General features: G+C 46.0%; 3 protein-coding genes across 3 annotated transcripts; all 3 read right to left on the reverse strand.

Moving 5' to 3' along the window:
- Positions 1-34111: 34111 nt before the first annotated feature.
- LOC119368056 (auxin-responsive protein SAUR50-like) lies at positions 34112-34743 on the reverse strand. The gene has a single exon (XM_037633418.1). It carries the CDS (start codon positions 34736-34738, stop codon positions 34340-34342), a length of 399 nt encoding a protein of 132 aa, XP_037489315.1. The 5' UTR covers positions 34739-34743; the 3' UTR covers positions 34112-34339.
- Positions 34744-41957: 7214 nt separating this feature from the next.
- LOC119368057 (putative wall-associated receptor kinase-like 16) lies at positions 41958-44535 on the reverse strand. Its single transcript, XM_037633419.1, has 3 exons — positions 43641-44535; positions 43315-43458; positions 41958-43156 (listed from the first exon to the last, which is right to left on the reverse strand). The coding sequence occupies exons 1-3, from the start codon at positions 44521-44523 to the stop codon at positions 41958-41960; spliced, it is 2226 nt and encodes a 741-aa protein (XP_037489316.1). The 5' UTR covers positions 44524-44535.
- A 6897-nt stretch (positions 44536-51432) lies between these two features.
- LOC119368059 (wall-associated receptor kinase 3-like) lies at positions 51433-54746 on the reverse strand. The gene is made up of 4 exons (XM_037633420.1): positions 54580-54746; positions 53083-53971; positions 52803-52946; positions 51433-52631 (listed from the first exon to the last, which is right to left on the reverse strand). The coding sequence occupies exons 2-4, from the start codon at positions 53966-53968 to the stop codon at positions 51433-51435; spliced, it is 2229 nt and encodes a 742-aa protein (XP_037489317.1). The 5' UTR covers positions 53969-53971; positions 54580-54746.
- Between the last annotated feature and the right edge of the window lie 17343 nt (positions 54747-72089).

The following is a 72089-nucleotide window of genomic DNA, read 5'->3' on the forward strand; positions in this document are numbered from 1 at the left end:
CAAGATCCCATCTTGGAGCCGTCGTCGGCATTCTGCCGGAGGGGGAATCCACCATGGAGGGCTTCTACATCAACACCATAGTCCCTCTGATGAGTTGTGAGTAGTTTACCATAGACCTTCGGGCCCATAGTTATTAGCTAGTTGGCTTCTTCTCTCTTTTTGGATCTCAATACAATGATCTCCCCCTCTCTTGTGGAGATCTATTTGATGTAATCTCTTTTTGCGGTGTGTTTGTCGAGATTCGATGAATTGTGGGTTTAGGATCAAGTTTATCTCTGAATAATATTTGAATCTTCTCTGAATTCTTCTATGTATGATTAAGTTATCTTTGCAAGTCTCTTCGAATTATCGGTTTGGTTTGGCCTACTAGATTGATCTTTCTTGCCATGGGAGAAGTGCTTAGCTTTGGGTTCAATCTTGCAGTGTTCTTACCCAGTGACAAAAAGGGTTGCAAGACACGTATTGTATTGTTGCCATCGAGGATAAAAAGATGGGGTTTATATCATATTGCTTGAGTTTATCCCTCTACATCATGTCATCTTTCTTAATGCGTTACTTTGTTCTTATGAACTTAATACTCTAGATGCATGCTGGATAGCGGTCGATGTGTGGAGTAATAGAAGTAGATGCAGGCAGGAGTCGGTCTACTTGTTACGGACGTGATGCCTATATACATGATCATGCCTAGATAACATCATAATTATTCGCTTTTCTATCAATTGCTCGACAGTAATTTGTTCACCCACCGTAATACTTATGCTATCTTGAGAGAAGCCACTAGTGAAACCTATGGCCCCCAGCTCTATCTTTTATCATATAAGTTTCAAATCTACTTTTATTTGCATCTTTATTTTCTGCATCTATATTATTAAATACCAAAATATATTTGTCTTATCATATTATCTCTATCAGATCTCACTTTGGCAAGTGGCCGTGAAGGGATTGACAGCCCCTTTATCGCGTTGGTTGCGAGTTCTTTGTTTGTTTGTATATGTTCGTGGGACTTGTGAGGAGCCTCCTACTGGATTGATACCTTGGTTCTCAAAAACTGAGGGAAATACTTACGCTACTGTGATGCATCACCCTTTCCTCTTCAAGGAAAACCAACGCAAGCTCAAGACGTAGCAAGAAGGATTTCTGGCGCTGTTGCCGGGGAGGTCTTCGCTCAAGTCAAGACATACCAAGTACCCATCACAAACTCATCTCCCTCTCATTTACGTTATTTGCCATTTGCCTCTCGTTTTCCTCTCCCCCACTACACCCTTTCCGTTTTATTCGCCCTCTCCTTCCCAATCTCCTCTCTTTTCTGCTTGCCTTCTTCTTCTTCTCTCTTTCGCTTGCCTTTTCTGTTTGCTCATGTGTTAGATCATTTACCTTATCATTATGGCTAGTCCTCCTATCCTTGTTATTACTTCCGAACATGAAATTCTCAATTTTAAGCAAAGGGAGGGAGAAATTTTAAAAGATGCTTGGCATAGAATTTGCAATGCTCAAAATAAATCCACTAGGAAGCTTTCTACTTCCGTTCTTCTTCGAAATTTTTATGTAGGCATTACTCCTGGGAATAGATGCGTTCTTGATACCGTTTCCGGAGGGGATTTCTTGAATAGCCACACGTTTGAAGCTTATAATGCTATGTTAGATTTGTTTGGTCAACCACCTCTTTTGGTTAATGGAACTGTTTTAACTTTGAACATGTCATGCAACGGCTCGAGATCATTGAAAATAAAATTGCCATTGTTGAGCTAATTGAAAATTTGGATAAAAATATTCATAATCAAATTACCCAATACGGATCTAGGGTTGGAGTTACTTTGAAAAATCTTAAAGAAAAGGAACCTATAGTTAATGAAAAATTAGATCTAAATTCCGCAAGAATTGGTAAACTTGAGGATATTATTACAAACTTAGATTCCGCGTTTTCCTCCATGAAAAACTCTCCAAAACCCCCTACCAAAACCACCAAGTTTATTTATGTTCCTAAAAATAAGAGTGAATCTTCTAATAAGGGGGAAGCGGATCTCAATTCCATAAGTGATCACCCCAACTGTCTCTCTATCGTTAAGGAACCTTCCGCTACAAAAGAAATTCTTGAATTTTTGCCTAAAGGTTTTATCATCACTAAAAAGGGAGAAACCCTAAAGATCATAAGTGCTCTATTGATGAATCAAGTGCCAAAGATGGCACTACTTAGATCTATCTTCACTTTTATGCCTAGCTAGGGGCGTTAAACGATAGCGCTAGTTGGGAGGCAACCCAATTTTCTTTATGTTTCTTGTTCTTGTTCCTGTTTAGTAATAAATTTTATTTCTACTTTCTGTTTAGATGTGTTTTCATGTTTTATTTAGTGTTTGTGCCAAGTAGAACCTATAGGATAACCTATGATATGAGTTGATTTGATTCTGCTGAAAAACAGAAACTTTGCGCTCACGAGAAAAATTCAATAAATCACAGAAACGACCTTTTGCATTGATTCTTTTTGCCTATGTTCAATAAACAAATTTTTTAGTACTTCCTATTTTTGTAGGATTTTTAAAGTTCCAGAAGTTTGCGTTAGTTACAGATTGCTACAGACTGTTCTATTTTTGACAGATTCTGTTTTTCGTGTGTTGTTTGCTTATTTTGATGCATCTATGGCTACTATGTAAGGGTATGAACCATATAGAACTTGTAATACAGTAGGTTTAACACCAATATAAATAAATAATGAGTTTATTACAGTACCTTATCTGGTGGTTTTGTTTTCTTTCACTAACGGAGCTTATGAGATTTCCTGTTGACTTTTCTGTTGTGAAGTTTTCCAGTTTTGGGTAAAGATTTGATGGACTATGGAATAAAGGGTGGCAAAAGCCTAAGCTTGGGGATGCTCAAGCAACCCCAAGATATTCAAGAATATCCAAAAGACTAAGCTTGGGGATGCCCTCGGAAGGCATCCCCTCTTTCGTCTTCGTTCATTGATAACTTTACTTGGAGCTATATTTTTATTTCCTACATGATATGTGTCTTGCTTGGAACGTCGTGTATTATATTAGTCTTTGCTTTTTAGTTTACCACAATCATCCTTGCTGTAACACACCTTTTGGGAGAAGCCTACTTGATTGAAATGTATTAGAATACTCTATGTGCTTCACTTATATCTTTTGAGCTAGATAGTTTTTGCTCTAGTGCTTCACTTATATCTTTTAGAGCACGGCGGTGGATTAATTTTGAAGAAATTGTTGATCTCTCATGCTCCACTTATATTATTTTGAGAGTCTTTTAGAACAGCATGGTATTTTCTATGGTTATAAATTGGTCCTAGAATGATGAGCATCCAAGATTGGGTATAATAAAAACTATCATATGAAGTGAATTGGATGCAATGATCAACTTGATACTTGATAATTGTTTTGAGATATGGAGGTAGTGATATTAAAGTCATGCTAGTTGGGTGATTATGAATTTAAAGAATGCTTGTGTTGAAGTTAGCAAGTCCCGTAGCATGCACGTATGGTTAAAGTTGTGTAACAAATTTGAAGCATGAAGTGTACCTGGCTTGTGCATCCTTATGAGTGGCGGTCGGGGATGAGCGATGGTCTTTTCCTACCAATCTATCCCCCTAGGAGCATGCGCGTAGTGCTTGATTTTTGATGACTTCTAAATTTTTTCAATAAGTATATGAGTTCTTTTGACTAATGTTGAGTCCATGGATCATACGCACTTTTACCTTTCCATCATTGCTAGCCTCTTCGGTACCGTGCATTGCCCTTTCTCACCTTGAGAGTTGGTGCAAACTTCGCCGGTGCATCCAAACCCTGTGATATGATATGCTCTATCACACATAAACCTCCTTATATCTTCCTCAAAACAGCCACCATACCTAACTATTTATGGCATTTCCATAGCCATTCCGAGATATATTGCCATTTCAACTTTCCACCGTTCCGTTCATCATCATGATGGCATACATTACTTTTGTCATATTGCCATTGCATGATCATGTAGTTGACATCGTATTTGTGGCAAAGCCACCATGCATAATTTTTTTATACATGTCACTCTTGATTCATTGCACCATCCCGGTACACCGCCCGAGGCATTCCTATAGAGTCATATCTTGTTCTAGTTTCGAGTTGTAATTCATGTCTTGTAATCAATAAAAGTGTGATGATCATTATTATTAGAGCATTGCCCAAAAAGAAAAAGAAAAAAAGTCCAAACGACAAAATAAGAAAGGCCAAAAGAAAAAAAATAAAAATAATAAAAGGGCAATGCTACTATCTCTTTTTCCACACTTGTGCTTCAAAGTAGCACCTTGTTCTTCATGTAACGAGTCTCATATATTGTGCTTCAAAGTAGCACCATGTTTTCATGTAGAGAGTCTCATAGGTTGTCATTTTCATATACTAGTTGGAATTTTTCATTATAGAACTTGGCTTGTATATTCCTACGATGGGCTTCCTCAAATGCCCTAGGTCTTCGTGAGAAAGCAAGTTGGATGCACACCCACTAGTTTTCTTTTGTTGAGCTTTCATTCAATTATAGCTCTAGTGCATCCGTTGCATGGCAATCCCTACTCACTCACGTTGATATCTATTAATGGGCATCTCCATAGCCCGTTGATACGCCTAGTTGATGTGAGACTATCTTATCCCTTTTTGTCCTTACAACCACCACCATAGACCACCATAGTGCTATGTCCATGGCTTGCGCTCATGTATTGAGTAAGAGTTGAAAAAAAACTGAAGCGCGTTAAAAAGTATGAACCAATTGCTCGGCTCGTCATCAGGGTTGTACATGATGGGAGTATTTTGTGTAATGAAAATGAAGCATGGCCTAACTATATGATTTTGTAGGGATAAGCTTTCTTTGGCTATGCTATTTTGACAGAACATGATTATTTGTTAGTATGCTTCAAAGTATTATCATTTTTATGTTGTATAAGCTTTTATATTGAATCATTTGGATCTGAACATTCATGCCACAACAAAGAAAATTACAATGAGAATTATGCTAGGTAGCATTCCACATCAAAAATTCTGTTTTTATCATTTAACTACTCTAGGACGAGCAGGAATTAAGCTTGGGGATGCTTGATACGTATCCAACATATCTATAATTTTTCATTGTTCCATGGGCATTCCCTACTCCTCATGGCAATCCCTACTCCTCATGTTGACATCAATTGATGGGCATTCCCATAGCTCGTTGATTATCCTCGTCAATGTGAGACTTTCTCCTTTTTGTATTCTCCACACAATCCCCAATCATTATTCTATTCCACCCATAGTGCTATATCCATGGCTCACGCTCATGTATTGCGCAAAGGTTGAAAAGGTTTGACATTATTTAAGTACGAAACAATTGCTTGGCTTGTCATCGGGGGTATAGAAGTTGGGAACATCTTTGCGTGACGAAAATGAAGCATAGCCTAACTATATGATTTTGTAGGGATGAACTTTCTTTAGCCATGTTATTCTGAGAAGACATGATTGCTTTTATTAGTATGCTTGAAGTATTGCTATTTCTTTTGTCAATATGAACTTTTATTTTGAATCACTTGGATCTGAACATTCATGCCACAATAAAGAGAAATTACATTGAGAATTATGCTAGGTAGCATTCCACATTAAAAATTCTGTTTTTATCATTTACCTACTCGAGGACGAGCAGGAATTAAGCTTGGGGATGCTTGATACGTCTCCAAAGTATCTATAATTTTTTATTGTTTCATGCTATTATATTGCCTGTTTTGGATGTCTATGGGCTTTATTTTACACAATTATATCATTTTTGGGACTAACCTAATAGCCGGAGGCCCAGCCCGTACTGTTGTTTTTTTTGCCTATTTCAGTATTTCGAAGAAAAGAAATATCAAATGGAGTCCAAACGGAATGAAACCTTCGGGAGCGTGATTTCTGGAACGAACGTGATCCAGAGGACATGGAGTGCAAGTCAAGAAGCAGCCGAGGCAGCCATGAGGGTGAGGGGCGCGCCCAACCCTACAGGGCGCGCCCCTATCTTGTGGGCCCCTCGGGCGGCCACCGACGTACTTCTTCCTCCTATATAAGCCTACATACCCTGAAATCATCGAGGGAGCCTTCGAATAAATATTTCCACCACTGTAACCTTCTGTATCCGCGAGATCCCATCTTGGAGCCGTCGCCGGTGTTCTGCCGGAGGGGGAATCCACCATGGAGGGCTTCTACATCAACACCATAGCCCCTCCGATGAGTTGTGAGTAGTTTACCACAGACCTTCGGGTCCATAGTTATTAGCTAGTTGGCTTCTTCTCTCTTTTTGGATCTCAATACAATGATCTTCCCCTCTCTTGTGGAGATCTATTCGATAATCTCTTTTTGTGGTGTGTTTGTCGATATCCGATGAATTGTGGGTTTATGATCAAGTTTATCTCTGAATAATATTTTAATCTTCTCTGAATTCTTTTATGTATGATTGAGTTATCTTTGCAAGTCTCTTCGAATTATTGGTTTGGTTTGGCCTACTAGATTGATCTTTCTTGTCATGGGAGAAGTGCTTAGCTTTGGGTTCAATCTTGCGGTGTTCTTACCCAGTGACAAAAAGGGTTGCAAGACATGTATTGTATTGTTGCCATCGAGGATAAAAAGATGGGGTTTATATCATATTGCTTGAGTTTATCCCTCTACATCATGTCATCTTTCTTAATGCATTACTCGTTCTTATGAACTTAATACTCTAGATGCATGCTGGATAGCGGTCGATGTGTGGAGTAATAGAAGTAGATGCAGGCAGGAGTCGGTCTACTTGTTACGAACGTGATGCCTATATACATGATCATGCCTAGATAACATCATAATTATTCGCTTTTCTATCAATTGCTCGACAGTAATTTGTTCACCCACCTTAATACTTATGCTATCTTGAGAGAAGCCACTAGTGAAACCTATGGCCCCCGGCTCTATCTTTTATCATATAAGTTTCCAATCTAATTTTATTTGCATCTTTATTTTCTGCATCTATATTATAAAATACCAAAAATATATTTATCTTATCATATTATCTCTATTAGATCTCACTTTTGCAAGTGGCCGTGAGGGATTGACAACCCCTTTATCGCGTTGGTTGTGAGTTCTTTGTTTGTTTGTGTAGGTTCGTGGGACTTGTGAGGAGCCTCCTACTGGATTGATGCCTTGGTTCTCAAAAACTGAGGGAAATACTTACGCTACTATGCTGCATCACCCTTTCCTCTTCAAGGAAAACCAATGCAAGCTCAAGACGTAGCAAACACATCCCCCACTTTGATATTTTGCAAGCACATCTTAACGTTTGTCCTCCGGAGCACAAATTAAGATCATGATGATCCCAGTCATAAATATATGGTTGTAAGAATCAAGTCCTCATACCCATGGCTCTTTCTATTATAAGTGTTCTATTGCAACTTGATTACTATTCGGTCTAAAAAATGGAATTTAATTCTCTCACAAAAGCTTGGTAGAAACCCTTGTCACAAGTGCATGCCCTCTCTTGGGTTCGATAACTCAGGGTCACCTTGCGGGAAGAGGTTCGGAACCTTTCTTCTATCCATTACCGGATAACCGAACGAACTCATCACCACTCATCGTTAATGTTAGTCCAGAATGTTGCGAGCGCTTCAACATCGATGCAGTCTACGATATGATACTTCTTTGTGAGAAAGCGATTCCAGAATTGGCGCACAGACTTGCGGGGCTTCTGCACCACTAGAGCCAAATCATCAGCATTTGTGGGCTTGACATATGTGTCCTGGAAGTTTGACAAGAATTTGTCCTATAGGTTGTCCCACATGCCGATCGAGTTTAGTAGAACGGTGTGCAGCCAATGTCAAGCGAGCCTTCCAGCTTTAATGGCAGCTATTGGCATGAAGTCATCACCACTTGCTATGTGGATGGTGATGGTATAATCCTAGATCCAGACGTAAGGATCAGTTGATCCATCATATTGCATGGTGTTAGAGCAACTCCAATGGGGCGACCCATTTCGTCCGCTGGCGTCCGTTTGGGTCGGTGCGGACGCAAAAGTCGGCCCAACGCACCGACCCAAACGAACGCGTGTCTGCTTGGCGTCCGCCTGCCGACCCATTTCCGGTCCAGTTTTGAGCCAGATTTACATTGGCACGGACACGAGGAGGACGCGCGCGTGCGCCTTCTCCTCCCTCAGGGCCCGCTGGTCAGTGGCAGCCTCCACCATTTCCCTCCATTCCGCCCAAAAACCCTCCCGCCCCACCCCCACCATGGAAAACAACCTCAACGCTGCCGCCGGCCTCGCCTCCCTCGCCTCGTCTGGCATACCGGCCGCCCCCTCCGACAAAGGCAAACCTCATGACCCCCGCAAGACCACCGCGCCCAAGCCAAAGAAGGTCCTGACGACCGAATAGCGGGCAAAGGAATCGGCCAAGAGGAAGGACCGGAGGCCTGCGACGGACCCGAGGGATGAAGCCATCGCGGTGGCCGCCGTCACCACTGGGCGCAGCAGGAGGTCACCAATGCCCGTATCGCGGCGGCAACGAGGGAGGCGCTCTATATGCTAGGGTTAAACCCTAGCTACCACGGCCTCGTCAACGCCGCCATGGCCGCGGCCAGCACCGGCTCATCCGCCTTCCCTCGGACGGTGCTGCCCAACTCGCCCCGCGCGTCGGCTTGCACCCCGGTGCCCAGCTTCCACGTCTACCTTCAGGCCTCCCACCTCTTCGGGGAGTGCTCACCCGAGGTGAGTGTGTTCGCGCCTGCCACGCCCGCGCTCGCACCCATCGACCTCAACGCCACACTGGTGGCCGGTGGCTCATCATCCGGAGGCGTGAGGAAACACGTGCGGCAGACGCCAACTAATGTACTGCCGTGCGCACATAACCTGTTCGACGGAATGTCGGCCGCCGGCGATGATGACTACATGCAGAACATGATCTTCGAGGGTGGTGCGCAGGCTGCTGGCTCCTATCCCAACGAGACACAAAGCCATGACGTCCGATGGGCATTCACACCGTCCGCTGGCTACAATGAAGATCAGGCGGCCTTCATGTGTGATCAGGTCGGCCTGGACCTGGACGGCTTCCCTCTCGACCATGAGTTTCCGGAGGACTACAGGCAAGAGGAAGAGGACGAGTGTGACATTGAAGGGGAGCCTTTGTTCAAGGACGAGCTCGCCAACCAAGCCGCACGGGGTGAAGCCGAAGCGCAAGAGCAAGCGGACCAAGGCATACATGACGGACAAGGACAAGCTTCTTTGCGAGTGTTGGAGAGACATTGAGCAAGACCCCAAGACGGGCTCAACTTTTGGATTTGTGTCCACCATGAGTTCCATGAGCGCAAGAACTATCCGTTGTACCAAATAGTAAGCACGCGCAGGTGGGTGTCCATTTCGAAGCGATGGAGGGTGATCCAACAAGAGTACAACAAGTTTTATGCCACTCTTGAGAGAGTCAAGGCCCACCCCATGAGCGGCATTGGCATGCAAGACATTGTATGCTAGCAAGCCACCCTCTTTTGTGTCATCAAGTTTATGCTTGTGTTTTTGTTTGCATACCACTTTGCCAATATGCTTGCATGAAATACATTTGTAGGCATTTCAAGCTTTGGAGGCCTTCAAGGTCCAACTGGCGAGTGCTTCAACCTCTCCCATTGCTTTAGGGTCATCAAAGACGAGGAGAAGTTCAAGGCATAATATGCCGCCCTCAAGTCACATGGTGGGAAGCAAGCCGTGGAGGAGGTTGCGGACGGGGAGAAGGCTCAGCCACGGGGGAAGACCAACTCCAAGAAGGAGGACAAGCAGGATGCGGCATCGACCGCCTTGATTGCAACCATGGAGGGCATGATGACCAAAAAGGACTCAAGGGAGGAGAAGCGCCGGCAAGAAAGGGAAGAGCAAATGAACGCCTTCATGAAGATCCAAAGGAGGAGGCTTGAGATGGACGTGGAGAAGCAACAGAGGATGCTTGAGATGGAGGTGGAGAAGCAAGGCAAGATGCTAGAGATCGAGGCCGCCAACGCCAAGACCAAGGCGAAAGAAGTGGCTCTCGCGAGCATGATGACCGGGGTGGAGATCATGAAGGTCGATCTCAACACCGTATCGCCAAGGACGAGGCCGTGGATTGAGAAGATGCAGGTCGACATGCTCAAGTTCGACGACGAGTGATCTATGGCGGTGAGCGGCATCCTTTTTTTGTATGTCAGCAGGTGTGCTGGCATGACCACGGGGCCGCGACGGCATGGTCGAACTCAAGTCCCACCCATTTTTGTGTGCTGGCATGTGTGCCGGCCGCTGGCGAGTGCGTTAGCATGAACTGTGATGATATTTTTTTGAAGCCGGCACTGTATGCCGACGCTGGCATGGTGCCGACATGAGATATGGCCACTCGCATGATTTATGGCCGCGGGCCTTTTTTTAAAAAAGTTAAGTGCAAACATGAAATGGGTCAGCGCGTTTGGCGCACTGCCAACCCAAATATAAAACAAAGCGAACATTGGGCGGGTGGCCGACCCAAACAGACAAAAAACGGACAAATTCACCGTTCGTTTGGGTCGGTCAATTGAAGTTGCTCTTAACGAGTTTAAAGCCAAACGGAAAATTGTGCTCCATTAACTCGTCTATGAAGCAAACGGGATGGGTTGCATCTCTAGTGTAGGCGATGGCATGATGCACATTGGATCCATGCATGCTCCGTACTTGGTGTAGTCATGTGGGTTTTGGTACTTAGCCTGTGAGGCCAGGCGCCCGACCTATCCGGGCGATGGTTGTGCCGCTGCCTGGTTTGGTATAGTTTTCGAGTAGCCAAGATCTCAAGATCTCGGGCCAGGCAGTTTGTTTGCCCCTGGCATGGTGATCGAAGTGTACTACCGAACTACCTTTGTCATTGCCTTGAGCATCTTTGCGTCGATGATCTTTCACCTCGAGGTCGCGTTTGCCAGTGTCATCCCTCGATCCATCAAAGCGAGGAGGTCGGGTCTCGTTATGTAGACCTTTAGCCCACTGGCACTTAGATATTGCACTCTCCTTGGTAACTTCATCAAGGTCATACCACATGTTCCTATAGTAGCTGGGCGGCCCTTTATTGTTTGCCACCTGCCTCGGCTTTGAGCGTACTTCAAGTTGCCAAACCTAATAATTTGACCAGGAGCAAAATTCTTAACCTGTCCTGGATGGTCGGTCAAATCAGCGAAGAGGATGATGTTGCTGGAAAAAAAGATCTGGCCTGGCACATAGGTCATGCCAGAACCAATCTGCTCACCTATGCCGATCCCCATCGATGCTAGCGACTGCTCAGCGAGGACCTGTGTGGGCCGCCAATTGCGAATCTTGGGTAGGGGTTTCCAAGCTTGTAGCCTAGATGTGATGGTAACAAGGTCATAAGGTTTTGCCCAGGTTTTGGGCTAAGAGCATATCTAGCCGTTCGGCCCTCCAAGACGCCGAAAAAGAGCCGACTGGGGCCGAACCGGCGTTTCTTGGCGCGTGAGGGCGATTGCGTTCCCAGTCGTCGCCCCCAGGTCGCTGCCAAAATCGCGTAAACTCGGTGATCCGACGTACAAATTCGTACAAACTCGGCGACCTGGCACAAACTCGGCGGTATTTTATAGAAATCTTTACCTAATAATAAAGCAAATTGGATTTCTTTCGTCTGTCATGGCATTTTTCAGAAAAGTCCCTCTATTTCAGAGAATTCAACCCGCAGTCCTGTTTTAAGTTAAAACGAATCGTTTTTTCATATTTTACACGAAAGTCCCTGTGTTTACTTGAAATCAACCCGAGGTTCGATTTAAGTCACACACGAACCGTTATTTTACATTTTTCTTAAAACCCCCTAATGTTTTAGGTAATTCATCCGCGGATCATATTTAAGTCAAACAATGTTTTTTTTAAATCATCCATATCTTTTAAATCGTAAATCCAATTTGAACATGTTATATATGAAATTTGATTAGAAAAATATGTAGAATATGAATATGAGATTATTTTTACCTGTTAAGTATTTTTAAATATTATTTTAGAATATATTTAAGTCAAACAAATGATTTTCTAAATTATTTGTATCTTTTAAATCGTAACTTCGATTTTAACATATTATATATGAAATTTTATTAGAAAAATATGTGGAATATAAATATGATGGTAATTTTACCGTTAAATATTTTTAAAATATTGTTTTGGGAGCAAACTTATAATTTATAGCGTAAGATCCGTTTTCCTTTCGTACCGGCGGCGATCCGGATTGCAAATAAACACCCCCACTATAACAATATAGGGAAAGAAAACATCAATAACTACACATGCATACCTGTGAAAAATATCACAGAGGAAAACAACAGATTTCTCATCGCGAGAGTGAGAGAAAGCGAGGGAGAGAGAGAGGAAGGGAGAGGGAGGAGAGAGGGAGAGAGAGACGCCTTAGGATTAACCATATTCAAACACGTTTTTTTTATGTGAACACCGAGGCCACCGCCGGTGAGGGTGAGAAAGAGGATAAGCGGCAACACAAATATGATGCCTCGCAAAAATAAAGGAGATGGACCTATTATGGTCTTGAGTGATGGTTGTTGGGTTAAAAGCGTGTCTTATGTTTTCTCTCCCGTTGCAACGCACGGGCTCTTTTGCTAGTTTGTACAAAACCAGATAAACATTGAAACTATGCCTAGTACTGCTACATTGCGGCCGCCGCCCGCCTTCTACATGCCGAGGAGCTTATAGAAATGGGTGTCGCCACCGTCATCGTCGTCGTCGTCGTGTCGCACCCCGCCGGAGCTGCCGTCGTCCCTGCTGGACCCCTGGCTAGGGTCGCTTACGCACGCGGGGTTGGATGGACCGGCCTCGTCCTCCTCGTCGCTGTCGAGGACGACGACGTCGCCCTCCTCGCATCCGCAGCGCCGGGCCTAGAGCTCCGCGTATGCCCAGCGCTGGCGGAGCACCTACTCGCGGACTTAGTCGTCCCTCGCCCACTTGAGGGCGGCCTTGTCGGCAGCGGCCATCTCTGCATGCTCTAGATTCACGGGGAGCAGCCCCGACTCGGTCTTCAGTCGGACCAAGCGGAGGGAGCGGGGGGAGGGGCGGACGCCCTCGTTGATGACGAGGGCGCCGCTGCGGGTGCGGCGCCATAGTGGCGTCTCCTCCTCCGGCTCTGACTTGACGGGGTGGAGCGCCGGCGAGCCGAAGGAGAGCGAGCCGGAGCCCGAAGAGGAGGACGTTCCCAGCTCCATTCGCCGCGGCGTCCAGGAGCTGCCACAGCGGTGAGAGAACGACGGGCACGGCGGGTACTCGAGGCGCGGTGTGTTGCCGGTCTCGATGTGGTCGAGGACGGCCTCGAGGGTGCGGTCGGGCACGCCCCACAACTCGTGCCTCCCGTCGGAGTTGAGGTGGCCACTAGGGATGGTGTCATTGACGGAGGCGATCTGCTCTTCGCGGCGGCGCCCAAAGAACATCGTCCACAGTGCGTGGCTGTCGACGGCGTACTTCGGCTCGTTCCGCTGCACCTCCGGTAGCGACGAGCGGATGCGGGCAATCTCGGCCCGCCGTGGAGCCCCTTCGGGCACCGGTGGTACCGGGACGCCACCGGCGATCAACTTCCGCAAGCCCGGCCCCCGCATGTCCGGGGGCGCCGGATAGTCGGCCTCATAGAGGAGGTGCGCCTTGTCATCATGGAGATGGTGTCAGCCGAAGTCGTTCGCCGCCGCTCATTATGGTGGGAAGATAGGGGAGAGTTGCTCTCTATGGTGGGAGACAAGGCGAGCTGTGGCCTTCACCGGCAGGGAGGCCGAATTTTATAGGCGAAGCGGGAGCGGTGAGAGCCTGCATGCTAGGCGAACATAGCAGGAGCGGGTGGGACACGCGCGGAGGCATCTTCATTGCGCCGCCTGTGAGGCATCAATGGAGGCTGACCGGCGCGACGGCCTTGGCATTGATTCCCATGAGAACCGAGGCGATGAGGATGATGAAGCAGTGTCGTCTCGCTGACTCGGCGGGCCCATCCCCATTCATGCCAAAATCGCTTTCCCCGGCGCCCCCAGCGCTCCGGGTTCAGCCTGGGTCCGCCGGCACCAGTTTCGGCCCAAACCGGCGAAAAACAGGCTCCTGGGGGCGCGACTGGGCCGTTTTTTGGGCGCCGGCGGCAAAAAATGGCTGGGGGAGGCCTGTTGGGGGCACGGCTGGAGATGCTCTAATACCCTACATCATGCTTGTGTTTGTATTGATTTGGGATGGAGCATAAAGTACATGTTGATCAACCAAGAGATTGTTCTCTATCGTCTATGTTCCCTACCGGTTGGTTTATATGGTACCAGGGGCCCTAGGGTTACAGATATGTCATCTCTACATAAGGTAATCGTATTGTCTTCAGAAATATTCCTTCTACGTGCCATGGGTCTTCTGGAGATGGCCTACTGGTGAACTGCCATGGAGTTCCTTGGCCCGACCCACCTGGTCGGGAGACGTCGTGGTGAGTGACCCCTTTTCTGTGATACCATCAGTTGCGATGATTTCAGATATAGAAGTGACATGTTGTGAACCTCTGAAACTTATGCTAGACTATATGATTTGAGCTTTGATCATAATACCAAAGCGGTTGAAGCTGTGTAGAAAGGTTGGAATGATTTCAGATTTAGAGAGTGATACAGGGTGACACTTTATTGTTGTGGAATAGTTTGAAATTAAGATGTGAAGAAATGGAGATGTATGATAGAAAATATTCTTTTAGATGGACGTTAATACTTGATGCAAGGTTTACTGTTAAGTCATTTTTTGTAGACAAATGATCATAGTGGAAAGTGGATTTCCTCAAAAATTCTTGTGGAAGATCAATGTTCCACCTAAAAGCAAAGTCTTTTAATTTTGTGCTTCCTGGTTAAAAATAGTATTCTGTGGGCAGGATGAGAGCATTGAACATTTGTTCTTTCATTATTCATTTGCTAGGATAGTATGGAGTCTTTTTAAATGTGCTTTTGACTTAAGACAATTCCAAAAACTAGATGGTTGCTTTGGAAGATGGATTAGGATCTCCCCAAAAGAAAACAAGAAATTGGTACTTGTTGGGGTTGGTGCTCTTTTTTGGACTACTTCGAAGTGTAGAAATAATATTGCGCGGAGAGTCTCTGTTGAGGATCGGCGCTTCTCTCCCTTCCCCTCGCATCGCTCCCGCGAGCGACCAAGGGGACACACCCGCCGCCGGCCTCTAGGCCTCCTCCTCTCCCTCCCTCCCCTCGTCGCCGCCGATCTGTGCCGCCAGGAAAAGCCCGGTAGGTGCTGGCGGCGGCGGGGCCTCGTCTCTCCCTGGCGCGGTGGAGATCGGTGTCGGTGTCAAAACCGGCAGATCTCGGGTAGGGGGACCCGAACTGTGCGTCTAAGGTCGATGGTAACAGGAGGCGGGGGACACGATGTTTACCCAGGTTCGGGCCCTCTCTATGGAGGTAATACCCTACTTCCTGCTTGATTGATCTTGATGAATATGAGTATTACAAGAGTTGATCTACCACGAGATTGTAATGGCTAAAACCCTAGAAGTCTAGCCTATATATATGATTACGATTGTGATTGCCTCTACGGACTAAACCCTCCGGTTTATATAGACACTGGAGGGGACTAGGGTTGTACAAAGTCGGTTACAAAGAAAGGAATCTTCATATCCGATCACCAAGCTTGCCTTCCATGCCAAGGAGAGTCCCATCCGGACACGGGAGAGAGTCTTCTATCTTGTATCTTCATAGCCCAACAGTCCGGCCCATGTTACATAGTCCGGCTGTCCGAGGACCCCTTAATCCAGGATTTCGTCAGTAGCCCCTGAACCAAGCTTCAATGACGAGGTGTTCGACACGCAGATTTGTCTTCGGCATTGCAAGGTGGGTTCCTCTTATGAATAATCCGAAAATAGTCTTTGAACACAAGAATCATATCCGGCTCTGCAAAACAAATTCCACACACAACCATAGAGAGTATAATATTTCACGAGTCCAATCCGCTGACAACTTTTTATAGCGTGACATCACGTCGCCGCCCAACCATTATTTCAAACCATTTTTTAGCCTGCCGCTCCATATTTCGAGATGCAGTTTTGTCGGCATGTCTTGTCAAAGCAGAGATCATGTCCCCTTATTGTGGGATTCTCACCAATACGGGCGTGGGTAGTCCAACCGTGCTGCATGCACGGCCCTTGGAGAATATGCGAGTTTTAAGGCGAGTGGGGAGGTGCTTGATATTCACGGCCTTTATAAAGAGATAAGGATTCACCTCTTTCACACACGCCTTTTTTCTCTCTGCCTACACCATTCTCGAGCTCCAACGCCCAAGTTCTTCATCTTTTCCGCCCAAAAAAAAGCACTCCAACCATGTCCAAATCCGGAGCGCGGGGCAAGTGGATGGCCTCCTCTGTCAAGGAGAAGGACATTACGCAGCTCCGTGAGGCTGGGTATTTGGCCAAGGAAATCGCCCACCGGCTTCCAGCCAAGGGACAGATCGTCCCCACACCAGAGCCCATGAGAGGGTGGTGTTCATCCCCCACTTCGTCCGCGGGCTGGGATTTCCTATCCACCCGTTCGTCCGCGGACTCACGTTCTACTATGGGCTAGATTTCCATGACCTAGCCCCAAATTCTTTCCTCAACATCTCGGCATTCATTGTCGTGTGCAAGGCCTTCCTCCGCATTCCACCCCACTCCGTATTATGGCTAAAGATATTCAATGTGAAGCCGAAGGTGGTGAGTGGTCAACATGCAGAGTATGGAGGTGCCATGGTGAGCAAGATGCCCAACGTCACATGGCCCGAAGGCTCCTTTGTGGAGACTATCAAAGGGTGGCAGAAATCATGGTTCTACATCATAGAGCCACATGGCACCACCTGGGCCGCGGCTCCCTCATCCTGGTACGGAGCCCCTATGTGACTCACCTCCTGGCCAGAGAAGGGCCTGGATTGGGCTGCATCGGATGAGCTGACAGCGCTGTAGACACGCATCCAAAGTATGGTGGACAAGAACATCCAGCTTGTCAACGTGATCCAGGTGATGCTAGTTTGTCGGATCCTTCCATGCCAAAAACGAACCTGTAATTTGTGGGAGTTCAATCTGGCCAAGCACGAGACCCTGCAACATTTCTTCGGCATCACGCACGAAGGTATTTGGAAGGTGCTCTTCAAGGCCAGCGAGACGTGGCCGGATACGGCCGAAGACCATGGGCACGACTTGGCCCATCCCGCTAGTCCAGTAAGTTTTTCCATGTTTTCAAGGTGTGTCCTTTACTTGCATACTTGAGGAACAAGCCTAAGCCTCCCTACTAATTCTCTCAGGGCTGGACATAGAAGGTGGAGTGGATTCACTGTCTGGCTCCGCTGCCCGAAGACCCAGCAATTCCACTTCTGACGAAGACGCTGGTTCCGGCGCCCTATCAAACGTCGGAGAAGAAGGCCAAGGGGACCGGAGGTGGCCTCTGTAATAAGGGCACTTCTGGCGTGACGTCCGAAGACGCCGAGACTCACTCCTCCGCCGCCGAGGACGACGAGGAAGAGGAGGAAGAAGAAGAAAGCCATTTCCCCCCTGAGGGGGGAGAAAGAAAAGGACGGCCTCCACGTGTCTAGATGCTGAAGCATCCAAGAAGGGGAAAGCTTCCCCCCGGACAACTCCACCGTGGCCACCAACAGCAGCTCGGAATGGCACCCCAGGGAAAAGCCCCTGGTCAAATCATGAGTACTCAAAAACCCGGACAAATTTATATATACGGCCTCACTACTTCATAGTCTTAACATGTTGAATCATGCATGAATCATGCATTTACAGTCCGGCTCGGTCCAACCTCAAGCGGTCCTCATCTTCGGAAGATTCACTAGACCCGGAGGCGATGGACAGCGGGTCCCTTCCAGCGGCCTCCTCTCCCAAGGCCATGGATGGCACCGAGGCGTTATCCCGAAGGATCCCTGACCAGGGAGAGACTCAGAAGACCATCAGGGTGGTGCCAGAGGGTGAAACCTCAGCCGCCGGACACATGTGGGAGAAAATCCCGATGGAGACTGGCGATGGGGGCCACATCCAATTCGGCCCCCAGCCGAATACAATCCCGGAGACCTTACGGCTCCGGAATCAGGCAAGCAGCCTCTTTCCAAACAAGGAGGTGTGCCTATTCCACCGGTGACCTCTGTCCATCCAGAGGCACCGGACAATTTGCTGGAAGCGCTACGAGGCGCTTCTATTGTTGGGGAACATCATATCCTTATGGTTACGATGGTTGAGAGGGTTCAGCCCGTGAAGAGTGGACTGACCGAAGTCTACACAAGCCTTCTAACAGGCTTTGAGGTAAGCAACGCAATTATGTAAAAAGAATGTCACAGTATAGACAGTAGCCCCTGAGACATTGTCCGGTGTTCGAAAAGAGAAGTCAGACAAAGGATCAAACAAATTTCGCAGGAGACTAACCATATGAGTCGATGTGAACACGCAGGCGTCGTTACTGGCTGCAACCTCTCATACTACTGAAGTTTGCGGACTGAAGCAGAGTCTGGAGCGGGCCAAGGAAGAGCTTGACTGTGTGAAAAAGCAGCTAGAAGACAATCAAGGTATGCAATAATCTTGTCTATATTCAGGAAGGATGAATGATTTGTGTTAACTAAAGTGCCATTATATTTATTAGGAGCGACGACCGAGGTGGAGACCCTCAAGAAGGCGTTGGTCGAGGCCGAGGAGAGAGCGGCCAAAGAACAAGCCGCCCGTGAAAAGCATGAGGCCAAGGTCAGTGAGGTCCAGCAAGAGCTCTAGGACACCGTGAAGAAATGTGATTCCTTGGAGCGCAGCATTACGGATCAAGAGTCCGAACTTGCCAAGGCCCGCTAGAGCACACACGATGCCCGGGTCGAAGCCCAGGGTGCCCTCCAGGAAATCCAGGAGGCCAGAAAAATCGCGGCGGATAAGGCCTTCATTATGCAGAGAAAATATGTGAAGAAAAATTATCCTCTTACTGACCCGGATTTGGAGTTCTCCAGGGGCGTTTGCGGATCTGCCGTGCAGCATTTCAGATGCTGCGGAGTTCTTCCGAGCCGAAGAGGGGAGCTCCACGAAGAAATTGTTTTGATCGCAATACCTTGCACCAGAACATCCGGTGCCCTTTAGCGATCAGCTAAAATAGCTGGTCGAACTACATAGGGTGGTCGAACTAGCCATGAAGGATTTAATAATTCGGCTATGGCCTTCTGAAGATATACCCAGCAGCTACTTCGGTCTCATGAAGCGGTTGGTCAATGCCTACCCTCGGCTTGATGCCATCAAGCGATCGGTCTACATCGAAGGCGTGCGAATGAACTTCGCTCGAGTCAAGATGCACTGGGTGAAGATGGACGCTGCGAAGCTTATGACCGAGGGACCGCCCGCGGGCAAGGAGCACCACACGCCCGAGCTGTATTTTGACAATGTCTAGGAGGGATCCCACATTGTGGCGGAGCAATGTGCTAAGGATATTATATTTCCATAAATACATTCATGTTATCCTGTCTTGTATTATGAAACAGTGCCGTTATGTAATATAAGGCTTGTTATTTAAAAATTTACCTCATGTGCGGCCGTTTTTATTAAATCTGAGAGTTGGCCAGTCGTCGGCTTCAGCCCCCATGTAGGAAGTACGGGGGTGTTCGGGATGAATCTAAACACTCTTTACTCCAGAGTTTGGTCCTTAAAGGAGGTGTTTAGCGCAACGAACCAGACAATTGGACTATGTGTCTTTATCACCCTCACCTAGCCATAGGAGTTTGACAATAAAAAATTTAGGCGCAGCCCCTACTATTCATAAGTCCGAACTTGGGGTGTTGTAAACACCTGATCAGATAAAAACCGATTCACCGCATAATGCGGAAAAAATTGCTAAAGATTTGTGACCTCTCGAACAGCTGACCGGCTCGCGCCGCATCATGACAGTCAACTTTCGGCTTTCTCTACTGAGGTGCTCATCCGGATGAACAAGGACACAATCGCAGTAGTTCTCCCTTTACTACCCTAGCCGGTATAGCGGAACGTAAGGTAGTAAGCACAAGAGCCGAGCAACCCAACTATTGACCAAAGACATGATTCGGAGCCGATGCATATATTTTAATACAATTCGGGGTGTTGAACTACTGTAGAAGTGTTCGGACTTTGTTTTCGTATTATGGGACGGAATGAAGCCCCTGGCGAATTGAGGCGTACCAGAGTGTACGGGCACAATTGATAAGAATATCAAGAAAATGAAAAATGAAGCAATAGGCTAATGCCGCAGAAATTGGGCCGTCAATCATTTTCCATTGATGTTTGATTAATACGTCAAAGCGTATTTTTTACAAGTAGTATGATTAGCAACAGGGCTATTTAACATGCCATGACCAAGGGAGAGCTGCGTGCGGGTTATTAAAACAGGCATAACAATCATTTAAAGACACCACCTGGAAATTCCCTTATACGTCAATGCTTCTTGCCGCCTTGGTGTATTCGTCCCTTGATAGGTCCGACAATCAGGCCACCAGGAAAGGCCTGGAAAAAAGAAACCTGAAAAGAAAAAAAGAAAAAGTGAAAGTATGCGGGTCCAGATAAGGTTGAGCCGTATTATGGACCACAATCTAGTTGTGCCTCCATCTATGCCCATGGTATTTTGAGTGCGTAGTTATGTATGCGCGGTACGAATGCCGCCGTTTTGTCGGGACTGGGACGGAGGCTGAATTGCTAGTCAAGTTGTTGACGATATGGATTGTCCTGCTGCAAAGTAGTTCGGACTCGTTTGACAGTGTCCAGGAGATTGGCCGCCGAATTAAGGTTCTGCCTGGAAAGGCCGCTATGTGCTTCTGCTACGAGGGCAGCGGTGTGCTCCTCAGTACGGAGGGAGTGTTCCCTATTTCCATTGACTGTTATGACACAGCGTGGACCGGGCATCTTGAGCTTGAGATAAGCATAGTGAGGCACCGCATTGAATCGAGCGGATGCGATTCATCCGAGCAGTGCATGATAGCACTACGGAAGGGGACGATATCGAAGATCAACTCTTCTCTTCGGAAGTTATTCAGGGATCCGAAGACCACTTCCAGTGTGATTGATCCCGTACAACGGGCCTCTACACCTGGTATGACACCCTTAAAGGTGGTTTTTGTGGGCTTGATCCTTGAGGGATCAATACCCATTTTGCGCATTGTATCCTGATAGAGTAGGTTCAGGCTGCTGCCACCGTCCATGAGGACTTGTGTAAGGTGGAATCCATCAATGATTGGGTCGAGGACCAGTGCGGCTGAACCGCCATGACGTATAATGGTCAGATCGTCCCTGCGATCGAAGGTGGCTCTACGGAGGCTTGGCAGGTCGACTGCGGCGACGGCTGGCATGTTCCAGCGTCGGTTCGTCCGTAGTAGTCTTATGTCGGCCTTCGCTTCCTCTCCTCATCGTCCGACTATTACTTCATCGAAGGATTGTCCTTCTCCCAGCTGTGGTCCATCGCTCATCTCGCGACCGGTGCGGAAGGACCGACCTCGTCTCGCGCACGGTGTAGCAGGACCCAACTCGTCTTGCGCACGGTCCAACAGGACCGAGCTCTTCTCGCACATGGTGCCGCAGGACAGAGCTCGTCTCACGCCCGATGTTGCAGGACGGGTCGATGGAGGCCAGTTTGGCTAGCCTTTTGGCTGCCCTGGGGTGTGAAAGGCCACACCTTTCTACTCATCTCTTTGGTTGGGGTAGCAGCGGATCCAGGGTGAGGTGGTGTCAAGGTCTTGGATGCCGGGACGACGGTCCTGGTGGTGGTAGCGTGGTGCTCATGGGCAGAGCTCGTGGCTTGGTGCTGCCTAGTGGCCATGGCCATGTGGGCGGCGTGGTAGCTGGGGTGTTGCGTTCGGTGGCGGTGAGTGTTGGTCGGGGTGAAAACATGTTCTATCTTCGGACGGACCGGTGGCGGTGAAGCTAGTTCCCAGCTACCACGTCCAGAATTTCCTGGCTGACTCTCCGGGCTGTTGGACTACGTGACTTAAGTCGTTGGCATCCGGATGTCAGACATATGTACCTTGGAAGTTGTCGAGGAAGGCGTCTTCCAAGTCCTCCTAGATGCCAATGGAGTTTTCGGGCAGACTGTTCAACCAGTGCTGAGCTGGTCCCTTGAGTTTTAGCGGGAGGTATTTGATGGCAAGAAGATCATCACCGTGGGCCATATGAATATGGAGGAGAAAATCTTCAATCCATACCGCGGGGTCTTTTGTCCCATCATATGATTCGATGTTCACGGGTTTAAACCCTTCAGGGAATTCATGTTCCATTACTTCATTAGTGAGGCAAAGGGGGTGTGCGGCGCCTCTATATCGGGCCAAGTCGTGATGTAGCTCGGATGGAGTTCGTTTGCGGTCTTTGGTACGGCGTGATTATGTTTGTCACGTCCGACCGGATGGCCATCGTCGTGCATCAGGGCACGCCCCCGTGATCCATAGATCGATCTGGTCTGACCTGCTCTGTTTTCCAGATCATGCCGCGGGTCATATGTGTATCCCCGAGCTGTTGTGTCTCTATTTTTTCGGCGAGGTAGTGTGGGCTGGTGTTCAGCTTGAGTTGTCGCTTTGTCCCGGCCGCATGGTGGTTGGTCAACCGCATTATGCACTGGTAGGACGGGCTCCAGCGCATCATCATCGAATTGGGATAGCAATTTGCGCATTGGGTAACTTTTGGTTGGGTGCTCAAGGCCGTATTGTTCTGCTGCTAGGACATCAGTCCATCTATCGTTGAGCAGATCTTGATCAGCTTGAAGTTGTTGTTGCTTCTTTTCAGGCTCCTTGCAGTGGCTATTAACCGGCGCTTAAAGCGCTCCTGATCGAGAGGTTCCTCGGGCATGATAAAATCCTCGTTGTCTAGGCTCACCTCGTCCTCGAAGAGTGGAAGGTAATTACTGTCCTCCGAGTCTTCGTTGATGGCCTCTTCATCAGGGCTAGCTCGCCCATCCTCCCGTTCTTCCTGTTCGGAAGTTGGCTCAACGGGGTCTTCGTTGTCTTCGACATCGTGCGAAGTATTATTTTCTCCTGTGCCGGTACTGCTGCTTTTTCCACGGCGTGGTTTAGAGCGGCGCCGCTGACGCTGATACTTTGGCTGTATCTCAGGAGGCTTATTCTCGATTGGATCCTTTTCGTTGTCGACGTTGTTCTCTTTGGGTGTATCCACCATGTATACATCATACGAGGAGGTGGTTGTCCAGCGATCTGTAAGCGGTGGTTTTTGTGCCTGCTCCTCTCCGGCATCATCGTCCATACCGTTGATGTCTTCGGAGTCGTAATCAAGCATGTCGGCTAAGTCTTCGACAATGGCTATGAAGTGGGTGGTGGGTGGGGAGCGAAATTCTCCGTCATCAGCCTTCAATCCAAACCAGATATAGTTCGGCTGAGAGTCTCCTGATAAGGAGACGGCTTTTAATGAGTTTAGCACATGGCCTAACGGTGAGTGTCGGAAGATGTCCGCGAAGCTGAACTCAACGATCAGCGCTTGATCAGGTTCGATGGGCGCAGATACACGCGGTTCGGAACCTATGGCCGGAGATGAATCCGAGGTTCCGGTGACACGGGCCCCGCTTGAGGTCGGATCTGTGTGCGGCTCTAGCGCCGCTGAGTCTGCGGCTTTCGGCGCGGGGTTGAGATTCCCGTCCTCGGATGGCACAATCTGCTCCGGATCTAGGGCCAGAGCAGTTATAGGTGCTATCTCCTGGGCATGGTCCGATGATAGATTTAGGTCATGTTCATCGTGGTGGCAGGGAGCAGCCGTCATGGGCTTGAATCCGTCGAAGATCAAGTCTCCGCGGATATCAGCAACGTAATTCAAGCTTCCAAACCTGACCTGATGGCCAGGGGCATAGATGTCGATCTGCTCCATATGGCCAAGCGAGTTGGCCCACAGTGCGAAGCCGTCGAATACGAACATCTGTCCGGGGAGGAAAACCTCCCCCTAGACTACATTGTTGTAGACTATTGATGGAGCCATCAAACCTCTTGGTGACAATGCAGTCGAACTCTCAATGAAAGCACCAATGTCGGTGTCAAAACTGGCGGATCTTGGGTAGGGGGTCCCGAACTGCGCATCTAAGGTCGATGGTAACAGGAGGCGGGGGACACGATGTTTACCCAGGTTCGGGCCCTCTCTATGGAGGTAATACCCTACTTCCTGCTTGATTGGTCTTGATGAAAATGAGTATTACAAGAGTTGATCTACCACGAGATCGTAATGACTAATACCCTATATCATTGTGATTGTGATTTCCTCTACGGACTAAACCCTCCGGTTTATATAGACACCGGAGGGGACTAGGGTTGTATAAAGTCGGTTACAGAGAGAATAATCTTCATATCCGATCTCCAAGCTTGCCTTCCACGACAAGGAGAGTCCCATCCGGACACGGGAGAGAGTCTTCTATCTTGTATCTTCATAGCCCAATAGTCCGACCCACGTTACATAGTCCAACTTTTCGAGGACCCCTTAATCCAGGACTCCCTCAATCAGCACGGGCCGGCGTCCCTGTGTGGAGGCGCGTTGCTGGACCGGGACGGCGCGACATATGGGCAGCTCGGCGACGCTCTGGGCTTCCTTGGCGGCGGGGTGGGCTCTGCTCGTGGTGTGGGAGGGCCGGCGGTGTTCTGTGGTGGCGGGGTGTGCTCGTGGTGGTTGTGAGGGGCGACCAAATCTAATCTGGGATGGGGCGTCTCCTCCTATCCCTGTTTCGCGGGCGGCATGGGTTGTGGCGGCGTGGGCCGGCCACCTTACATGGTTGCATGCGCTAGTGGGGGTACGGTGTGGTGGTTAGGCTGGTCGCCGGTGGACTCGTCCTGGCCCCTAGCGGGGGTCAGCTGGTGGTTGCGGCGGCCCGTGGTGGTGGTTGTGCGTGCCTGGCGTCTCTCGCGCTTCGAGCTCGCCGGCTGACGCGGGTTGGGCAGTGGCCCGGCATGGCTGTTGTCCGGGCCGTGGGTGGCTCTACGGAAGCTTGGCAGGTCGACTGTGGCGACGGCTGGCATGTTCCAGCATCGATTCGTCCGTAGTAGTATTATGTCGGCCTTCGCTTCCTCTCCTCATCGTCTGGCTATTCCTTCATCGAAGGGTTGTCCTTCTCCCAGCTGTGGTCCATCGCTCGTCTCACGACCGGTGCGGCAGGACCGACCTCATCTCACGCACGGTGTAGCAGGACCCAACTCGTCTCGCGCACGGTGCAGCAGGACCGAGCTCTTCTCACACATGGTGCCGCAGGATAGAGCTCGTCTCGCGCCCGGTGTTGCAGGACGGGTCGATGGAGGCCAGTTTGGCCAGCCTTTTGGCTGCCCTGGGGTGTGAAAGGCCAGAACTTTCTGCTCGTCTCTTTGGTTGGGGTAGCAGCGGATCCAGGGTGAGGTGGTGTCAAGGTCTTGGATGCCGCGACGGCGGACCTCGTGGTGGTAGCGCGGTGCTCATGGGCAGAGCTCCTGGCTTGGTGCTGCCCGGTGGCCATGGCCATGTGGGTGGCGTGGTAGCTGGGGTGTTGCGTTCGGTGGCGGTGAGTGTTGGTCGGGGTGAAAACATGTTCTTTCTTCGGACGGACCAGTGGCGGCAAAGCTAGTTCCCAGCTACCACATCCAGAATTTCTTGGCTGACTCTCCGGGCTGTTGGACTATGTGACTTAAGTCGTTGGCATCCGGAGATCAGACATATGTACCTTGGAAGTTGTCGAGGAAGGCGTCTTCCAAGTCCTCCCAGCTGCCAATGGAGTTTTCGGGCAGACTGTTCAACCAGTGCCGAGCTGGTCCCTTGAGTTTTAGCGGAAGGTATTTGATGGCGTGAAGATCATCACCGTGGGCCATATGAATATGGAGGAGAAAATCTTCAATCCATACCGCGGGGTCTTTTGTCCCATCATATGATTCGATGTTCACGGGTTTAAACCCTTCGAGGAATTCATGTTCCATTACTTCATTAGTGAGGCAAAGGGGGTGTGTGGCGCCTCTATATCGGTCCAAGTCGCGATGTAGCTCAGATGGAGTTCGTCTGCGGTCTTTGGTCCGGGCGTGATTATGTTTGTCACGTCCGACCGGATGGCCATCGTCGCGCATCAGGGCACGCCCCCGTGATCCATATATCGATCTGGTCTGACCTGTTCTGTTTTCCAGATCATGTCGCGGGTCATATGTGTATCCCCGAGCTGTTGTGTCTCTGTTTTTTCGGCGAGGTAGTGCGGGCTGGTGTTCAGCTTGAGTTGTCGCTTTGTCCCGGCCGCGTGGTGGTTGGTCAGCCGCATTATGCACTGGTAGGACGGGCTCCAGCGCCTCGTCATCGAATTGGGATAGCAATTTGCGCTTTGGGTAACTTTTGGTTGGGCGCTCGAGGCCGTATTGTTCTGCTGCTAGGACATCAGTCCATCTATCGTTGAGCAGATCTTGACCAGCTTGAAGTTGTTGTTGCTTCTTTTTCAGGCTCCTTGTAGTGGCTATTAGCCGGCGCTTAAAGCGCTCCTGCTCGAGAGGTTCCTTGGGCATGATAAAATCCTCGTTGTCTGGGCTCATCTCGTTCTCGAAGAGCAGAAGGTAATTACTGTCCTCCGAGTCTTCGTTGATGGCCTCTTCATCAGGGCTAGCTCGCCCATCCTCCCGTTCTTCCTATTCGGAAGTTGGCTCAACGGGGTCTTCTTTGTCTTCGACATCGTTCGGAGTATTATTTTCTCCTGTGCCGGTATTGCTGCTTTTTCCACGGCATGGTTTAGAGTGGCGCCGCTGACGCCGATGCTTTGGCTGTATCTCAGGGGGCTTATTCTCGATTGGATCCTTTTCGTTGTCGTCGTTGTTCTCTTTGGGTGTATCCACCATGTATACATCATACGAGGAGGTGGTTGTCCAGCGCCCTGTAAGCGGTGGTTTTTGTGCCTGCTCCTCTCTGGCATCATCGTCCATACCGTTGATGTCTTCGGAGTCGTAATCAAGCATGTCGGTTAAGTCTTCGACAATGGCTATGAAGTGGGTGGTGGGTGGGGAGCGAAATTCTCCGTCATCAGCCTTCAATCCAAACCAGATATAGTTCAGCTGAGAGTCTCCTGATAAGGAGAGGGCTTTTAATGAGTTTAGCACATGGACTAATGGTGAGTGTCGGAAGATGTCCGCGGAGCTGAACTCAACGATCAGCGCCTGATCAGCTTCGATGGGCGCGGATGCACGCGGTTCGGAACCTATGGCCGGAGATGAATCCGAGGTTCCGGTGACACAGGCCCCGCTTGAGGTCGGATCTGTGTGCGGCTCTAGCGCCACTGAGTCTGCGGCTTTCGGGGCAGGGTTGAGATTCCCGTCCTCGGATGGCATAATCTGCTCCGGATCTAGGGCCAGAGCAGTTATAGGTGCTATCTCCTGGGCATGGTCCGATGACAGATTTAGGTCATGTTCATCGTGGTGGCAGGGAGCAGCCGTCATGGGCTTGAATCCGTCAAAGATCAAGTCTCCGCAGATATCACCAACATAATTCAAGCTTCCAAACCTGACCTGATGGCCAGGGGCGTAGATGTCGATCTGCTCCAGATGGCCAAGTGAGTTGGCCCGCAGTGCGAAGCCGTCACATACGAAGATCTATCCGGGAGGAAAACCTCCCCCTGGACTGCATTGTTGTAGACTATTGATGGAGCCATCAAACCTCTTGGTGACGACGCAGTGGAACTCTCAATGAAAGCACCAATGTCGGTGTCAAAACCGGCGGATCTGGGGTAGGGGGTCCCGAACTGTGCATCTAAGGTCGATGGTAACAGGAGGCGGGGGACATGATGTTTACCCAGGATCGGGCCCTCTCTATGGAGGTAATACCCTACTTCCTGCTTGATTGATCTTGATGAATATGAGTATTACAAGAGTTGATCTACCACGAGATCGTAATAACTAATATCCTATATCATTGTGATTGTGATTTCCTCTACGGACTAAACCCTCCGGTTTATATAGACACCGGAGGGGACTAGGGTTGTACAAAGTCGGTTATAGAGAAAATAATCTTCATATCCGATCGCCAAGCTTGCCTTCCACGACAAGGAGAGTCCCATCCGGACACGGGAGAGAGTCTTCTATCTTGTATCTTCATAGCCCAATAGTCCGACCCATGTTACATAGTCCGACTGTTCGAGGATCCCTTAATCCAGGACTCCCTCAATCGGCATGGGCCGGCGTCCCTGCGTGGAGGCGCATCGCTGGACCGAGACAGCGCGACATATGGGCGGCTCGGCGGTGCTCTGGGCTTCCTTGGCGGCGGGGTGGGCTCTGCTCGTGGTGTGGGAGGGCCAGCGGTGTTCTGTGGTGGCGGGGTGTGCTCGTGGTGGTGGTGAGGGGCGACCAGATCTGATCTGGGATGAGGCGTCTCCTCCTACCGCTGTTTCGCGGGCGGCATGGGCTGTGGTGGCGCGGGCCGGCCACCTTACGTGGCTGCATGCGCTGGTGGGGGTACGGTGTGGTGGTTAGGCTGGTCGCCGGCGGACTCGTCCTGGCCCCTAGTGGGGTTCAGCTGGTGGTTGCGGCGGCCGGCTGTGGTGGTGGTTGTGCGTGCCCGGCATCTCTCGCGCTTCGAGCTCGCCGGGCGGCGCAGGTTGGGCAGTGGCCCGGCATGGCTGTTGTCCGGGCCGTGGGTGGCTCTACGGAGGCTTGGCAGGTCGACTGCGGCGACGGCTGGCATGTTCCGGCGTCGGTTCGTCCGTAGTAGTCTTATGTCGGCCTTCGCTTCCTCTCCTCATCGTCCGACTATTACTTCGTCGAAGGGTTGTCCTTCTCATAGCTGTGGTCCATCGCTCGTCTCGCGGCCGGTGCGGCAGGACCGACCTCATCTCGCGCACGGTGTAGCAGGACCCAACTCGTCTCGCGCACGGTGCACCAGGACCGAGCTCTTCTCGCACATGGTGCCGCAGGACAGAGCTCGTCTCGCGCCCGGTGTTGCAGGACGGGTCGATGGAGGCCAGTTTGGCCAGCCTTTTGGCTGCCCTGGGGTGTGAAAGGCCAGACCTTTCCGCTTGTCTGTTTGGTTGGGGTAGCGGCAGATCCAGGATGAGGTGGTGTCAAGGTCTTGGATGCCGGGACGTCGGTCCTGGTGGTGGTAGCGCGGTGCTCATGGGGAGAGCTCGTGGCTTGGTGCTGCCCAGTGGCCATGGCCATGTGGGTGGCGTGGTAGCTGGGGTGTTGCGTTCGGTGGCGGTGAGTGTTGGTCGGGGTGAAAACATGTTCTATCTTCGGACGGACCGGTGGCGGCAAAGCTAGTTCCCAGCTACCACGTCCAGAATTTCCTGGCTGACTCTCCGGGCTGTTGGACTATGTGACTTAAGTCGTTGGCATCCGGAGGTCAGACATATGTACCTTGGAAGTTGTCAAGGAAGGCGTCTTCCAAGTCCTCCCAGCTGCCAATGGAGTTTTCGGGCAGACTGTTCAACCAGTGCCGAGCTGGTCCCTTGAGTTTTAGCGGTAGGTATTAGATGGCGTGAAGATCATCACCGCGGGCATATGAATATGGAGGAGAAAATCTTCAATCCATACCGCAGGGTCTTTTGTCCCATCATATGATTCGATGTTCACGGGTTTAAACCCTTCCGGGAATTCATGTTCCATTACTTCATTAGTGAGGCAAAGGGGGTGTGCGGCGCCTCTATATCGGGCCAAGTCGTGATGTAGCTCAGATGGAGTTCGTCTGCGGTCTTTGGTCCGGGCGTGATTATGTTTGTCACGTCCGACCGGATGGCCATCGTCGCGCATCAGGGCACGCCCCTGTGATCCATAGATCGATTTGGTCTGACCTGCTCTCTTTTCCAGAACATGCCGCGGGTCATATGTGTATCCCCGAGTTGTTGTGTCTCTGTTTTTCGGCGAGGTGGTGCGGGTTGGTGTTCAGCTTGAGTTGTCGCTTTTTCCTGGCCGTGTGGTGGTTGGTCAGCCGCATTATGCACTGGTAGGACGGGCTCCAGCGCCTCATCATCGAATTGGGATAGCAATTTGCGCGTTGGGTAACTTTTGGTTGGGTGCTCGAGGCCGTATTGTTCTGCTGCTAGGACATCAGTCCATCTATCATTGAGCAGATATTGACCAGCTTGAAGTTGTTGCTGCTTCTTTTTCAGGCTCCTTGCAGTGGCTATTAGCCGGCGCTTAAAGCGCTCCTCCTCGAGAGGTTCCTCGGGCATGATAATATCCTCGTTGTCTAGGCTCACCTCGTCCTCGAAGAGCGGAAGGTAATTACTGTCCTCCAAGTCTTCGTTGATGGCCTCTTCATCAGGGCTAGCTCGCCCATCCTCCCGTTCTTCCTGTTCGGAAGTTGGCTCAACAGGGTCTTCGTTGTCTTCGACATCATTCGGAGTATTATTTTCTCCTGTGCCGGTATTGCTGCTTTTTCCACGGTGTGGTTTAGAGCGGCGTCAGTGACGCCGATGCTTTGGCTGTATCTCAGAAGGCTTATTCTTGATTGGATCCTTTTCATTGTCGCCGTTGTTCTCTTTGGGTGTATCCACCATGTATACATCATACGAGGAGGTGGTTGTCCAGCGCCCTGTAAGCGGTGGTTTTTGTCTCTGCTCCTCTCCGGCATCATCGTCCATACCGTTGATGTCTTCGGAGTCGTAATCAAGCATGTCGGTTAAGTCTTCGACAGTTGCTATGAAGTGGGTGGTGGGTGGGGAGCAAAATACTCCGTCATCAGCCTTCAATCCAAACCAGATATAGTTCGGCTGAGAGTCTCCTGATAAGGAGAGGGCTTTTAATGAGTTTAGCACATGGCCTAACAGTGAGTGTCAGAAGATGCCCGCGGATCTGAACTCAATGATAAGCGCCTGATCAGGTTCGATGGGCGCGGATGCACGCGGTTCGGAACCTATGGCCGGAGATGAATCCGAGGTTCCGGTGACACAGGCCCCGCTTGAGGTCGGATCTATGTGCGGCTCTAGCGCCGCTGAGTCTACGGCTTTCGGGGCGGGGTTGAGATTCTCGTCCTCGGATGGCACAATCTGCTCCGGATCTAGGGCCAGAGCGGTTATAGGTGCTATCTCCTGGGCATGGTCCGATGACATATTTAGGTCATGTTCATCGTGGTGGCAGGGAGCAGCCGTCATGGGCTTGAATCCGTCGAAGATCAAGTCTCCGCGGATATCAGCAACGTAATTCAAGCTTCCAAACCTGACCTGATGGCCAGGGGCGTAGATGTCGATCTGCTCCAGATGGCCAAGCGAGTTGGCCCACAGTGCGAAGCCGTCGAATACGAAGATCTGTCCGGGGAGGAAAACCTCCCCCTGGACTGCATTGTTGTAGACTATTGATGGAGCCATCAAACCTCCTGGTGACGACGCAGTGGAACCCTCAATGAAAGCACCAATGTCGGTGTCAAAACCGGCGGATCTCGGGTAGGGGGTCCCGAACTGTGCATCTGAGGTCGATGATAACAGGAGGCAGGGGACACGATGTTTACCTAGGTTCGGGCCCTCTCTATGGAGGTAATAGCCTACTTCCTGCTTGATTGATCTTGATGAATATGAGTGTTACAAGAGTTGATCTACCACGAGATCATAATGACTAATACCCTATATCATTGTGATTGTGATTTCCTCTACGGACTAAACCCTCCGGTTTATATAGACACCGGAGGGGACTAGGGTTGTACAAAGTCGGTTACAGAGAAAATAATCTTCATATCCGATCGCCAAGCTTGCCTTCCACGACAAGGAGAGTCCCATCCGGACACGGGAGAGAGTCTTCTATCTTGTATCTTCATAGCCCAATAGTCCGACCCATGTTACATAGTCCGACTGTTCGAGGACCCCTTAATCCAGGACTCCCTCAATCGGCGCGGGCCGGCGTCCCTGCGTGGAGGCACGTCGCTGGACCGGGACGGCGCGACATATGGGCGGCTCGGCGGCGCTCTGGGCTTCCTTGGCGGTGGGGTGGGCTCTACTCGTGGTGTGGGAGGGCCGGCGGTGTTCTGTGGTGGTGGGGTGTGCTCGTGGTGGTGGTGAGGGGCGACCAGATCTGATCTTGGATGGGGCGTCTCCTCCTACCGTTGTTTCGCGGGCGGCATGGGCTGTGGCGGCTAGGGATGGCAATGGGTACCCATTACCCACGTACCCTGCGGGTAAAAACCCTATTAGGGTAAGGGTATGAGACAAAAAATTACCCATGTCTATATAAATAGGAAAAAGTTAAACCCATCGCGTAGAGCGGGTATGGGTATGGGATCTATGACCCATACCCACATACCCATGTACCCATATAAAATCTGTATGAACTCAAAATTATCTCTAAACTTTGTCATAAATTTGTGAACTCAAAATGTATGACTTATGTGAAGATGTTTCAATGTATTGTTATTTAAGAGAAAGTGATGTTGTTTATTAAGTATGGTGTTTTTTATGATGTGTTGTTGTTTAAAAGTGTGCCTTGTTATATAATCTGTTGTTTCTTTATAGATTATAATTATATGTTGTCATTTATGACTATTAGTTGGTCAAACTGATGCTTTGCAAACGTGGGTAATTTTACCCGCGGGTGCCCATCTACCCTGTTGGGTAATGGGTATGGGAAAATTGTACCCATTGACGGGTATGGGTAAGGGCAATGGGTAAGCTAGGAGCGGACGGGTAAGGGTATGGGGTAGCTCCACCCATACCCAACCCTGCGGGTGCCATCCCTAGTGGCGGCGCGGGCCGGCCACCTTACGTGGCTGCATGCGCTGGTGGGGGTACGGTGTGGTGGTTAGGCTGGTCGCCGGCGGACTCGTCCTGGCCCCTAGCGGGGGTCAGCTGGTGGTTGCGGCGGTCGGTCATGGTGGTGGTTGTGCGTGCCCGGCGTCTCTCGCGCTTCGAGCTTGCCGGGCGGCGCGGTTGGGCAGTGGCCCGGCATGGCTGTTGTCCGGGCCGTGGGTGGCTGCACGGAGGCTTGGCAGGTCGACTGCGGCGACGGCTGGCATGTTCCGGCGTCGGTTCGTCCGTAGTAGTCTTGTGTCGGCCTTCGCTTCCTCTCCTCATCGTCCGACTATTACTTCGTCGAAGGGTTGTCCTTCTCCCAGCCGTGGTCCATCGCTCGTCTCGCAACCAGTGCGGCAGGACCGACCTCGTCTCGCACACTGTGTAGCAGGACCCAACTCGTCTCGTGCACGGTGCAGCAGGACCGAGCTCTTCTCGCACATGGTGCCGCAGGACAGAGCTCGTCTCGTTGCCCGGTGTTGAAGGACGGGTCGATGGGGGCCAGTTTGGCCAGCCTTTTGGCTGCCCTGGGGTGTGAAAGGCCAGACCTTTCCGCTCGTCTGTTTGGTTGGGGTAGCGGCGGATCCAGGGTGAGGTGGTGTCAAGGTCTTGGATGCCGGGACGGCGGTCCTGGTGGTGGTAGCGCGGTGCTCATGGGCAGAGCTCGTGGCTTGGTGCTGCCCAGTGGCCATGGCCATGTGGGTGGCGTGGTAGCTGGGGTGTTGCGTTCGGTGGCGGTGAGTGTTGGTCAGCGTGAAAACATGTTCTATCTTCGGACGGACCGGTGGCGGCGAAGCTAGTTTCCTTTTTGAAGGCGTCGTCGCGGCTCTAGCTGCTCGTCGTGCTACTCCAGGGGAACTTCTGATCCTCGGGTCGGGCGGTGGCGATGCTCCGGTGTCGTTTCTTTCCTGAAGGCGCCGACTTGTAGCCCACGATCCGTCATATGCGGCTTCATTTTTTTTGCGGTGGCAAGTTCTCGGTTGAGCCCCCGGTTGCTCTCGTAGTACTAGAGGTGGTGTTGATGTGATCAGTGCCTATGTATCCTATCTTGGATGTGTGTTTTATGATAGCGTGCGTTTGTATCGGGTTGTTGTTGTTGATCATTGCTTTATATATAATGCTGGGCGAAAGCCTTTTGGGGTAAATAATATTGCGTTTGAGATGAATTGCTATGTGACGAGCCAGGTTGTTTCTTTAATAAAAATCGGAGGGAGGGGGGGCGCGGGTGTCCTCTTTTACTCACAAAACAAAATCCCAGCAAATCCGCCCACCACCGTTTGCGACAGTGTTTGTGCATTTCTACTGTCAGTTGTGCAGCATGCAAACTGTAATTCCACCATGGTGGCGTTCTACAAGTCGAGCAGCTTTGTTTGAACTCTGAATGTATCATCATTTACATCTTCACAAATGTTAGATTGCACCAGCATGATTTTGCACTGTGCGCAATTGCAAAGCCTGGATACCATTGACCGAACGAATTATTAGGCCAAACAAACTGCAAGTTACGTAGAATGGATGTCATTCTGTACCACGACATTTTGCATGCGACGCATACTTGGAGAATGGAATACAGAGCATTGAACAACGGAACTAAATTTCTGCACACATGGAGCCTACACCTATACATCTGAGACCATGAACGCAAATCTCGTTATCCCGCAGCAGTTAGCTACTGTACTTTGCATCCTACACAGGAGAGGGGCCAACGCGGCGATCCACCAACTTCGTGATCAGCTGCAGAGCGCTAGCCTCCAGTAGTCGTGCTTGGAGTCGACGTGGCAGAGCACGGCGAGGAAGATTTCCTCGTCGCAGGGCAGGCACAGCCTGGCGTCGGCGGCGAACTCGTACTCCTCCCGCGCGCGGTCGAGCAGCTCCCGGAACAGCGGGTGGTCGAGGGAGGACACCCGGACGACGTACCGCCGCAGCTCCTCCCCGACGTACACCACCGTGTGGCCCCTCGGCACGTCCACCGGGATGGTCTCGTCGCCGCCGCCGCCGGCCTCGAGTTGCACCCACGCGCTCGCCGTCGGGGCGGCGGCGCCGAGCAGCTGCAGCTCGGCGCTGAGCTTCCTGCACGCGGCCAGGAAGGACCTGAGGAGCCTCCTGTTGGATCGCCGTCCTCCCTTCATGCCGCTCGAACGTAACATGCGTACGTGTGTCTGTGTGTCTGTGTAGCACTGCTGCATATATTCCGCATATATACGCGGCCATGCAACTGGGCCTGTGCCTTGTGGATTGGTCGACATTAATAATGGTTGTAGCCTCAGAGGCATGTGGTACGTTTGTTTAGCTTATGGCAAGCTGGAAAAATAGACTCTTGAGGTGACGTTTGGATATGCGTACGCAAAAGAGAACGAAAGAAACCCGATCGTACATTGGTATATATATATACGTTTGCAAGGTCTAGTCGGTCGACAACTTTGCAAGTAGTTGTAAACAACCATGGGGATTCCTTATGTCACTTATCGTTATGCGGGCAACTTTTAGTTGCATCCACAGTGATGGCAACTTACCGTCGTCGCGATCGTTGAAAATTACCTGCGTTTGCATTAAGTCGCGCATGTGCTGCCATTAGCGTACAGTCGTACTCGTACACCATCACCACTGGCCTAACTTTCTACGGATCAACCGAGGCAGTAGTGCTCATGAATTCCGCCACGATATTCCGGTCAAATGAGTGGCTTGCAGTCTCGAGCAACCACTGCGTACAGCTTGACACGAATTTATCAGCAGGCGCATGTTGACCACGCAAACGCCACAGCCCTTGACAGAATATAAAACAGCTTTCAGTACAAAAGGTAATGGTAGCGCGTACGTCCTTGAACGTATGGAGCTGGTACATCACCGTGTACGTACTACGTAGTCCTTTTCTCCTCCTCCCATCTCCTTCAACCAAAATGGTCGATCGACGTCACCCGAGTACGTACGAGCGAAGATTCTGGAGCGGCACGCGCGTTCTCTCTCCAATAATGGGAGGAGGATCAACCGGCCGAGCAACCAACTGCGTCTCGAAGTTGTCGAAGGAGTTAGAATCTTGCACACATCGCCTTGAGGTCGGGGAGGAGATAAAGCTAGGGGGCGAGGAGAGGGATGGGGGCTCGCGGCCTCATTGGACGGGGCAACGGCGGCGGCGGCGGCGGCATTCATTGCGGTGAAAGGAAGCTCTGCTGGGACTGCTCCTCACTCTCCGGAGCCACCGGCCGGCGGCAGTCGGCAGAGCGGTCCGTTGCCTGCTTCACATTCTGCTTTCGAGGTCATGGACATGCATGCTGGGCGGCGGCGGCATGGGAAGAATTGGACGACGGGTTCGTGGTGTATTCCTCGCTTGTTGCGAGTAATGCGGTCACATCGCCTGTTTCCTTTTCCTACGTGGGCCGGCCGAGTAAGAATCCTGCTGTATCTATTAGGTAGTACTCCCTCCGTTCCTTGATGTAAGGTGTATAGATTTTTGAGAAAAAATCCGAAATATAAGGTGTATTCCGTTGCACCACTGATCTAGATAATGTTTTTAGGGATTTGATTACATTTCCTTATATTAGGCAAGCTTCTCTATTTTCTCATCTCAATTAGTTAGGTGTAATCTCGCCCAAAACTTATGAAATTTTTTCTTCATGTGCATTCTTTAATTTTCGTGCCAAAAATTATACACCCTATATTTAGAAATGGGGGGAGTACGTTTCTTCTTGCACATAGATATACTTTTTTGGTATAATCTACCGGAGTACCACCATTTTCTATTTTTATTTTAAATACTTCTTTTCATATTATTTTTGGTAAAATATATCATTTCACTGGTTTTATGTACCCTTTCTTCAAAAGTTGAAGCAAAAAAAAGTGCACGTGTTGCAAATCAATGTTCATGTAACTAAAAAAGGTGTTCCGTATTTTAAAGAAATTCTCATCCAACTAGAAATTTCTTCGCATATTTTTAATTCAAAAATGGTATTTTATAAATGTGCATGTAAATAAAAAATGTTCTTCGTCTATGAAAAATATTATTCATTGCCTTCTTCACAAAGGGTCAGCGTGTATTGAAAAACATCATCGTGTATTAAGAACCGTCAGAAATTTTAAAAATAGTCATCATGTTTGTACAGAAGGGTAATTATGTATTAAAAATGTTCATCGCATATTAAAAAAAATCTTAATAGTGTATGAAAAAATTGGTTGACGTATTCATAAAAAAGGTTCATCATAAACTTAAAATGGTCATATTAAAATGTTTATAGTGCAATAAAAAAATTATCTTGTATAGAAATTGTTCATCAAGTATTAAAAAAATATTCATCACCTATTAAAAAATATTTATCCCGTAAGTGTTCATCATATCTTGGAAAAAGGTTCATAGTATATTTAAAATATAGCAGTCACGTATTAAAAAAATCAGAGGAGCGGATTTGGAAGAAAAAAAATGGTATCTTGGTCCGGCCCATGTACATGAGACGTGTGGGCGAGCACTCGTTATAATTCAGAACAAGAAAATAAAGCTTTTGTCGAGTTACACGGGATGACATTGTTGTGCACCAGGCGATGAAGATAGAACGACCGAGAAAGGTGCAGTCACTTTGTAGCAACATGATGGTGAGAAGGCCCACGAGTCGATCGGCAATTCCCATCATGGGAAGAGACAAAAATGAATGACATACTAGTTGAGCTTCATCACATGGAATAAATCTTATGGTGCCAAATGTCTTGGATTTAGGGGCCCGCAACAGGGGACAAAAACACACAAAAAGTCACCAAAAAGCTGGCATGCGAACGAGGAAAGAATTTTTATTTTTTTTGGCTAGGGACGATGGCTTCATCACCGAGGATCTCTGCGAGATGGAGATGTTGGCTATGTCCTTCTATAAAACCCTTTTGAATCTGAGGGCGGTTCTTGAGCCTTACGACAATGAAGAAGTCAGTGTGGCCTTTTTCAAATGTTTCCAACTAAAGCCCTTAGGCGTAACGACTACGCGGCTCACTTTTTACAATGACATTGGAGACTTTGTGGTGTGGAGATTGCAGGGAAAGCTCTTTCTATCCTACATGGAGAGTAGAGTGTTTTTAGGAGTAACTTTGTGTTCATTGCAAAAAGCATTCATAGAACATACACATAACGTTTACCCGAAGGACCCAGAAACACATGAGTCCTGGACATTTGCACAAAGAACCTCGAGAGAAACAAAGTTCAACCTCAGTCCTACGAGACCCTTGTACACATCGTCATCTACGCTCGTTGCCAACCACGGTCGTCGCTGGAGCACTGCTGGAGATAAGACAGACGAGCAGCCCAACAAATCGGATCTGCCAAAGCACCATAGCTGAAGTAGCTTTGTGAACGGTTGAGCAGCCTGTTGTAGAACGACAAGGCCGAATCTTTGTGGCTCGTCGTCCAGGGAACATCCCCGTGCTCGTCAGATTGCAGATCCACCGACTTTGCTCGACGCCTTCGAAGGAGGGGATTAGATCAGCTCGCCATCTTCCACAAGCCCTTGTACGAGGTCACCATGTCCCAAGGGTCACCTGCGCCACCACCATGCAAAGAGGGAACCACTATCTGTCGGATCACTCCAAAGCATCCTTCTAGTCCCTTGAGTTGTACTAGAGGAGACACCGCCAAGACGGGGGCGGACCCGGAGGACAAAGCGACAAGAGCTAGGTCGTCGTCATCGTCTCGCCGACCTAGCCCTACCACCCAGATCTCACTAGCCACGCATGACCCGCGAGCAGAATGTAGCTCCCATATCTCCCACCCACCGCTCTAAGGACCATAGCAGGGAAACATCTGAGGCACCATTACTGACCGCCACCGCTATCATCACCGGAGAAGCCATGACGAATGGACAAACCCTAGCTATGAAGCTAACCTAGACTACAACTAAAAAGGAATAGCACGGCAGATCCAGCGACTCCGAGCACCACTCGACGAGCGTGAGGCCCGCGAGGGAGTGGAGTCGCCGGATCCAAAGTCGAAAGCCTGGTCACCCCCGCGTGTGATGGACTCTCAAACTTGTGTATTCTTGTTATGACCTAGAAGGTAACAAAACCCACATAGTTCTATCAATTCTGGCCTATCAGTCTCTGCAACATTTTATAAGATTGTGTACAATCAGCTTTTGTTCAAGGTTGTCTTATCATTGATAACATTATCTCAGCATATGAATGTCTTAATTCATGGAAAGGAACAAAGCCAAAAAAATAATATTTTTGTGCTGGAGTTGAGTGGATTATTTACAAGTGATCATGACTATGTTGGGGTTTGCACCAGCTTGGATCTCCATGGTTATCGTCTTGGTGAGTTCCTTAAATTCTTAGTTTTATTTAATGATATTAAACTTGAGGAATTCAAACCCTCCCAAGGAATCCTTCAAGGGTACCCTATTTGTCCATACTTATTCTTGGCAGTAGAGGGCATTTCGTGCTTGTTAAAAAAGTAAAGGTCAACCATCGCACGTTAGTTGTATTAGAGTAGCTCAATCGGTGTTGCTAGTTAGCCACATGCTTTTTGCATATGGCATCGTGTTGTTTTCCAAGGCCTATGGTGATTGGGAAATAGAGTTTTCTTTTTATTGAATTGTTATTACCAGGCTTTGGTAGATAGAATAAATTTGTCAAAATCTTGGAATTTCTTTAGTAAGGCCTGCCATCAATCGGTCATAAATGAAATGAAGACATATTATCGATGTTCATGATCAATCTTTATAAAAAAAATTGGGTATGCTATGCGATGTTGCCAACTGATGTCGGTGGAGTCGAGTGTGTACCATGTATCGTTTTTGCCTCATCTTTCATCTTTGGAGGCCTACTTGACCCGGAAAGCAAGGGAAACCACGTCAAAGTAGAGTTTAATTCATTTATTTGTAGATACATGTTTTCTCAATGACAATATCTTAATGTCGAGGATAAGTCACATGGAATAAAAGCCACTAGCTTTATCTTTTTTCGTTGTAAGTTGTCAACAGAATAGAAATGAGTCTGTTGTTTGGTCTCGCAGATCATCATCTCCCAATATGTTCTAGTGTTCCCAAGTGCTCGAGCCTATCTTGGTAGTGGTAACGGCGATGATGGTGTCAGTTGTGCTTTGTTTAGAAAGTTCACTTTTCATTATTTCATGGTCTCGGTCTTTCCTCTGATACTATGATGAAGTAATGGCTCAACAATTTGCTTTGCAAGAGGGATAACACAATGTGTTAACTGAATCTTAGGTTCTCAACTATTGCTTGGGTAACTCGTGCGGTTTCCTGAAATCTTTGAGGTTAGTACAGTTTGCACATGTAGTCTCATGTAATATTCACTGAAATGATGACGGGACATCGGTGGCGCAAACAATAAAAACATTACTATCTCTATCTATCTCTTTGCATATATATATATATATATATCTATCTCTATCTATCTATCTCTATCTCTTCACCTTCTCCTTTCTCAAACAAATTCCACTACTGAGAAACAAATGCATTCATGTCATAGAAAGAAACTAATGGATTTACTCCTACCTCATCATGCATGGGTAACCAACGAGGTTGATCCCTATTTAAGCAGTGGGCTCCTCTATTCCGGTCATCGATTCATGTCTACACATCTGGTCAAGAGTCCCCAGTTGACGCTTTGTTGTGGTCACCAATCCTTGTTGATGTGGATGCGGAGGCCCTTTAGAACAATGCTTTGACCTACACAACCAGGCCAGTCCTAGCGACTATATCACAAGCCAAGAGACATTGGCGAGAAAGCTCGAGAGGTCCAGACGGGGAATCATCTTCTGTTTTAGAGAGGAAAGACGATGGAGACACACAACAAATGTTAATAGGTCAGTCGATGAACGCATACAAAGGACAATCGAGTTTTGGGTGCATGCAGGACTGGAAGGGCATTTCCGTAATTCTACTTCTCTCCTATTGAAGACACGATGATGGATAAATGGCCAAAAGGTTGGGACATTTCTTTTCTTATTCTCTCATATTGATCCAAATTTCTCCTAAAAAGGTTGATTTGAAGTTAGGAGCTGGAAGATTGTCCGCTTCTTCCTTTATTCCATCCATAAAAAAATTAGGCAAATGAATCATTGTGAATATGTTACGAAGATCACTTCCGTCATCACCTAAAAAGAAATGACTTCCAACATAATTATGTAGAAAATTGTCAAAGTCAAGACAAAGTTAAATCGTACACCATGTCTAGCAAATCATCAAAGTCAAGTCAAGAAAACTCTAGCCCACTTGCCATGGTCAACAAATCTACTACCCCTTTATGAGTAGTGACAGATCCATACCATCTTAGCCGTCTAATCACATGATCCAATAGTCCAGACCAACCACGTTGCTCAACATCATCCTTCCGGCATTCTTTCTATAAAAAAAATCCATGCTCCGCTCAGAAAATTGGATACTTGCCACTCTCAGCATCAAGGTTAGCATAATTGCCATTCTCAACATCTAGCTTTTCCTAACTGCCACTTTCTTGATTAACTTAGCAAAAATTGCTGCTAGGTTCATTGTGGTCTTGATTATCATGCCATTAGTACCTATTTTATTCTTGTTCTTTTCCTTTCTCCATTAACAAGTCTATCTAGCTATATCATCCATTCAACCAACTTGATCCGTCGAATCCTCACCGAATTGCACACGTGCCACCCACCTAGTCATAGAAGGAGAAGAAGATAAAAGGGAAAAAATGTCAAGACAAATGTCTAATATAAAGAGGCACATCCATTGGAGGGCATACTAGCCTACCATGGACTAGTAGGTACACGTTGGCTCTCTAAGTGATGCTTACATAAGAGGACAAAGCACACATATGTTTCTTTATAGTAGCATGTAATCCAGCTCGAGCCAGCTGCCAAAGAAGTGTTTACCCCACATGGACGTAGGTTTAGTGTATGGATCAGCCCGCTAGTATCTTTGGTTGTTTTCACTCTGTCAAAATATAAATATTTCCTTTTCGTGTGTTCGGATCTTCATGGATTATGTGCATTTTTGTTGTGCGCAAGCCGGGTAGGAATTTTTTATGGTTGTATCACCTTGAGAAGCATTTGAGTCAATAAAACTCCTTTAATAGAACTAAAGTAAAATATGGTATTGAAAAAACATAACTATTACTATCCAATGAACGTTTTTTTGTTGAACACACATCACATGTCGAAGGATTTAAAAAATAATTCATAGCTTACAACTTGTAAGAGATTGATTGTCTATTATAAAACTTGCGCACAATCAGATCAAATAGCAGCAACGCTAACCTCCGAATACAATGCACATGGTAACAAGGTTCACAAGAAACATAAGTATTACACATGGTAACAAGGTCCAAAAGGAACATAAATATGTGCATGTAGTAGGTTTAATAGATTATTATGCATGTGTTAAGTCACCTTGCATAATATGAACTTCTTGGATTTATGGGTTGGTTCTCACTTTCACCCACAGGATACCCACTTAATTCTATTTCATACCCACTAGTAGATTCCCGTCCAAGAAGGTTTTCTGCTTCTGGATCAACATCGAGCCGTACCCAAGGATGCAGTGAAAGTTTCCTCATTCTGTTGAGCTCATCAGCGACCTCTTTCATAGATGGTCTGTTGTCACCACACATATCTAGGCATTTCTTAGCGAGGTCTGCAAGTCCCGTCAGCAACTCCGTGCTTTGTTGGCCTTTTACATGGCTAACCAGCACATCATTTAGGTTATTCTCCTTCATTGCAGACAAGAAAATCAATGCCAAGCTTCTTTGCTTCTCAGACCCCTCGAGCTTTAGTGGCAACTGACCCGTGAGAATCTCTAAAAGGATAACTCCAAAGCTATACACATCGCTTTTGTCTGTTAACTGGCATGTTTGCATGTATTCTGGATCAAGGTAACCACAAGTACCTTTAACCATTGTGACAAACTGCTCTTTGTCAGATGGGGCTAGTATGGAGGCTCCAAAGTCTGACACCTTGGCCATATAGTTATCATCAAGCAAGATGTTGGAAGTTTTCACATCACCATGAATTATTGGGGGAGATGCAAATGAATGGAGGAAGTTAAGTCCTTCAGCTGCTTCATGAGCAATCCTTAAGAGAGAACTGAAGGATATTTGCAATGCTTGGTTCTTGCCATGGATAAGCTCGAACAGTGTATCATTTAGGACAAACTCATATACCAGAATTGGAACTTCCACCTCAAGACAACAACCCAAGAGCTTGACAACATGCTTGTGATTGATTTGAGATAAAATGAGCATCTCTTGGCCGAATTCCTTCTTTTGTCTTTCATCAACCACTGCACATCTTTTAATTGCCGCTGGCATGTTGTTTATTATCCCTTTATAGACTGTCCCATGGCCTCCTTTTCCAAGTATTCTGCTACTATTGAAGTTGTCGGTGGCGCGTATGAGTTGAGCTTCTGAAAATATAGTAAAAGCAAGACCTTTCTCTGATTTCATCCTATCAAACAAAATCAAGCCTCCATGCTGGCGAAAATACTCCTGCTTAACTTTGTTAAGTTTTGTCATTTGAATTCTCATCTGTCCCCAGAAGACAATGATCATGATGATAACCATCAGGCCGAATAATCCCATTATAACTCCTGATGATGTCATTAGATGAGACAATTATTTCTTAGACTAGGGAGAGGGACACTATAAAACATAGTTGGTGTACATTAGCTAAGATTAGATGCATGGTTATCAAAAGTGTGATAAAGTTAATGGCCTAGCTAGATGATCACATTTATTTGGGTGTTACCTATTATTAAGCCGATATTGGGGTTGCATGTATTGCTTTCGTTGACATATTTTTTTCCAAGTCGACAAGAACACCGGTATTCTCCAACGATATTTTGACAATAACCATCTGAAGGGCATGGGTCGTGACTGCATTCATTAACATCTGCAGAAAATTAGCAAAGCAAAAGATTATAGTTGTAAGTAAGACACATAATATTATAGTTGTAACTTGTAAGTAATGTAGAGGTCTTGCTTTTGATGATCATTAGTGCATATATACTATCCAAGGTGCAGTTTGATGAGCATTAGTGCATATATACAGTGACACTCAATGTTAATCCATACCTTTGCATCCGTCTTGAAGATAAGGGTTGCCTTCATAACCATTGGTGCAATTGCATGTGTACCCTTGATCATTGGTGGAATCCACACACTTACTGTTGGTGCTAAGGCATGCATAAGCACCAGTCATATTCTGTTTTGCAACATCACATGACTTCACATCTCTCATAGCCCAATCAAGAACCATAGGCACCCTTCCATTATATGTGTCATTGAAATTGTTGGTGTTTATGTAAGTAGTACTGAACTTGAATGCCGCTGCCTCCATCAGTACCGCATAGCTGCAGCGGTTGAACTCCCAGATTTCACTTGTGTTGACCGCTCTCAAGAAGGTTGTGTCGTAGTAAAACATCCTCTTTGGTATTGCAGTCTGGGAGCAGCCCATACCAGAGCAAAATCCGTCTGCTAAGTCTGACAAGTTGCGGCACGTTGCGACACCCAAGCCCTGATATCCAGTGCCATTGTAGTCGGAGATAAAGGCGAGGGCGTTGCACCCGATGACGGTGAACCTGTTCTGAACGTCAGAGAGCCGGTAGAGAGAGGAAGGTCGACCTACATAGCCACGACGGCCGAAAAACTTCATGCTCGTTGTAGAGGTGTTGTAACAGTAGGCCGTGATGTAATTTAGCACCCGGATCGTGCCATGAGTCAAGGAAATGTCCACCACCTCAAAGTCGCCTTTGAATGGCTTGGAGACGCCATCTTGGACCTTGCAACTGATGTTGAAGCCTTGAGAGAGTGAGCAGTCCAGTCCGATACCGAATGGGTACGGTATCTCAACGGTACCACACTGCCTTCGGCAATCTAAACTAGGAACCGCAGTTCCAGGTGCATACTTTGCTACAAGCAATACGAGACCGAAGCAAAGCTTCAAAAACACTTGCATACTCTTCGGCTGGAGAACAAATAAATATGACATTGTCAACTTATCCTTTAACAAATGAAAAACAAAATGGTTGTGTGAAAATGGAGGCCACGTGGTTGTTTAAATTTGGGGATTACTCTACATATATAATAGGCATAAAATTAACTGGTATCCAGAGATAACAGAAACGAAACATTTTGCTATATAAGTCTGCACAAACTAGGATCTGCTATCAAAGCAAGAACAGATTCGACCAATCGAACTCGGCCTTCAGCAACCTACTCACAGTCACAGGTCACAACACAAGGGTGCAGAAGTTAATTTTGATAGCTATTGGTTGTCTGCCGTTAGATGGCCTCGGCGATTCATCTCATGTTCTTAGCGTCCAGGCTTACATAAGTCGGAAACACGAACTGAAAGCTTGTAAAAGATAATTTGTAGAAACATCTTGATATGAAATTCACCTGAAACATAAGGCGAGAGCACCAATACAAGTTTGGAACTTGCTTATTCCGTACTTGTGTTCTGAAGACAGAGGGAGGCCAACACCTCTAGTTTTCTATGTAAATATACACACGAAGAGCTCTGGACGTTAACTGTCGATCCATCGAGAACTAGTCAAATTAAGCACAGCAACATGGCCACATGGTAGACTTCGTCATTTACCTAGTGAGATTAAACGGAGCAGACTCGCGGCAAAAAAGGCATTGTTAATTACTATATTCGATTCCCCCAACAAAGAAACATTTGTGACTCTTTCTTTTAACAAACGACAATTGGTTCACCGGAAGAAACAAACAAACAAACAAACGGGAATTGGTCAATTAACACTCACACACATCGTAATTTCAGTCTAGTATGCTGGATGCTTTGTTTGAGCAGCGTGCACCTGCAATTCACGCTTACGCCACGCCAAATCCTCCTACACGCGTTCGATGGATTAGCTGTTGGACACACGTTCTCTGTTCCGGAACATCCAATGTTTCCCACCTTCCACACGGAGTTGATTACAGCCTAAACACATCGAGGAAAACGAGCCCAAGCACCGAGTCACAAAAGCAAATTAAGGTAATTGCATACACCGAGTACATACCGTGTGTCGGCTTTCCTCGTCCCCGAAGACCTTGCTCGCCGCCGAAAGCAAGGGAAACCGCGAATCAACGTCAAAGTAAAGTTTAATTAGCTGTACATCTGGATTGGAGTTTCTACACTTGGATGCTTATGCACCCGGGTGAACAATAAGATCGAAATAAATACGAGGGAACATTGTTTTTTTAACACGGTACAGACGCAAGCGCTCATTTACATGCGCATACACTCACCCCTATGAACGGACACACGCACAACATGCCCCTATGAGCACCTCCGAAAGACTGAGCCGACATATCATCTTGAAATTTACCAGGATTTAAACTCTGATGGGCTGAGAATACCACAGTCCCTCTAACCATCTAACACGGGGGAACATTGTTGAATGCTTTGCCAACATGCAAAATTTCGTGGTGAAATAATAGTTATGGAGGTATGAGAAAAAAAACGATGTTCCAACAAGGACAATTATTGAAAGCATTTTGGGACATCCCCGCAAAAGTAAACATTTTGGTACACCATTTTTTACAGGTCTCCACGGATGCTTTTTCATCAAATGTTGGTAAAACATTCAACAATGTTTCTTACAATATTTTTTAAAATAGTTCTACTTTCAAAATTTTACTATTCATCTCTGGTGCACCCAGGAGCAAAACAACACTTCCGTAAATATAAATGTAAATGTATTTTCTTAAATATAACGTGTTCACGATGAAGCGGGCGCATGGATAAATATCTATTGGCTCTACCTTTGTCCTAGTATAGCCTTCAATAGAACGAAGAGTTTGTGTTGTTATGTTCTCGCTGATCGTCGTCTCCTGATACGGTGTATCATTGTCTGCTGCTTCGGCCTATCTTGGTGCTGGTAACAGCGATGATGGTCTCGGTTGTGCTTTAATTTCAAATTTTACTTTTCATTATTTTCTGCGTTTTGGTCTTCTTTTCTGGTAGGATGATGTAGTAACGCGTCGATGTGTTTTTCACGCGGTCCTAACAACGGTGCAAGAACCGCAGATAATTTATATGACACTGGGACATCACCTCAGATTACCAGATGGACATGAGCAGGAATTTTACCTAGGTTCGAGCCCTCGCGCGGCGAGTAACAACACTACTCTTGCTTGTCTGAGACTGTATGATATAGAGGTCACAACGATTGAGTACATGGGATGTTCGGCGACTTGCAGGTCAACTCATCGAGTTGTGCATTGACGATCTAAACGGCATATCTAGATCGGATCTATTTTGTTCCTCTAATATGACGGCTCTTTGGCTTAAGTGGTCTTTGCTTTTGGAGAGGATGTCCATACCCATCGTGGTGGACGTCTATTTATTGGAGTCTTGGTCGGTTGCCTTGGTCGCCACCGTCTTGCTCTGCTTCTCCTTTTCATCCCGAAGTTCTAAACGCCTTGAAGTTGTTTTTGTATGGAAATTCAGGCGACACATTTATGGAAGTCGTTCACCTAGGCATAGGCTCTCCCGAATCGTACCAACAGGGGCTTTCACAGCATGAATACACAGGATGTGCGGCATGGGAAAGTAAAGAAATTCACTTACACTCGACATAATGATCCAACAATTTGTCATACAATAGATAACAAAATGTGTTCATTGCATATTAGGGTCTCTCCTATTAGATGGACGGCCTATGTTGTCTTCTAAAACTTTTGAAGTTAGTCCAATTTGTACATAGTCAACCCTTTGTAATCTCCGCTATAATCATGACAAAACATCGAGATACAAATTAACAATGAAGCTACATACAACGATTTCGAGGATCCTTAATGTAACTTTTAGATTCACACGACTATATACCATTTGTTTTTGTTCGACTACATACAATTGGATGTACTTTATTGAACTAATAAATAAAGTCGAACATTTGCTAAGAAGGGAACAGTCAACCTCCTATAGAGGGAAATGTATACTGCTTTGTTCATGTATAGTCAGTATTCCTACCTATCTCATGGCCATGATTAAATGTCCTAAATGGGCTATAAATGTCACTAACTCTAAAATGGCCCACTTTGAGAGGGTGTGTGTGGGGGGAGGGGGGAGGGGGGGTCTGAGAGACAATTGCAAGTATCATTTACCCAATTCGGGCTTGGTATTTAGGAAGAAATGTTTTGGTGGTTTGGGGATACCCAATATTAGAAATTTTAATGGCTTTCTTGGCCTCATGGGTAAGAGATATTTTGATAGTGTTGGTAGGATTGGAGAACTTTGGTGAATTTTAAGTATAATACATCTAAACCAAGTTCCCTTTGGGCTAAACATGGTGTTGGTTCTCCTTTCTGGAAGAGTGTAACATGGGCCATATCTGTATCTAAGACTTTTTGCAAATGGGAGGTTGGTAATGGTGATAACATCAGTTTATGGCATGGCATTCGGGTTGTGGATTATTACCTTAAGATTAGATTCTCGGATCTGTTTATAATTTGCAATCAACCCGATTTCTCCTTTTCCCAGGTTGACAGGATGAACCTTAAGCTCACTTTTAGCAGATGCATTGGTCAGGCTGGACTTTGCCTTTAGTCCCAATTGCTTGATGTTGTTAAGAACATTCATTTTACTGATACCGCTGATAAACCTATTTGGGTATTGGAAGCTAATGGTAGATACTTTGTCAAATCCTTTTATAATGCTATTAACTTTGGGGATATGTTTGCTACTGTTGGTGATAAATTCTGAAAAAAAATAGTTTTCCACAGAAGATTCATGTTTTCCTATGGCTGGTTGTTTACAGTAAGGTCTTGACTAGAGATAACCTTTCTAAAAGCAGATAGATGACCCCATTGTCTTTTTTGTAGTGATAATGAGTCAGTGCAACACCTATTTTTTAACTACATCGTGGCTATAATTGTTTGGCACTTTATCTATGAGTTCTTCCAGATAAATATGCCCATGAGTTTTGATGATATTATCGCCATTTGGGGCCAATACAAAATCAAACATGTGCTTAACCTTGTTTAGGCTGCCTCCTTGTGGAGCTTATGGACATTGAGAAATGATTGCTATTTTCAGGGCCCTATTTGGAGAAACACTCAATGTATCCTGTCGAAACTCAACGGGCTCCTGCACCAATGAAAGGTCCTCTGCACCGATGTACAATCAGTGCTCCTACAAAAGTGTTTACACCTTTTGGATCGACGACATATGGAGAATTGCTAAGGATCTCCTGGGATGACCCCGCCCCTGGGATGCGACGGATCAGAAGAAGATACTCCCTCTGTTTTTATTTAGTTCGCATATTAGCTTTGGTCAAAGTCAAGCTTTACAAACTTTGACCAAGTTTATAAACAAAAATATTAAGATATACAATAAAAATCGCCAACATTGGATTTATTATTGGATGTACTTTCATATCATATAAACTTATTATGATAAATGTCTATATTATTTTCTACAAACTTGGTCAAACTTTACAAAGTTTGACTTCAGTCAACTCTAATATGCAGAGTAAATAAAAACGGAGGGAGTACATGCTTTGCTACTGAGCCCTAGCTTGCTTGTTAGGATGCTCTTTAATCTTTTTCTCTCTTGTGTCCAGTCCCTAGGGTTGCGATGTTTTAAAAGAGTGTGGTTACCATAGACAACCATTTGGTTACTTGTTGCTTGTAGTGTGATCTGGCTTCCTACCTTAGTTTAGTCTAAATGTTGTGAACCTGTTTTTGTTTCATTTAATAAAAATGGAAACACAGAAGCCCCTATTGCTCAAAAAAAGAAATAGTCAACCAATTATACATGTATACAATATAAATATGAAGATGGCATTTTCCAAGATAGGGAAGAGAATTGGGGTAGCCTAAACACAGGAAAAGACGCCCAACTACTTTTCATGCTAAAATTTAGAGTAAAATATAGTGAAGGTCCTAAAAGTATTCTAAGTGTGTCAAGTAGGCCCTAAAAGTTTGAAATCGTTCACTGCGGGTTCTATTTGTGTATTTTACCCGTGACTTTTAGAACCTAACTGACACACTTTGAATACTTTTAGGACCCACGATGAACGACTTACACACATTTAGGATCCGCGGTGACGATTTCAAACTTTTAGGACCTACTTGACACACTTGGAATACTTTTTAAGACCTCCAATGTATTCTACTCAAAACTTTACACGAAACCAATAAAAATAATATATATAAATTATATAGCTTTTCATATAGATTTGTTACAAATATTTTTAGTTGCCTATAAATATACTCATGTATGTCAAATAAAACATTTATGCTTTAAACGCTTCTAATGAGGAAATCAATTATTACAAAAAAATAGTTGAATATTTCCACCTCCTATAAAAACTATTAAAATATCCCTGTGCACCATGCCTTCTATCCCCTAGGTCATCTAAATCCGTCCATAATAAATTTTCACGGAGGAGAGAAAGACCTTCCAGTCTCAGATCTATTCCTTTGACCCGCATCCACAAGACGCAACTTTGACCACGGCTCGAAGGAACTTCCATTGTAGGAATAGCCAATTTTAATTTGGTGTGCTACTAAGTCCTACGCGGCATCTATGAAAAAATTCGTCAAGACAACAAAAGTCGAACCCAATAGTCATGATCAACAAATTAAAAGATGAAGGGGGTAAAAGGGAAAAAAAACTCAAGATGGAGGCCTAATAGAAGAGGCCCATTAGGTGGCAGGCACGTGGCTTAGTCCACTATGGATCATGCACAAGTCCTCTTTTTTAGTCCAACCATGGACTAGTGGGTACGCATTGGTTTTGTATGTGATCCTTGATTAAGAAGTCGAAACGCAGAGAGTTTTAATGGTAGCACTAGATCAGGAAGGTATATGTTTTCACACCAGTCTATATTTGATGAAATTATAGGGCTGATTTTGAACATATATGTTAGTTTTGAACGTAAAGCATAAATATTGCGTAATCATTGGGTAACCACGGGGGCACTGACTCACCCTCGCATCCACCGTTCAGTTCTAGTCCGCCATCAGACGGCTACGCCTTGATCACGATTACTCACATACCAGGTAGTTCAGAAGCCAGAAGCTGGACAAGCGAATGCAGTGAATGCATGCAGCAAGAGCGAATGAGCAATACTTTGGCTAGGACATGCACAGATGCAAGCTGCATATGTGCAGGCTGCACGCATGTCATTTTGTATTTACTACGATCCTTCCTCATCTCTCTGTCAAAAAAGGTGAGAGCAGCTACTGTACTTACGGGAAGAAGATGAAAATGAGAAAAAAAAAACAAGAAGAAAAAGATACTATCGCAATGACAAAGGTTTTTCTTATGGTTCGCGTGATAATATGGCATGGTTTGTGCTATAATATGGTTTTTTCTTCCAAAAAAATTCTAACATATTTTTCTTGCAAAATTAAGCAGCAAGACGCGGGTCCCCTTGCAATTTTGGCTTGCAAAATTTGCTTCCAAAATCTTCTTACAAAATTTACTTGCAAAAGGCAGATACTCTTGCATAATTTTTCTTGCAAAAATTTACAATGTATGTTAGATGAGAGATATGCAATTGGTGGTGTCGCATACATGCAAGAGCTACTGTAGCGGTAAAACTTGTTGTTTCACATCACACATCGAATGTTTTAAAAACACAAATAGTAATTTATGAGTTGCAAGAGATAGATTCCCTATTAGGAAAGGTACATGCAATCCTCAAAATATAACACACATGGTAAGAAGGTCTAGAATTAACATGATATTACAGATGATAACAAAGTCCAGAAGGAACAATCTTCATGTAGTAATAATAGATTAACACACATGTATAATACTCCCTCCTTCCCAAAATAAGTGACTCAATTTTGTACTAACTTTAGTAAGACGGAGGGAGTAATAGTTTATTATACATGTGTTTACTCACCTTGCATAATATGAACTTCTTGGGTTTATGGGTAGGTCCTCACTTTCACCCGTAGGATACCCACTTAATTCTATTTCATACCCACTAGTAGATTCTCCTCCGAGAAGGTTTTCAGCATCCGTCTCGACGTCGAGTCGTGCCCAAGGATGTAATGAAAGTTTTCTCAATCTATTGAGCTCATCGGCGACCTCTTTCATAGATGGCCTATTTTCACCACACATATCTAAGCATTTTTTAGCTAGGTCTGCAAGTCCTCTCAGTAACTCCATGCTCTCTTGACCTTTCACGTGACTCACCAACACAGAATCTAGATTATTGTCCTTCATAGCAGATAGGAAAATCAATGACAAGCTTCTTTGCTTTTCAGACCCCTCGAGCTTCAATGGCAACTGGCCTGTGAGGATCTCTAAAAGGATAACTCCGAAGCTGTATACGTCACTTTTGTCTGTTAACTGACATGTTTGCATGTATTCGGGGTCAAGGTAACCACAAGTACCTTGAACCATTGTGACAAACTGCTCTTTGTCAGATGGTGCTAGTATGGAAGCTCCAAAGTCTGACACTTTGGCCATATAGTTATCATCGAGCAGGATGTTGGAAGTTTTTACATCACCGTGAATTATTGGGGGAGACGCATATGAATACAGAAAGTTGAGTCCTTCGGCTGCTTCATGAGCAATCCTTAAGAGAGTGTTGAACGATATTTGCAATGCTTGGTTCTTGCCATGGATAAGCTCGAATAGTGTACCGTTTAGGACAAACTCATATACTAGAATTGGAACTTCCACCTCAAGGCAACAACCCAAGAGTTTGACAATGTTCTTGTGATTTATTTGGGACAAAATAAGCATCTCCTGGCCAAATTCCTTCTTTTGTCTTTCGTCAACTATTGCACATCTTTTAATTGCAACAGACATGTTCTTTAGTATCCCTTTATAGACGGTTCCATGGCCTCCTTTTCCAAGTATCCTACTACTGTCGAAGTTGTCAGTTGCATGTATGAGTTCAGCTTCTGAAAATACATTGAAAGCAAGACCCTTTTCTGATTTCATCTTGTCAAACAAAAGCAAGCCTCCATGCTGATGAAAGTACTCCTGCTTAACTTTTTGCAATTTTCTCTTTTGCATTATAATCTGCCCGCCAAAAACAGTGAACATGATGATAACCATTAGGCCGAATATTCCCATTGCAACTCCTGATAACAATAATAGATGTAACAATTATTTTTGAGATTGAGGAGAGGGATAGTATATAAAACATAATTGGTGCATATTAGCTAAGATTAGATGTGTGATTGTCATGGCATTCACAAAAGTGCGATAAAGTTAATGGTCTAGCTAGGTGACCACATTTGTTTGGGTGTTACCTATTGTTAAGACAATATTAGCGTTGCATGTATTGCTTTCTTTGACATATTTTTTCCCAAGTCCACAAGAACACTGGTATTCTCCAACGATATTGCGACAAAAACCATCTGAAGGGCATGGGTTGTGATTGCATTCATTAACATCTGCAGAAAAAAAAATAGCAAAACCAAATATTAGAGTTTTAGTAAGTGAGATAAAGGGACCTCCACATGCAAGGTGCGGTATTATGGGCGTTAGTACATACTCCTATATACATTGGCACTCAAAGTTAATCGTTACCTTTGCATCCATCTCGAAGATAAGGGTTGCCTTCATAACCATCGGTGCAATTACACATGTAACCTTGATCATTGGTGGAATTCACGCATTTGCTGTTGCTGCTGAGGCATGTATAAGTGCCGGTCTTATTCTGTTCTGCAGCATCACATGACTTCACATCTCTCATAGCCCAGTCAAGAACCATTGGCACCCGTCCATCATATGTTTCATTGAACTTATTTGTGTTTACGTATGCAGTGCTGAACTTGAACGCCGCGGCCTCCATCAGTACCGCATAGCTACAACGGTTGAACTCCCAAGTTTCAGTTGTGTTGACCGCTTCGGCGAAGGCTATGTCGTAGTAGTACATCCTCTTTGGTATTGCAGTCTGGGAGCAGCCCATGCCGGAGCAGGATCCGTCCACCAAGTCAGACAAATTGCGGCATGTTGCGACGCCCAAGCCCTGGTAGCCTGTGGCATCATAGTCGTATATCAAGACGAGGGCGTTGCACCCGATGACCGTGAACCTGTTCTGGACGTCGGAGAGCCGGTAGGGAGAAGAAGGATCTCCTTCGTTGAACCCCGCATATCGGCCAAAATACTCCATGGAGGTGTTGTAGCAGTACCCTAGGGTGTAATTAAGCACCCGGGCCGTGCCTTGAGTCAAAGAAATGTCGAGCACCTCAAAGGCACCCCTGAACGGCTTTTGGACGCCATCTTGGACCTTGCAACTGAGGTCGAAGCCTTCTGCGAGCGAGCAGCCCGGGTCGATACCGAATGGGTACGGTATCTCAATGGTACCACACTGCCTTCGGCAATCTGAACTAGGAACCGCAATTCCAGGTGCATACTGTGCTGCAAGCAATACGAGACCGAGTCCAAGCTGCAAGAACACTTGCATATTCATCGGCTGGAGAATAAGAAAACATGACACTGTCACTAAATCGAAACCTTTTGTTTCAGAAAAAATATCGGTTGCATGAATAATGGATGCCATGTTGTTGGTTCAGTTTGGGGGTTACTCTAAATATACAAGTATAACTCGACCTAGCATTCTGAGGTAACAGAATGTAAAAAATTGTTATAGAGGTCTTAACAAACAAGGATCTGCTGTCAAAGCAGGAAGAGAATCAATCATGAAACTCCTGGTGAACGCTGTGGCTTCTTTCCTAATGAGTGGAGCCTGGGAGCGAGTCCCTGTTTGTCTGCTTGACTACTTATGGACTGATTAACTCTGCTTTAAGCAATCTACTCGCAGGTACTGCACAGGGGTGCAGCAGTTAATTTTAGATCACTATCTAGTGTTTGCCGTTAGCTGGCTTGGGTAATTCGGAGTATTGGGAACAAATAAGCAGCATTCGTCTAGTGTTCGTGGCATTGAGCCTTCATGTAAACTGAAAAACGAACTGAAACCTTTGTAAAAGACAATTTCTAGAAAAATATGTTGATAAAACTCACCTGAAATAAGCAGGGGTTCAATGTTCGTCGAATAGAAGACATATGTATTGAGGGATTTACTTGTGCTTCAGGATCTTCCCTGCCTGATAAGACACCGAGAGGCGAGGGAACCGTACCAGTTTCGAGCTTGGTTCTGTAATTGTGTTCTGAAGAACAGCCAACACCTCGAATTTTCTGCGTATACACGGAGAGCTCCTGACGACGTCAATGGTCCGTCGAGAACTAGTCAAAGCACAGCAGCGTGGCCAAATGGCAGGCTTCGGCTTTCCCTCGTAAAAATAAACGGAACAGACAAAAGATAAAGTATTTATCGTCCTCTATTCCACAAGAAAGAACATCTCTGAATCTTCTTAATTAACACAGTCGCTAACGGAAATTAATCATTTAACACTCACACGCCGTGATTTCAGTTGATATACTGGGTACTGCATTGCAGCAGATGCTCACGTCGCGCTAAATCCTCCTATATGGCTGGCTGTATTCGATGGATTAGCTGTTGGACGCCTAGTTCTGAATATTCAATGTTTCCCCCCTTCGACAGGCTCCACGGGGTGTTGATTACAGCCGAAATACATCGAGGAAAACGACCCCAAGCACTTTATCAGAGAAGCAAATAGACAGCTATATATCACCCTGTCATGATGCATCTCGTCAGGAAGTTTAACTGCAGGCTCTAGCGATGAATTTGCCATGATGCCTCCTGACTGTTTAACTGCGGCTGATACGCATATGATAAAGCATCCGGACCGAAAAGATGAATTGAAGGAGAGAACTGGGCCAACTGGGAAAGATGAACAAACAAGGTCGAAACGAGGTGGACTTATGGTCCAGACTGGACGGCCCAAGCAGAGCCACCTCACTCTCCTCGCATCCACGGAAAAAAAACAGGCCATAGGCGGCGGGCATGGTAGTCGCTTCCAAGAATTAACTGAAGAAAGCATGAAGTAGAGGCTAAACTTTAGCTGCTAGCATGCTAAAGAAACCCACAAAATCTAGCTAGCTGGGGCTAAAAGTAAAAGGTCGCCATCAATCCGAGTACGCATCCACCAAACCTGTATTTAATTGGCTTAATCTGATGGAAAATCCAGCTTTATTAGGTGTAGTGGTTTACAGAGCTTTTGTTCTTGTCATCTGCAGCAACTCCTTTTTCTCCCCCTGGTACTATATGTGGCTTTCGGCAACAGATGGATTAGGCCTTTCAGTTTAAAAATCATCGCTTGTTGTTACTATCGACCAGATATGAGGGAAATATCAGGTGTCAGCCTATGATATGATATATTATATCCGTACCACAAAGCATCTGATATGTTGTTACCACAAACCGGTTATCTGCTACGTACTTATTTCATTTTATCCTCCTATTTATCTTCTGTAAACATGTTGGCATTTGTTGTTGTGCTGTTCCTGTATACTGTAGCACTGCGGTAGCACTAGTACGTACAGCAGTGATCACATAGATTTAGGCAATTAAATATACTGGCTCCCACGATGACCTGAATGAGGCTCTTCACAACCTGCAGGCCGAAGGCGGTCGCGGCGGGGGTGCCATTGGGTGGTCAAATGGCGAGGTAGAGTAGGTAGCATGATCCACATCCTTCACCCAAAGTCCCAAACAAAGGAGGAGTACTGGTACGTACTGTAGGTGAGCAACATGCATGCCTCCAGCTGGCTGTTTTGGTGTGAAGCCATTCCTGCTCTCTGGTGGGCGGTGGCGATGGTCACCGCAGCTACGTACACTCCGCTCCTATGCCACTCGAGCGCAAGCCCATGGCCCCGCCATGTGAGCCATAGCCACGCACGACGCATCAAAAGCTAGAGCTACTCGCGACAGATGACCCGTCCTGCTGTGCTGCTGGGACCTGTGATCGGAAGGAGAGCAACAGGATAGGATCGTAGAGGGATCGGCGAGGGCAGATTCCCTCCCCTGTGTGGCACGGCACCGTACACGGCCCTTGTCCTGGAGCCGGACTCCACGAGCTAGCAGCAGAGCGCCTCGTGGAAACGGCGTTGTCACAGACAAGGCCACCACGTGATGTGTCCATTCCCGTTCCCATGTTTCGTTGCTACGTGGGGCCTGGTTCTCTGCGGCAGCGGCAGGAGCACTTCTCGAAAGATCTTTTACTCAACTGTATGTGTCTCTTACTCCCTCCGTTCCCTCCGTTCTAGTACAATATACTTCTCCAGATTCAAATTTAACTATAAATTTAATCAACGAGACACTGTTGTGGGAGCAAAAGTTATGCCACTGAATTCGTATTTTTGATATAATTTAGTGGTATAATTTTTGTTCCCGCCGCATCGCTCTCATCGGTTAAATTTACGATCAAATTTGAGTCTCAAGAAGCGCGGACGCACTACATTGTAGAATGGAGGGAGTATCATAGACACAGTGATACACAAATTTTATGCAAAGTAAGGCCAACTCCAGCGCACGACCCCAAACGGACGTCCGTTTTGCACGGATTCTGTCAGCTTGGGTAGGGCAATGGGGTCGTGTCCGGGTCTGTCCTGGGATGCGGTGGCCGTGCACACAGCGTGCGGCCGCATCCTTTGGCCCCATCCTATCCGCCTTCATTTTCAAACAACAACGTTCGAAATACCAAGCCTTATTTCATCAGCCCAGCGGCCCTAGTTCACGCCGGCAACAGAGCCAGCGGTCTACATGTCCTCGCCGGCAACAGAGTCAGCCTATAGAAAGAATAGTTTGTCGCCGGCAACACAGCCAGCGGCCGGCAACACGACCAGCCTCCAAAATGAATATGTTTCTCGCCGGCACACAGCCAGCGGCCGGCACCCATGCTAGCCTTCAAAAAAGAACGACCACGGCCGATCAGACGGCCTAGTTCAGGCCGTCGGCATCGAACATCTCCTTCTGCCTGGCCTCGAACCAGCTCCTCGTCTTCTCGCTCATCTTAGTCCAGTCCACGCTCATGATCGCAAGGGCCACTGTCGGTGTCAAAACCAGCGGATCTCAGGTAGGGGGTCCCGAACTGTGCGTCTAAGGCTAATGGTAACAGGAGGCGGGGGACACAATGTTTACCCAGGTTCAGGCCCTCTCGATGGAGGTAATACCCTACTTGATTGATCTTGATGATATGAGTATTACAAGAGTTGATCTACCACGAGATCGTATAGGCTAAACCCTAGAAGCTAGCCTATGATTATGATTGTTGTGGTCCTACGAACTAAACCCTCCGGTTTATATAGGCACCGGAGGGGGTGATGGCCCACAAGTATACGGGATCTATCGTAGTCCTTTCGATAAGTAAGAGTGTCGAACCCAACAAGGAGTAGAAGGAAATGACAAGTGATATTCAGTAAGGTATTCTCTACAAGCACTGAAATTATAGGTAACAGATAGTTTTGTGATAAGATAATTCGTAACGGGTAACAAGCAATGAAAGTAAATAAGGTGCAGCAAGGTGGCCCAATCCTTTTTATAGCAAAGGACAAGTCTGGACAAATTCTTATAATGAGAAAAGCGCTCCCGAGGACACATGGGAATTATCGTCAAACTAGTTTTCATCACGCTCATATGATTCGCGTTCGTTACTTTAATAATTTGATATGTGGGTGGACCGGTGCTTGGGTACTGTCCTTTCTTGGACAAGCATCCCACTTATGATTAACTCCTATTGCAAGCATCCGCAACTACAAAAAAAGTATTAAGGTAAACCTAATCATAGCATGAAATATATGGATCCAAATCAGCCCCTTACGAAGCAACACATAAACTAGGGTTTAAGATTTTGTCACTCTAGGCTCAAATAATGGTGAAGTGTCATGTAGTCGACGTTCACATAACACCACTAGAGGAGAGACAACATACATTTCATCAAAATATGGAACGAATACCAAATTCACATGACTACTAATAGCAAGACTTCTCTCATGTCCTCGGGAACAAACGTAACTACTCACAAAGCATATTCATGTTCATAATCAGAGGGGTGTTAATATGCATTAAGGATCTGAACATATGATCTTCCACCAAATAAACCAACTAGCATCAACTACAACGAGTAATCAACACTACTAGCAACCCACAGGTACCAATCTGAGGTTTAGGTACAAAGATTGGATACAAGAGATGAACTAGGGTTTGAGAGGAGATGGTGCTGGTGAAGATGTTGATGGAGATTGACCCCCTCCCGATGAGAGGATCGTTGGTGATGACGATGGTGATGATTTCCCCCTTCCGGAGGGAAGTTTCCCCAGCAGAACAGCTCTGCCGGAGCCCTAGATTGGTTCCGCCAAGGTTCCGCCTCGGGCGGCGGATTTTCGTCCAGTAAGCTTGCTTATGATTTTTTCCAGGGTAGAAGATTTCATATAGCAGAAGATGGGCACCGGAGGGCCACCAGGGGGCCCACGAGGCAGGGGGGCGCGCCCAGTAGGGATGGGCGCGCCTCCCACCCTCGTGGCCAGGGTGTGGGCCCCCTCTTGTACTTCTTCCGCTCAATAATTATCATTAATTCCAAAAATGACTTTCGTGGAGTTTCAGGACTTTTGGAGCTGTGCAGAATAGGTCTCCAATATTTGCTCCTTTTCCAGCCTAGAATCCCAGCTGCCAGCATTCTCCCTCTTCATGATAAACCTTGTAAAATAAGAGAGGACAACCATAAGTATTGTGACATAACGTGTAATAAAAACCCATAATGCAATAAATATCGATATAAAAGCATGATGCAAAATGGACGTATCAACTCTCCCAAGCTTAGACCTCGCTTTTCCTCAAGCGGAAGCCAATATCGAAAAATATGTCCAGATGTTTATAGATAGAGGTGTCAATAAAAATAAAATACGAACATGAGGGCATCATGTTCATTCTTATAACAACAACATATATAGATTTTGTCATATGATTTCTTATGCTAAAGTAACAATCTATTCACAATGTCAAGTATGGTACAAAAACTTCATTGAGAACTAACAAACTATAATCTCGGTCATGGAAGCAATTGCAATTTACCATAACATCAGAAAGAGTCAAGAATAGAGCTTTTCAGCAAGTCCACATACTCAACTATCATTTAGTCTTCTACAATTGCTAACACTCGCGCAATACTTATGGTTCTGGAGTTTTAATCAGACACAGAGAAAGATAGGGGCTTATAGTGTTGCCTCCCAACGTTTTACCTCAAGGGTAATGCCAACAATAATAGTTCATGCTAACTTATATCCAATTGGATATATGTATTAGGATCTTTCCAACACGAGGTGCTTGCCAAAGGATAAAATGAAAAAGGGAAAGGTGATGATCACCTTGACTCTTGCATAATGTAAAAGACATAAAGTAGAAGATAGGCCCTTCGCGGAGGGAAGCAGAGGTTGTCATGTGCTTTTTTGTTGGATGCACAAAATCTTAATGCAAAAGCACGCCACTTTATATTACCACTTGTGATATGAACCTTTATTATGCAGTCTGTCGCTTTTATTACTTTCATATCACACGATTGTATAAAGCTTATTCTCTCCGCACTAATAAGTCATACATATTTAGAGAGCAATTTTTATTGCTTGCAACATGACAACTTACTTGAAGGATCGTACTCAATCCATAGGTAGGTATGGTGGACTCTCATGGCAAAACCGGGTTTAAGGATATTTGGAAGCACAAGTTGTATTTCTACTTCGTGCAAGGAATTTGGCTAGCATGAGGGGGAAAGGCAAGCTCAACATGTTGGACGATCCATGACAATATAATTTAACTAAGATGTGAGAAAATATAACCCATTACGTTGTCTTCCTTGTCCAACGTCAACTCTTTAGCATGTCATACTTTAATGAGTGCTCACAATCATAAAAGATGTCCAAGATAGTATATTTATATGTGAAAACCTCTCTTTCTTTATTACTTCCTATTAATTGCAACGATGACCAAAACTATGTTTGCCAACTCTCAACAACTTTTAAGCCTCATACTTTTTATGTGTGAAGTCATTACTATCCATAAGATCAATATGAACTCTTTTATTCTTTTTGTTCTTTTATGCACTTAAGATCATGGCAAGATAGCAAAGCCCTTGACTCAACACTAATCTTTATTATATAACTCACAAACTCGATTACATAGAGGGATCACAAAGCAAAACTCAAAAGCAATTCATACCAAAACTTTATTCTACTAGATCAAGATATTACCAAAAGGAACGAACTAAGAAAAATGGTAAAGATAGGAGTGTGATGGTGATACGATACCGGGGCACCTCCCCCAAGCTTGGCAGTTGCCAAGGGGAGTGCCCATACCCATAAGTTTATGTCCTTGGAGGTGGTGAAGAAGGAGTTGTTGATGATGCAGGCTTGTCGTCCGTCTTCCAAGGCATAGGCTCACCATCATAGAAGTATGATCGAGTCTCCGGGATCCTCAAATCTGCAACCAAACTCATCCTCTGAATCTATATTCATACTCACAGTTTTGGTTTTGCAGGTCATAGATCTGGGCTTGGAGGTGCTCGATTTTCTCATGAAGCTTGAAGATGGTCTCCCCAATATTCTTGGCATCCAGCTTATGGTTATTGGTGAATTCCGTGATCATCATCTGGTTGGCGTTAAGTCCATGCTCCACCATCCCTTGGCACTTGAAAACTTGTTGTTCCATCGCTTCGAGCCTTGTCTCCACGCTTCCGGCACTCCTTGGTCCTTCAACATCGCTAATGTGCAGCACCCCCTCACGCATCTCAATGGTTTGAGGGTGATGTAGCACCTCCGCGAGATAGGGGTTGATGACCCTCTCGAAAAACTTGTCCTTGGAAGCGCTTGGAGACGTCATGGTGCTCTAGATCTGTCAAAAAAATAGCTCGAAACAAAGACAGAGGATATTAGCGTGATACAGTGGTCAAAACCTTCGGGAGATTATATAATGAATTTTTATCGACCAAAATAAGTATCGTGCACAAAGACGGAGTCTGGAGAGCACACGAGGTGCCCACGAGGCAGGGGGCGCGCCCAGTAGGGGTGGGCGCACCCTCCACCCTTGTGGAAGCTTCGTGTCCTTCCCGGACTACTTCTTATTTTCCTATTTTCTTAAATATTCCAAAACAAAGAAAAATTGCCATTAGAACTGTTTTGGAGTCGGTTTGCTTACCGTACCACATACCTATTCCTTCTTGGATTCTGAAACATTCTGGAAAGTGTCCCTTATATATTCCTCTGGGGTTATGGTTTCAATAATATTAGTTTCAACATTTATGGGGTTACCTGAGATATAATGTTTGATTCTTTGACCGTTCACCACCTTCGGATTTGTGCCTTCAAAGTTGTTGATTCTTATGGCACCGGAACGATAGACCTCCTCGATAACGTAAGGGCCTTCCCATTTAGAGAGAAGCTTTCCTGCAAAAAATCTTTAATGAGAGTTGAAAAGTAAAACATAATCACCTACGTTAAACTCACGCTTTTGTATCCTTTTGTCATGCCATCTTTTAACTTTTTCTTTAAACAACTTGGCATTCTCATAGGCTTGGGTTCTCCATTCATCAAGTGAGCTAATATCAAATAACCTCTTCTCACCGGCAAGTTTGAAATCATAATTGAGCTCTTTAATGGCCCAATATGCCTTATGTTCAAGTTCAAGAGGTAAGTGACAAGCTTTCCCATAAACCATTTTATACGGAGACATACCCATAGGATTCTTATATGCATTTCTATAGGCCCATAATGCATCATCAAGTTTCTTAGACCAATTCTTTCTAGATCTATTAACAGTCTTTTGCAAAATTAATTTGAGCTCTCTATTGCTCAACTCTTCTTGACCACTAGACCTTGGGTGATATGGAGATGCAATTCTATGATTAACATCATACTTAGCAAGCATTTTACGAAAGGCACCATGAATAAAATGTGAACCACCATCGGTCATTAAGTATCTAGGGACTCCAAACCTCGGAAAAATAACTTCTTTAAGCATCTTAATAGAAGTGTTATGATCAGCACTACTAGTTCAAATAGCTTCTACCCACTTAGTAACTTAATCTACAGCAACTAAAATGTGGGTATACCCATTAGAGGCAGGAAAAGGTCCCATATAATTAAAGACCCAAACATCAAATGGTTCGATAACAAGAGAATAGTTCATAGGCATTTCTTGACGTCTACTAATATTACCAATTCTTTGACATTCATCACAAGACAAGACAAACTTACGGGCATCTTTGAAGAGAGTAGGCCAATAAAAACCGGATTGCAATACCTTATGTGCAGTTCTATCTCCAGCATGGTGTCCTCCATATGCCTCGAAGTGACACTTGCGTAGGATCTGTTCTTGTTCATGCTCAGGTACACAACATCTAATAACACCATCTACTCCTTCTTTATAAAGGTGTGGGTCATCCCAGAAGTAATGTCTTAAATCATGAAAGAACTTTTTCTTTTACTGGTATGTGAAACTAGGTGGTATAAATTTAGAAACAATGTAATTAGCATAATCAGCATACCATGGAGCAGTATGAGAAGCATTTATGACCTCTAATTGTTCATTAGGAAAGCTATCATCAATAGGTAGTGGGTCATCAAGAACATTCTCTAACATAGATAAGTTGTCTGCAACGGAGTTCTCAGCTCCCTTTCTATCAATAATATGCAAATCAAATTCTTGGAGCAAGAGAACCCATCTAATAAGTCTAGGTTTAGCATCTTTCTTTTCCATAAGATATTTAGTAGCAGCATGATTAGTGTGAATAGTTACTTTAGAATCAACAATATAAGGTCTGAACTTATCACAAGCAAATACAACTGCTAAGAATTCTTTTTCAGTAGTATCATAATTTCTCTGGGCAGTGTCTAGAGTTTTACTAGCATATTGAATAACATTTAATTTCTTATCAACTCTTTGCCCTAAAATAGCACCTACAGGATAATCGCTAGCATGGCACATAATTTCAAAGGGTAAATTCCAATCAGGTGGTTGAACAATAGGTGCAGTGATCCAAGCTTATTAAGTATCAAATGCTTCTACACAATCATCATCGAAGACAAAAGGAATATCTTTTTGCAATAAATTAGTCAGAGGCCTAGAGATTTTAGAAAAGTCCTTAATGAACCACCTATAAAAACTGGCATGACCAAGGAAACTTCTTATACCTTTAATGTCCTTGGGACACGTCATCTTTTCAATAGCATCAACTTTAGCTTTATCAACTTCAATACCTCTTTCAGAAATTTTATGCCCCAAGACAATGCCTTCATTAACCATAAAGTGGCACTTCTCCCAATTCAAGACTAGACTAGTGTCTTTGCATCTCTGCAAAACTTGATCAAGGTTGCTCAAGCAATCATCAAAAGAGGATCCATAAACAGAGAAATCATCCATGAATACCTCACAAATCTTTTTACAGAAGTTAGAGAATATAGCCATCATGCATCTTTGAAAGGTAGCAGGTGCATTATATAAACCAAAAGGCATACTTCTATAAGCAAAAGTACCAAAAGGGCAAGTAAAAGTAGTCTTTGCTTGATCGTCCGCTGACACAGGTATTTGAGAGAAACCAGAATAACCATCTAGAAAGCAGAAATGTGTATGTTTGGATAGTCTTTCTAGCATTTGATCAATAAAAGGTAAAGGGTAATAATCTTTCTTAGTAGCTTTATTTAATTTGCGAAAATCAATTACCATCATATAACCTGTAATAATTCTTTGCAGGATCAATTCATCTTTATCATTAGGGACTACAGTAATACCTCCCTTCTTAGGGACACAATGGATAGGAGTTACCCACTCACTATCAGCAACGGGATAAATTATACCTGCCTCAAGGAGCTTTAGTATTTCCTTTCTTACCACTTCTTTCATCTTAGGATTTAATCGTCGTTGATGATCTCTAACTGGTTTGGCGTCTTCGTCCAACTTAATTTTGTGTTGACATAGAGCGGGACTAATGCCCTTAAGATCATCCAAAGTATATCCAACAGCAGCACGGTGCTTCTTCAGAGTTTTCAATAATCTTTCCTCTTCCTGCTCTGAAAGGTTAGCACTAATAATAATAGGATATATCTTCTTTTCATCAAGATAAGCATATTTAAGATTACCAGGTAAAGGTTTAAGCTCAAACACGGGATCACTCTTGGGTGGAGGAGGATCCCCTAGGATTTCAAAGGTAAATTGTGTTTCAAAATAGGACCCTGTTTAAAGAATACTTCATCTATTTCCCTTCTTTCATTCATGAACATATCATTTTCATGGTCTAGCAAATATTGTTCTAACGGATCAGTAGGAGGCACGACAATAGAAGCAAGACCAATAATTTCATCCTTACTAGGCAATTCTTTATCATGGGGTTGTCTACGAAACTTAGCAAAATTAAACTCATGTTTCATATCCCCCAAGCCAATTGTAACAACATCCTTTTTGCAATCAATCTTAGCATTAACAATATTCAAGAAGGGTCTACCAAATATAATGGGACAAAAGTTGCCTTGTGGGGAACCAAGAACAAGAAAATCAGCAGGATATTTAACTTTCCCACACAAGACTTCAACATCTCTGACAATCCCAAATGGTGAAATAGTATCTCTATTTGCAAGCTTAATAGTAACATCAATATCTTCTATTTCAGCGGGTGCAATATCATGCATGATTTATTGATATAAGGAATGAGATATTGCACTAGCACTAGCACCCATATCACATAAGCCATGATAACAATGATCTCCTATTTTAACAGAAATAACAGGCATGCCTACAATAGGTCTGTGTATCTTAGCATCGGGTCTACCAATATTAGCAGCTTCCTCGCAGAAGTAAATAACATGCCCATCTATATTATCAGCCAGGAGATCTTTAACCATAGCAATACTAGGTTCAACTTTAATTTGCTTAGGAGGTGTATAAGTTCTAGTATTACTCTTACAAACAACAGTTGAAGCTTTAGCATGATCCTTTATCCTAATAGGGAAAGGTGGTTTCTCAACATAAGTAGTAGGAACAATAGGATCATTATAAGTAATAGTATTTTCTTCAACTGTAATAGGTGCAACTAATTTTACTTTAGTGGGAGGATTAAATTTAAACCACTTCTCCTTAGGGAGATCAACGTGAGTAGCAAATGATTCAGAGAAGGAGGCTACTATCTCAGAGTCAAGTCCATATTTAGTGCTAAATCCATGAAAAGCATCGGTATCCATAAAAGACTTAACACAATCAAATTTAGGTGTCATACCTAACTCCTTACCATCGTCGGAACCCCAATCTTCAGAGTTGTGTTTAATTCTTTCCAATAAATCCCACTTGAATTCAATAGTCTTCAGCATATAAGAACCAGCATAGGAAGTATCGAGCATGGTGCGATCATTGAGAGAAAGCCGAGCATAAATTTTTTGAATAATCATTTCTCTTGAGAGCTCATGATTGGGGCACGAATATAACATTGACTTAAGCCTCCCCCAAGCTTGAGTGATGCTTTCTCCTTCGTGAGGCCAAAAATTATATATACAATTACGATCACGATGAACAAGATGCATAGGATAGAACTTCTGGTGAAATTCCAATTTCAATCGTTTATAGTCCCAAGATCCCATATCATCACATAGCCTATACCGTGTCAATGCATCTCCCTTCAAAGATAAAGGGAAGACCTTCCTCTTAATAACATCATTGGGTATACCTGCAAGCTTAAATAATCCACAAACTTCATCCACATAGATAAGGTGTAAATCAGGATGTAATGTTCCATCTCCTGCAAAGGGATTAGCTAGCAGTTTCTCTATCATTCCCGAAGGAATTTCAAAGTAAACATTTTCAGTAGGTTCAGTAGGTTGAGGAGCAACTCTTTGCTCTATTGGTAGAGGCGAAGATGCCCCGAACAAGCCCCTCAAAGGATTAGTTTCCATAGTAACAAGTGAGAGAAAATTTCAGCACACTATATAAATGTTTCCTTACCAAGTTCTACTCACCAAAGGCGCTTCACTCCCCGACAATGGTGCCAGAAAAGAGTATTGATGACCCACAAGTATAGGGGATCTATCGTAGTACTTTTGATAAGTAAGAGTGTCGAACCCAACGAGGAGCAGAAGGAAATGACAAGCAGTTTTCAGTAAGGTATTCTCTGCAAGCACTAAAATTATAGGTAACAGATAGTTTTGTGATAAGATAATTCGTAATGGGTAACAAGCAATGAAAGTAAATAAGGTGCAGCAAGGTGGCCCAATCCTTTTTGTAGCAAATGACAAGCCTGGACAATTTCTTATAATGAGAAAAACGCTCCCGAGGACACATGGGAATTATCACGCTCATATGATTCACGTTCGTTACTTTAATAATTTTATATGTGGGTGGACCGGTGCTTGGGTACTGTCCTTTCTTGGACAAGCATCCCACTTATGATTAACCCCTATTGCAAGCATCCGCAACTAAAAAGAAGCATTAAGGTAAACCTAACGATTGCATGAAACATATGGATCCAACTCAGCCCCTAACGAAGCAATGGATAAACTAGGGTTTAAGCTTCTGTCACTCTAGCAACCCATCATCTACTTATTACTTCCCAATGCCTTCCTCTAGGCCCAAATAATGGTGAAGTATCATGTAGTCGACGTTCACATAACACCAGTAGACGAGAGACAACATACATCTCATCAAAATATCAAACGAATACCAAATTCACATGACTACTAATAGCAAGACTTCTCCCATGTCCTCAGGAACAAACGTAACTACTCACAAAGCATATTCATGTTCATAATCAGAGGGGTATTAATATGCATTAAGGATCTGAACATATGATCTTCCACCAAATAAACCAACATGCATCAACTACAAGGAGTAATCAACACTACTAGCAACCCACAGGTACCAATCTGAGGTTTAGGTACAAAGATTGGATACAAGAGATGAACTAGGGTTTGAGAGGAGATGGTGTTGGTGAAGATGTTGATGGAGATTGACCCCCTCCCGATGAGAGGATCATTGGTGATGACGATGGTGATGATTTCCCCCTCCTGGAGGGAAGTTTCCCCGGCAGAACAGCTCCGCCGGAGCCCTAGATTGGTTCCGCCAAGGTTACGCCTCGTGGCGGCGGGGTTTCGTCCCGTAAGCTTGTTTATGATTTTTTTTCAGGGTAGAAGACTTCATATAGCAGAAGATGGGCACCAGAGGGCCACCAGGGGGCCCATGAGGGAGGGGGCGCACCCAGTAGGGGTGGGCGCGCCCCCCACCCTCATGGCCAGGGTGTGGGCCCTCTCTTGTACTTCTTCCGCTCAATAAATTATCATTAATTCCAAAAATGACTTTCATGGAGTTTTAGGACTTTTGGAGCTGTGCAGAATAGGTCTCCAATATTTGCTCCTTTTCCAGCCCAGAATCCCAGCTACCGGCATTCTCCCTCTTCATGATAAACCTTGTAAAATAACATAGGATAGCCGTAAGTATTGTGACATAACGTGTAATAACAGCCCATAATGCAATAAATATCGATATAAAAGCATGATGCAAAATGGACATATCAGGGGGCTAGGGTTACACAGAGTCGGTTACAGAGAAAGGAATCTTCATATCTGAATCGCCAAGCTTGCCTTCCACGCAAAGGAGAGTCCCATCCGGACACGGGACGGAGTCTTCTATCTTGTATCTTCATAGCCCAACAGTGCGGCATATGCATATAGTCCAGCTGTCCGAGGACCCCTTAATCCAGGACTCCCTTAGTAGCCCCCGAACCAGGCTTCAATGATGATGAGTCCGACGCACAAATTGTCTTCGACATTGCAAGGCGGGTTCCTCCTCCGAACTCTTTAAAGTACCTGTTGTAAAGAGAAGTGTCTGGTTTCCCATTTAATGTTACACTCATCGGTTTCTGCACCTTAATAGTCTCAGCCTCCACGTGTCGAGCAAATGCGAGAAGTCGGGGCATTTTTACACTTGCCACCCTAACCATGTAAATAAATTGTCTATTAAAGAGACGGGGATCTTCAGATCCAATCCACACCATCTTCCCCAAGCGAGGAATCATCAGAGCGCGCCAGAAAAAACCACCCCAACATGGCCGGCACTCGCAGCTCTTCCTCCCGCCCTCACCGCACCGAGACAGACAATTGGGAGAAGTGTACCGTATCCCACGGCTAATTAGTGAAGCTGGAGACACAAGGGTTTCTACCTCCTGTGTATCTAGTCCCCGTTCGAGCCGGATTGGCTTCCTTCTACGGTGGGGAGCAGGCAGAGACCTTTCCCAACCCATCCAAGGGGGAGCGAGTATGCCTTGTTTCCTATTTATTGAGGGGCATCGGATTTCCAATCCATCCGTTCCTTCGTGGGCTTCTGGAGTTCTACGGCTTCCAGCTGCACAACTTCACACCTGTCTCCATCCTGCACATCGCAGGTTACGTCGCTCTTTGTGAGCTATTTCTGGGTTGCGAAGCCCACTTTGAGCTATGGAAGAAGTTGTTTTGCCTCGTTCCCCGTAATCATGGGGGATCAATATTCTAAGTGGGTGGAGCTGAGATATGGTGCATCACCGGGACCGGAAACTTATCCGGCACATCGAAGAAGGCATCCAAAGAATGGCCTTCTGAGTGGTTTTATATTGAGGACGTCTCCTTTCCTGACCCAATCCGAATGGGTCTTCCTGAGTTTACAAATGCTCCGTTGAAGAAACGCCTCAACTGGCGTCCCCGAAGCCTGAAAGAGGAAGATAGCAAAGAGGTCCTTCAATTCATGAGCAAGATAAGAACGCTTGCTCAGTCTGGACTATCAATAGTCGAGGTTATGGCTATATCCATAATGCGGGGGGTTCAGCCACTCCAATACCGGGGGCGTCCCATGTGGCACTTCAATGGAGAAGACGACACCACCCACTGCGGTCAGAAGGGTCCGGACTCCACCGCCGCTCTGGTGAAAATACTATCCGATTTATACAAGGGGGCAAAAGAGGAGTTCGCCCGCATTAAGCCACGGGATGGATTTTCCATGTACAACCCTCCCAGTTGGGTGACCTACCATCCATCACTCTCTCTACTCATCCCCGAGCCTTTATTTTCATAAATATTTACTCCGTCTACCTATAACAGGAATGGCGAAAAATAACCAGGGAGTTCCACAGCCCTGCACCACAGCCAGAGGACCATAACCGGGCCCTTGACCCCGGATTCGAAGAGGATCCGGATATTTTTCGTGGAGCTCGTGGAGGGGGTATTTCACCAGGCGAGCTGTGATGGCACAGAGGTGGCCATCATTGCTGACTATCCCGGCCTCCTCCCTATATCACATGTAAGTAAACAAGAGATTCAACTTCCGGGAAGATTCACTTCTTCCGTCTTACCCACGGCACAATTCTTATGCCCCACAGGGAAGACGATCGGCGCGCCCAGCCGAACCCGAGGCGACTCGCCAACAAGGGGCTATCGTGCTAGGTAGGCCTTCAAAAAGAAAGGCAAATAGAAACATGGCGGAGTCTCCATCAAGGATGTATGGTTTCGAACACGCCCCGTGGTTGTCATCTTAAAGTATGACACTATCCATTGTGTTTTAGCAGAAAGAACATCCGCCGGACTATGTCCGGGGATCCTGCCAACTGTGCCTCTACTAGCCGGATTCCAGACCCAGTCTCGAGGACGGAAGCCAACCCAGAGGTGACACCGGACTATCCTCGTACGGAGGATTCGGACAGAATGTCCGTTACAAATTCTAAAGTGGAGAGCGCCATGAATCATCGGCGCCGGCGGGCCGCACTCCGCGATCCTGGCTTTTCAAAAGAGGCTTTTAATGCCTTCAACTCGGGTGATGCGTACATCCGAGCCGCTTAGGATGGGCTTGCTGGAGCCACAAACCAGTATTTAAAAGATATACGAGTAAGTACGGAAATCTGGTAATTATGTATATCAGTAGCCCCTGAGACTTGAAACAGTTGGTACAACTGATTTAAGGATCATTGTATTAATAGGTGCTCTCAGAGAAGAACAACATGTTGTCTCAAGTGTTGGAAGAGTGTCCCAGCTAACGGCCGCTATGGCCAAGCTGTCAAGATCCAAAGAGGCATCAACTGGTATGTATTCGCGAATTGAGAAAAACAATATTATATGTATAGACCAGTGACATTAATAATATCCGATGAGAAAAATCTCCAAATAATCCGGAATAAAATCCGGGAATCCCACAAGAGGGTGAGCAAGGAGCGCAAAGGCAGGCAGCCGCTGGCGAGCGTGTACTTACACGGGCCATAAAGGAGAAAAACAAACTCCAAGATGCCAATACCTAGCTGGGCGAAGAATTGAAAGATGTTCGGGCCCAGCTGGAGGACTCCGTGAAGGAAAATAAGAGGCTTCAATGCGGCATTTTTAGTATGTGCTCAAATGAACATTTATATAGTTCGGCAAAGATAGGAACTAACAGAGTTATGTCTGTAGGTATGCTGATCGCCGTCCTGAAGAGGAGATGCCCGGATCCTCAGGCGGTCTGCTACAAGAGCTTTCGCAACTGCACGAGCAAGTTCGGCAGGCCATGCAGAGTGTTGCCAAGGCCTTGTGGCCATCCGCCTCCCTACCAGGAAGTATGGGAGAGCTTGTACAGCTATTCAAGGGAGCGTGGCGGCGTTTCCGACTATGGAAGATATCTTCCTGTCGAGAAGGTGCGAGGGAAGCTTGGGCCATGGTGAAAACATGGTACACCAAGCTTGATCCGAATCATATGGCCCGGGTCGGACCTCTAAGGTCAGATGGGAAAGAAATTCCTGTTAGTCTAGTATATGACCAGGTAGGATTAGCCGTAAAATATTCCCAACAGGATTGCAGGCTAAACAACCTGTTGGATGGCATAGAAGAAGAAGCATCTGAGTCTAAGTGACTATGTACTTCAATTGACATATTTGTCTCTAGCCGGATTGTAAAACATTTGTCATGGCCGGCCTTTTCGCTTCAGCCTCTGGACCCGACAGTCCGGAGTGTTTCCGAATACCCGCTCGGTAATATAAACTAGGGTACGCGTGGAAACCAGGCGTAGGGGTCATAATTGCTTGAACACACAAGTACCCAACTAGGTATGTTATATTATATGGTTAGTAAGAAACATCTTCTAGAGAGAATAGTTCCGTTAAGGGTTCCTTTCCCTGCGTACGCATGCATTAACGTGCATGTCCAAACTGCGATCAAAAAGTACAGTATATGTACCATCTGGGGGTTTATATTTTGATAGGTAAAAACATCTTTAGTTCACCGACCGAATATTCCCTTAAGAACGCTAGCTTTCGGCTTCACCTAGTTTGAGGTACACGTACGGAGTACACGACAGTAACAATCACAGAGGTCCTCCCTTTATGCCCTAGCCGAACTAACGGGAACGTAGGGCATAAGCACAGGAGCCAGGCAACCCAGCTTGGCCAAAACTTAAGTCATATCGATGCATATAATGGCGAAAAAAGGGGTACATATGGAAAAAGGACGCATATGCAGTGGGCTTGAGGCCCTGAAGATAATTATATTAAGCTTTTGTGTAATAAGCCCCGAGGTATAATTAGCGCACATACGTGAAGATTGGTGTGTCACACGTGTGTAGTCTAGCTACATGTCACGCCCAATATGCAATACTATCTTAAAGAGACTCGAAGGTCCCACCAAGGATAGAACCGCATATTGAAACGCTTTTGCAAGGTGGA

Source organism: Triticum dicoccoides, chromosome 2B, assembly GCF_002162155.2.
Source record: "Triticum dicoccoides isolate Atlit2015 ecotype Zavitan chromosome 2B, WEW_v2.0, whole genome shotgun sequence".
Taxonomy (NCBI): Eukaryota; Viridiplantae; Streptophyta; class Magnoliopsida; order Poales; family Poaceae; genus Triticum; species Triticum dicoccoides.

Excerpts from the sequence above, each read along its gene's own strand:
- LOC119368057 (XM_037633419.1), bottom strand. The coding sequence starts at position 44,523 with ATGCAAGTGTTTTTGAAGCTTTGCTTCGGTCTCGTATTGCTTGTAGCA. Across the intron at positions 43,459-43,640 it reads TCTTCAAGACGGATGCAAAG|ATGTTAATGAATGCAGTCAC; the intron begins GTATGGATTAAC and ends AATTTTCTGCAG. Across the intron at positions 43,157-43,314 it reads CAATATCGGCTTAATAATAG|GAGTTATAATGGGATTATTC; the intron begins GTAACACCCAAA and ends TGACATCATCAG.
- LOC119368056 (XM_037633418.1), bottom strand. The coding sequence starts at position 34,738 with ATGAAGGGAGGACGGCGATCCAACAGGAGGCTCCTCAGGTCCTTCCTG.
- LOC119368059 (XM_037633420.1), bottom strand. The coding sequence starts at position 53,968 with ATGAATATGCAAGTGTTCTTGCAGCTTGGACTCGGTCTCGTATTGCTT. Across the intron at positions 52,947-53,082 it reads TCTTCGAGATGGATGCAAAG|ATGTTAATGAATGCAATCAC; the intron begins GTAACGATTAAC and ends TTTTTTCTGCAG. Across the intron at positions 52,632-52,802 it reads TAATATTGTCTTAACAATAG|GAGTTGCAATGGGAATATTC; the intron begins GTAACACCCAAA and ends TATTGTTATCAG.